Source organism: Artemia sp. Qi Xiang Cuo, chromosome 16, assembly GCF_049724085.1.
Source record: "Artemia sp. Qi Xiang Cuo chromosome 16, ASM4972408v1, whole genome shotgun sequence".
In the NCBI taxonomy this organism is placed as follows: domain Eukaryota; kingdom Metazoa; phylum Arthropoda; class Branchiopoda; order Anostraca; family Artemiidae; genus Artemia; species Artemia sp. Qi Xiang Cuo.
The window spans coordinates 46,776,479-46,848,567 of NC_142809.1; the positions used below are offsets into that span (position 1 = coordinate 46,776,479).

General features: G+C 35.4%; 1 protein-coding gene and 1 pseudogene across 1 annotated transcript; both read left to right on the plus strand.

The window, feature by feature from the left end:
- The first annotated feature begins 16,454 nt into the window (after nucleotides 1-16,454).
- On the plus strand, nucleotides 16,455-17,228 carry Yip1d1 (Yip1 domain-containing 1). Its single transcript, XM_089102119.1, has one exon. The coding sequence runs from the start codon at nucleotides 16,500-16,502 to the stop codon at nucleotides 17,226-17,228; it is 729 nt and encodes a 242-aa protein (XP_088958245.1). The 5' UTR covers nucleotides 16,455-16,499.
- A 5,988-nt stretch (nucleotides 17,229-23,216) lies between these two features.
- Nucleotides 23,217-53,050, plus strand: LOC148942971 (tetratricopeptide repeat protein 37-like; annotated as a pseudogene).
- Nucleotides 53,051-72,089: the final 19,039 nt, after the last annotated feature.

Here is a 72,089-nt window from a genome sequence, read left to right on the forward strand (position 1 = left end):
AAAAGTGTGGGGGCTCAGTCAACTGGAAACCGAAAGTTTCAGGGCCTTTTTTCTAAGATTTGTTTTTGGGGGTGGGCTAAACCCAGTTACCTCTCCTTCCGCCCTATAGATGATTTTGAACCCAATACTTTAAAACGCTGATAAAAAAACTATGTTAATTTGATTTGATTATGTTATGCTATGCAACACGATTTTTTTCACTAGATAGCTTTTTTCTCAACGCATTTTTTTACTTTTGATTACTATGGGCTGTGGTTCGCCCTTTACTACGTTGCAGCTACTGCTGCAACCATGAAACCAGGAAAGTATGCTGGAGATTGCTAAGTTCAAATAACAGTGATAGTATATTTATTTAGAATGGAAATATACCATATGTCTGAAATATGTGGTGGCGCAGTGGATTGATCTCATCTTGGCACGAGGCCCTGGGTCCCATCCCAGCTCCCAAAGTGCCGGCACTTGTACACTTGTAGTTAAAACGCGTCGTTAAATCCATTGATTAGTTGAATATTTTTTAGCTGAGCCCTAAGTCACAAGCATTCTTTATCCTTATCCTTAGAAGTGCATAACAGCCTGAAAGAATATCCTTAACGAAAATAAGGAGACTTCTCTGGAGGAAGGCGTCTGCACCCACATACTCATAAAACCCATTATTAGCTTTACATATTCCCGTTGGTCATAAAGACTCTTCATAATAATTTGTATTGGAGCATCAACTAGTCTTCACATCCTTCCCACGGTGTGCACTAATGGCCTTAGCTGCCAAGATCCTTTGGAAAGAAATGTGGCAATTGATAGGACAAGTAGCTACTTTTATCGGCAATGTAACACATCGTAATTAGAGCGCATAAAGCTTTTATGTCTAAGTTCATCACGATTGATAGGAAATCTCTTCATATTATGCACCTTAATTATATCTCCTCTTCTAATGGCATTTGCAGTTCAATGGGTTAAAGTAATCACACGGGGGCTAATTTTAATAGCTTATTGTGCTTTGTTGTTTATCATCCTCGATGAGGATACCCAGTATATTCTCCCTACATACAATGTTCCAGCAGGCTCAAGTGCCGGAATTGACTAAGTTATGGTACGCAGAAAGATGTTCCGTTGCTTTTTACAACTCAAGATAAGAAACTTTCCCTACATACGATGTTCTTGTAGATCCAACTCTCTGAATTCTGAAAGAACCAAACTCTCAACCCGGTTTAAGTTATCAGAGAACTCATTCTGGCAACTGAAAGACACACCAGCCCGCAGATGTTTTCAGTCAGTTTCTTGGTTTGGGACGCGGGTCAGTAGTGTGACCCTGTAAGCTTAGCCAGAGTCAACCCAGCTCTAAATGGGTACCTGGAGAAATCTGGGGAAGGTAATCAGGAAGGGTGCGCGAAAGCACAGGATGGCTGGCCCCCAGCCTCCCATTGCACTTCCTGGCTGAATGGCCACGAAACAGAGATCAGCACCGCCGGTTTGGATCTTAAGGATCTAGTGCCGTCATACTTACTTACTTACTATAATTAATTTGAGCCCCGAATTTTCCTTGGTTTTTACGCGTGAAGTTGCAAGGCTCTCCCTAGATACGACACTCCTGTACATCCTTCTCTTAATTCTGCAAGAAAAGAAATCTCAAACTGATTGGAGAGATAGGACATTCAATCTGGAAACTGAAAAATGCAACAGTCAGTAGATGAATCCAGCCAACAAAATATAGTGTCAACAAACTCTAAGTGTGGAAATAATGAGTGGTACAGGAAGAAATCACTATTTTGAATACAAATTTTCCTAGTTTTTACAACTGATGAAGATACCAAGCTCTGCCAACATACCACGTTCCTTTAGATCCAATTTTCCAAATCCTTGCTGAAGCAATTGGTTGATCAGTAATAATCTACCTATATATTGGATAATGGTAGCAGATACAACTGCAACCTAGCAAAGGACAAACCACGGCACACAATAACCAAAGATTTAAAGACACTTTTTGACAAAAAAAACTATCAAGTTAACAAAAATTGTCATTGCCACACGAAGCTGATTCAGGAATGAATCTATTATTTCGATTATTCTTAATTTAAATGATTTATGGCGAAAACAAACTTGTGCAAATTTTAAAAGTTAGCCAGAAAAGCCTCAAAAGAGGTATCAGATCGAAAAAAGTACTGCACCATTAGAATCACCATTGTCGAAAACTCCATACAGTAGAGTTTTTATCTGATTCTGTTACCTGATTTTCTGAAACATTGTCAAGTAAACTTTTTAAATGACACCATATAAGGTAGATTACAATCATAGACGATGTCATATTCCCCTAACACAAAAAATTTTGGAGCACAGTCAATTACTATAAACGGTTTGTAGTAGCAATTCATTTTCTATAGTCGGAAAATCGCTTACAGTTGAATTTACTAGAACAACTCCAGAAACTTAGAAACTATTAAAATAGTATTTCAATAGTTCTTAATAGTATTTCAATGGCTATCTTATAATTTCGGGTCTGTAACTTTCGGATCAAATTGTTTAGTTGCGGGACAGCATGGCCAAATCGCACTTCTCAGTGGTGAGAATTCTTTTGTAACTTAAATAGGGTACTAAAATTTTAATCCCCACGAAAGAGCCCTCTTGATTTAATACAAAATGAAGACTTCCTGGTGGAAGCAAAGAGCAAAGTTGAAACTTAAAACAATCAATCCAAACAAATTTTGTTAAAATCGGGCATTACCATATAAGCTAAGTCTCTAAGATAAAACTCCGAACTCTTAACTTTATCTAAACTAAACTAGAACTCTAACAAAAACTCTAAGCTGAGACTCTAAGATAAAACTCTAAACTCTTAACTAAAACTAAACTAAACTAGAAATCTAAATAAAAATATAAGATATGACTATAAGTTAAAACAACATAATATTAAATAACACAAAACCAAAATAGAACTCTAAAAAAACTATAAGCTAGGACTCTAAGCTAAAAAACTCTAAACTATTAACTAAATCTAAACGAAACTAAAAATTCTAAGACAAGTCTATAATGTAAAAATCCAAACTCTTAACTATGTCTAAACTAAAGTAGAACTCTAAGAAAAACTATAAGATAAAACACAAAACTCTAAACTATTACTAAACTAAACTTCAACTCTAACAAAAACTCTAAGCTAAGACTACAAGCTAAAATTCTAAACTATTAACTAAAACTAAACTAAACTAGAACTTCAACAAAAACTCTAAGCTAAAACTCTAAGCTGAAAACTCTAAAATCTTAACTAAAACTAAACTAAACTAGAACTCTAACAAAAACTCTAAGATAAGACTCTACGCTAAAATTCTAAACTCTTAACTAAAACAAAACTAAAATAGAACTCTACCAAAAACTCTAAGCTAAGACTCTAAGGTAAAACTCAGAACTCTTAACTAAAGCTAAACTAAACTAAAACTCTAAGCTAAGTCTCTAAGGTAAAACTCCAAACTCTTAACTATATCTAAACTAAACTAGAACTCTAACAAAAACTCTAAGCTAAAACTCTAAACTCTAAACTATTACTAAACTAAACTTCAACTCTAACAAAAACTTTATGCTAAGAATCTATGCTAAAACTCTAAACTATTTACTAAAACTAAACTAAACTAGAACTTCAACAGAAACTCTAAGCTAAGACTCTAATCTAAAAAATCTAAACTCTTAACTAAAACTAAAATAAACTAGAGCTCTAACAAAAACTCTAAGCTAAGACTCTAAGCTAAAATTCTAAACTCTTAACTAAAACTAAACTAAACTAGAACTCTAACTAAAACTCTAAGCTAAGACTATAAGGTAAAACACCAAACTCTTAACTAAAGCTAAACTAAACTAAAACTCTAACTGAAACTCAAAGGTGAAAAATCAAACTCTTAACTAAAATTAAACTAAACTAGAAGTCTAACAAAAACTATTAGCTAAGACTATAAGCTAAAACTTTAAACTAGTAAATAAACCTGAGCTAAACTAAAACCTAATCAAAAAAACTAAGCTAAGACTCTAAGCTAAAAATTCTTAGTTATTAACTAGAACTTAAATAAAATAAAGCTTTAACAAAAACTCTAAGCTAAGAGTCTAAGCTAAAATTCTAAACTCTTAACTAAAACTAAACTAAAATAGAACTCTAGCTAAAACTCTAAGCTAAGAATCTAATGTAAAACAACAAACTCTGAACTAAAGCTAAACTAAACTAAACCTGTATTCAAAGTCTCTAAGTTAAAATTAAAATCTATTATCTAGATCTAAACTATATTAGAACTAGAACAAAATCACTAGGCTAAAACATAAATCTCTCAACTATAACTAAAATAAAGTTACAATCGAAGAAAACCTTTAATATAAGAATCTAATCTAAAACACTAAAATATTAACTAAAACTAAACTAAACTAGAACTTCAACAAAAACTCTAAGCTAAGACTCTAAGCTAAAAAATATAAACTCTTAACTAAAACTAAACTAAACTAGAGCTCTAACAAAAACTCTAAGCTAAGACTCTAAGCTAAAATTCTAAACTCTTAACTAAAACTAAACTAGACTACAACTCTAACTAAAACTCTAAGCTAAGACTCTAAGGTAAAACACCAAACTCTTAACTAAAACTAAACTAAACTAAAACTCTAACTGAAACTCAAAGGTGAAAAATCAAACTCTTAACTAAAATCAAACTAAACTTCAACTCTAACAAAAACTTTAAGCTAAGACTCTACGCTAAAACTCTAAACTATTAACTAAAACTGAACTAAACTAGAACTTCAACAAAAACTCTAAGCTAAAACTCTAAGCTAAAAACTCTAAACTCTTAACTAAAACTAAAATAAACTAGAGCTCTAACAAAAACTCTAAGCTAAGACTCTAAGCTAAAATTCTAAACTCTTAACTAAAAGTAAACTAAACTAGAACTCTAACTAAAACTCTAAGCTAAGACTATAAGGTAAAACACAAAACTCTTAACTAAAGCTAAACAAAACTAAAACTCTAAGCTAAGTCTCTAAGGTAAAACTCAAAACTCTTAACTATATCTAAACTAAAGTAGAACTCGAACAAAATCACTAAGCTAAAACTTCAAACTCTCAACTATTACTAAACTAAACTTCAACTCGAACAAAAACTTTAAGCTAAGACTCTACTATAAAACTCTAAACTATTTACTAAAACTAAACTAAACTAGAACTTCAACAGAAACTCTAAGCTAAGACTCTAAGCTAAAAAATCTAAACTCTTAACTAAAACTAAAATAAACTAGAGCTCTAACAAAAACTCTAAGCTAAGACTCTAAGCTAAAATTCTAAGCTCTTAACTAAAACTAAACTAAACTACAACTCTAACTAAAACTCTAAGCTAAGACTCTAAGGTAAAACACCAAACTCTTAACTAAATCTAAACTAAACTAAAACTCTAACTGAAACTCAAAGGTTAAAAATCAAACTCTTAACTAAAATTAAACTAAACTAGAACTCTAACAAAAACTCTAAGCTAAGATTCTAAGCTAAAAAACTCTAACTCTTAACTAAAAATAAACTAAAACGCTAAGCTAAGTCTCGAGGGTAAAACTCCAAACGCTTAACTATAACTAAACTAAACTATAACTCTGACTAAAACTCTAAGCTATGAATCTAAGCTAAAACTCTAAACTCTTAACTAAAACTAAACTAGAACTCTAACTAAAACTCTAAGCTAATACTCTAGCCTAAAACTCGAAACTCTTAACTAAAACTTAAACAAACTACAACTTTAAGTAAACTTCTAAGCTATGACTCAAAGCTAAAACTCTAAATTCCGAACTGTATCTAAACTAAACCAAACTAGAACTCTGAATAAAACTCTAAGCTAAGACTCTAAGCTAAAAACTCTAAACACTTAACTAAAACTAAACTAAACTAGAACTCTAACAAAAACTCTAAGCTAAGACTCTAAGCTAAAAAACTCTAAACTTTTAACTCTCTTGCATTTCAATGAAAGAAATTCAAAATGAACTTTGAAAAATCAAGAGAGTGTAACTGTGACAGGGTAAACCACGACAAAACACTACTGAAATATTCCAACTCATGCATTTCAAAGAGAGAAATTCAAAATGAACTTTGAAAAATCAAGAAAATGTAACTGTGACAAGGTAAACCACAACAAAACACTACTGAAATATTCCAACTCTTGCATTTCAATGAAAGAAATTCAAAATGAACTTTGAAAAATCAAGAGAATGTAACTGTGACAAAGTAAACCATGTTTAGAAGGGACATTAAGAAAGGAACTTGCTCTGAAATGTCTTTTGAAAGGTATAACATAACATAACATGACATAGCATAACCTAACATAACATAACATAGCATAACATAACATAACGTAGCATAACATAGCATAGCATATCAAAAAATAGCATACCATAACATAACATAACATAGCATAGCATAACATAACATAGCATAACATAGCATAACATAACATAACATAGCATAACATAACATAACATAACATAACATAGCATAACATAGCATAACATAACATAATATAGCATAACATAACATAACATAACATAACATAGCATAACATAACATAGCATAACATAACATAACATAGCATAACATAACATTCCATAATGTGTCATAGCGTAGCTCACCATAAAATTACATAACACAACATAGCATAACATAACATAGCATAGCAACATAGCATAACATAACATAGCATAACATAGCATAGCATAATATAACATAACATACCATAGCATAACATAACATAACATAGCATAACATAACATACCATAACATAACATTGGGGGTCCGGGGGCCCTTTGGGAGCCTGGGGGACCTTTGAGGTCTGGGGGCTTCCTGCGGGGTTGGGGGGGGGTATGAGGACCCGTGGGGTATGAGGACCCATTGGGGTTGTGGTAGGGGACCTCATGACACTGTTCAAATGGAACTTGTGTATTATAACGACCACAGATTTTCACCCTCAAATCTTTTTTTAAAACCTCTTCTAAAATCATCTTTTAAAATGTCTCTAACTGTTTCGCCGAAATAATTCCCTAAAATGTCTAAAACGGTTTCGCCCAAATAATTCCTAAACGTAATTTATGCGTGGCCCCTTTGTTTTTGGCATCTCTGCGCTGTCACATTTGAAATTATTTGGAAACCCTTTCGTGAATCAATCTCTTCATTGCTAAGATCAAAACATTCACCCGGAAACAATTCTCTTGAAAGAACTTCAAAGATATTAATAAACATTCGCTTGGGAACAATTCTCTTTGGAAACAACAAATTAATTCCCCTTTCGTGAATCAATAATTCCCCTTAGAAACAACAAATTAATTCCCCTTTCGTGACATATCAATCAATCTTGACAGCACCCGTCCGACATTATTAAACTTCGCCTGGAAACAATTTGATTAATGATTGACAGTACCTGTCAGACATTATTAAACTTTGCCCGGAAACAATTTGATTATTGACTGACTTTAGGTCACAGACATAAATTGCTGTTGACATCCATTAATGGGAGAAAATACATGTTTTTCCATTCTCAGGGACAAAAACCATAAAACATCTATAAATTGCTGTACTGGTCGTTGTTTTTCAAAGTTTCACTGTCAAAAACCATAAAACAGACATAAATTGCTGTTGACATCCATCAAAGTGAGAAAGTTCCTGTTTTTCAAATTCTCACTGACAAAAACCATAAAACAGACATGAACTGCTGTTGACATCCATGAAAAACATCAAATAAATTGACCAACACACATAACCGTCCAAGAAAACATCCATCAAAGTGAGACAATTCCTGTTTTTTCAAGTGAGAAAGTTCCTGTTTTTTCATTCTCAGTGAGAAAACCATAAACCACGTGGTCCTGTTCGAAGTAGCACCTCCCTCTCTACTGGGGGGACAATAAAGGGTTCATATCCCGATAGTCTTCGACCATGGGCTATATAACACTATTTTCAAAAAATTATTGAGGGGGGGGGTAACTGTCCTCTCCCCCCTTGCCCTTCTCAAACGACGCCCCTGCTTTTGGTTTCACTTCTGAAGTAGAAAAGCTTGGAAGTACAAAACGATATCATCATTGTAATAGTTATTGTCCAAATTCCTTAACTGGAGGTTTTCAAGAACACCTCCCGTACGTTCCTCCTCCAAGCCCCCTTATTGATTACCCAATTAAGGTACACACACCAATATATCTGATTAGATTATTAAAGGTGGGGTTCTGGTAGTACAACCTTAGACTTCAAATAGTGTCTTTTGCTCGAATTCTGATTGTTTGTGTTGTTTTTTTCAATCACGGTTTTTCCCCTTCTAAATGATCATTTTCAGATAATTTCACTGTTTTTGTAAATGTGATGAACCCATTTTTAAAACATGTCCTTGGAAGGTATTTTGTCAAGCATTTTGATTCAAAAGGGAATAGAGGTTTTCCAGTTCATAGTTTGCAACGACATTCTTCGTATATCACTGAATCCATACCCCAGAGACTGGTGTAATTCTGTCAAAATCCGAGGGAGGGGAGGGGGGCTCAAATTTGATGTCAATTTTTCCAAATCATGTGAAAATCACAGAGAAAACTTAAAAAAAAACATACAGCGATATTAAAGGTAAAGATGTACTGAAGAAAACTGACCTGTTTCAGTGGATGCTTGAATTATGCAGGCTTATCTTAGTTTTGACCCCATTTTGCAGAAACTGAATTTTAGCTAGGGGGAGACTGGGGTGTGGGGGAGGCAGTTGCTCCCTCTGTCCCATAGGAAAATACGCCCCTGACCCTAGCCCCTTACGACTTAGTGTCTGGAGAAGTGTAATGTCGATACATGTATGTGGTTCTAGAACCACTCAGAGTTGTATATTAAAAGAAGGATTACTTATTGTTATACTTACTTATTCAAATTATCTACGTGACAATTCCACCGTAATATTCTCTCCATGCGTAATACAGTGCATCCAAAAAGGAAGAAACGCAGATGAAAACACTTCTGTAGGAGAATTAAGAAATTATAAGTTAAATCAGTATCAATACGTAAATGAAACCCAAAGAGCAGAAATTAACATGATTAGGGCTCACGACCCCTATGTCTTCTCAAGGCCAAAGCATAGTTTGCAATTTACTGAGAAGATAATTTAGATCTTTTAAATTTTATAAATTTAATAAATTAAAGGTTATTAAGATTGTAAAGAATAAATATGAGCATATGTGTATTAAACTGACAGTGCACATTCATTTGTATTTTTTTCAGTAAAGTGCAAATTATGCTCTGACCTTGGGAAGGCACAACGGACTCGGTTATCTACTGTAATTTCTCTTCGTTTTGGGTCTCATTTATTTATTGATGCTGATTTGTGGTAGTTTTACGATTGGCAGATTATTTGATAATTTGTTTAACTTCAGTGCAAAGAGTGCCGGAGAGTTAGGATCCCCTTATACAGAATTTAGTTAGAATGCTGTAGTAGCTGCCACTTTCCTTGATTTTTAAGCCAATATATTTACCTTGCTCTTCAAGCCAAGGGACAGAAAGTTTCCTATATAGGGGTTTTGGACAAGGTGGTTCTAATGGTACACTTTTTGTTTTGATCTGACTCTTTTTTTAGGAGTTATGGGTTTTATATCTCTTAACATTGGACGTGATCGTCTCTTACTAGGTTACTAGCTACCACTACAACCCAGATACATCCTGCTTATTTTAAGTTTTAACATCATTCTTTACTTTTAGTAAAAAAAAAAGTTTTTGATTTGTATACATTTGTAATCTCATATTGAGGGTAATCTTAAATTTCACTGGGACAACTATGCTTTTGATGAGAGTATGGCAGCCTCTTGAGTAATTTCTAACTTTTGCGTAACAACACTTCGAAAGGGTAATTGCTTCTAATGAATAGTGAGTCTCTTAATACATTACTTAATGGGAAGGATGGGCTGAAACACCAACAAATTATATTAGGTCGTAATTATTTGTCAAACTTATTTAATTTAAAATTCTGATTACTTAATTGCAGAACCTACGAGAATTAACGAAACAAATTCGAACGTATCAGCTCACTACTGCTTTGAAATGGAAAGTTTTTCGACGATGGTGATTTCAATTACGCACTTCTGTTTCGATTTAATGTCGTTTTCGAGGGATCTCCAGCGCTTTTTCAAATTTTCAAACGTTTGTTTCAATATCTGCGAATCACGTTTGCACAAAGTCCAAATAATAGTTATTTCTGGGTCACAGGCACTGGGAAATGGTACTCGCTAGATAGTCTTTTTTTTTAAACTCTTATAAACTTTCGGTTACTATGGGCCGTGGATTGTTGTTTAATAGACTGCAGCCATTGTTGCAACCATGATTATAAAGCAAATTAGGTACTGGGTTTGTTATTATCGGCTATTTTAGGCAAAAGCTAGTAGGGATTAATTGAGGATCATTAATAGCAATTGTGCTCTAGAGTCTTTATATTTTCAGGCCTAATATTCAAGCCTACAGTGATCTCGACCTGAGTTCTCATAAAATAATAGTCGGGTAACTTGGACTACAGCAGCTAATACTATCATGTTAGAAAAAAGTTGAATTTTTTCTCTTACTGTTGTCGAGCTACGCACCACTAATCACAAAAAAAAGAAAAGAAACCAAACCCAAAATGCTGCTTTACAGCGTGAAGTCACAAATGAAGGGAAAGTCTGAATTTGGTTTGAACGACCAGGTGACATAAGGAACTTTTATCTGAGTCAATGAGCTTGTCCGAAAGTTTTGCAATCCTTGTTTTATCCTAAATAAGCTGCTGAATTTCCCGTTGCATTGTTCATTTGGACTAAAATAAATAGTTGGATAATCTGATAAAACTAATGAAAAATCAACACAGATTTTAGGATTTTGTACCGTATTATTGGAAGAAAAGAAATTATTTGATAAACTTGTAACTTCAAATTAAATTAAAGGTAATAAATAAGGTAGTGCCCTATTTGACTTGGCACCGATCTTGGTACAGTAATATTGGTTTTACCTAGGAAAATTTGAATAAAGTTTATTTTCTTTCAATGTTTAACGAAGTAGACAAAGTCATGAGAGAAATATGTCTATTCACTTTATCAACGACTTTAATAACTCTTTTACTCCGAACTATCCTGGTGCATATTTCGATTTTACTACACTTTATGAGTGTCGTCAATGAGGCCTTTTACTGAGGGTGGTAGTTTGTTGTGTTTGAAGCACTCTTACAAATTGTTTTGAAGAGTACCACTGTGGTGTTAGCCCATTTTATTCAGATATATAATGGTCAATTACTTGCTTTTCTGTGCTACAGCATCTAAAATATGGGGATAAGGAGAAAGGGACAGTTACTTTAAGGATTTGATGAGATAAAGCCTGAATGTTTATGCTATTCGAAGTTGTTGATATTCTATAATGCATTTTGGAATAAAAATGGGCGAGAAATGGGGATAAATTTTTGTTTATATTTTATTACGTGGCCCTTTGATAATCTCCATTGAGAGATATTTCCTTGGGGAATAGATTTTCTTCTTGACTGATCAATATTTTGGAAATATTCAGAAATCAGATCAAATTTTTGAGATAGCCATTTTGTACAAAGTAGTCCGAAAGTAAAAAAAAACTATGCCTCTTGGGTGCTATGATACTCGCATTCCCTGGAGTAATCTATGCTTTGAATCTATACTAGTATACTTTGAACAAAATGGCTATCTAAAATTTTTGGTCTGATTTCTTTTGGGGGACAGCTGCCAAAGAGGGCTTGGAAGGGGCACTTACTTTCCTCTGGTCATTGTTTTCGACAGAAATACAGAGTTTAATTAAAAAATTTTAGGTGTATATAAAGTAATTTTTTAACACAAATAAAAGTATTTTCAGTGAAAATTAAAAGAAACTTAAATCGAGGAAGGGACAAAAACAAGGAGGGGCCAACCTCATTGTCTTCTGTCTATGAAATCTTTAAAAAATAATTCATAATCAACTTTATAGAGAAGCCAGTCTTGGTTTTATTGGCAGTTTGGTGGGCATAAACATTTTTCTTAATTTACAAGTAAATAAATTTCCACATACCCCACAGTAAACTTCAGCCAGCAAAGGTAAGACAGTGGTATGTGTATGTAATAAAAAAGATCTTCGAGAGTTGGTGAAAAAATTAATTGTTACCATATCAACGACCATTTTGGAAAAAGCTCCTTACGACAACCAGGATTGAACCGATTACAGTTCAATCCGCCAGCAACAACCACGGCTCTTACCACTACACTGTCGCAAAATGTTAGTCCAATTGATTCCTCTACAATTTTTTTCATTTACTCGACAAAAGATTTTAATGTTGATGCATGGTGTAGCCAGCTTTAGATTATATCAATGGCAATTTGAAACATGAAAAGGTTTTTTTTTTTAAATAACAGAAGAATCAGATGGCAGAAAAAAGTGCAATTCCGGTCCCCATACAGTGTTTTTGCAAGATATATAATAATCTATAGGTTACCGTGGCCATTTTGTCCCAATATCACTATATTCCCCGTTTTTTAAGATATATCCTTCGGCAATGTAAAAATTTATATATATGTTTTTTCTATAAATTGCCATTATGAGCCGGTGATTGTCATAACGAGAGTAATATCAGACATTAAGAAAGGAATGAAAGGCACAGTAGAAGCAAAAAAAGAAGGAATCGAAACTATTGATTTAGTGAAACCTGTAAGTATCTCATTCTGCTTCAAAGGTTTAAGTTTTGCTTCAAGTTTTGCGATGACTCAAATGAGAATTAGAGGTTATTGACCTTACAAAAATTGTTGTTATGTAACAACGTGACTATGGAATACTTGGGGCTTTGAAACGCTGAAGAAGTTTTACTAAATGTTCTCCAAGGGAATTGTCTATAGATTGTTTTTGGTTCTTTTTTGACTGACCGTATATCAAACAATAACCAGCGCGGAAATCCACTTTCTTGGGCTATCATGGTTGCAGCGGTAGCTGCAACCTAGTAAAGGGCGAACCACAGCCCATAGTAAGTGAAAGTTAAAAAATATGTTTCGAAAAAAAACTACCTAGTAAAAAATTGCCATATAACACTTATTCAGGAATGGTAACTATTATTTCGATTTGTCTTAGAAGTAAAAGTTTATTGCGAAAAGAAATCTATGGTGATTTCACAAAAAAAACTTAGACTCCTCGAAAATGGCGTCAGATTAAAATGAAAGTTGTACCATTGAAATCAGCATGGTTGGAAACCTTGAAAAGGAAAATTATAGTCCCCCACTATAAACATCAAGGAAAATCACTTTTTTGCATGGGTAGTACTGATCTGTCTCCCGTTTTTTGTTTTTTTTCTTTCTAGCAGACATAGGGGGAGACCAGGCCATTAAAGAGAGGTGTGTAATAGCTGATTCGAATGGAAATTAAATTTACTAGTGCTATTTTTAAGTGACCAAAAAAATTGGAGGGCAACTAGCCTTCCTCCCTAAAGGCCCCCCCCCCAAGTCTTCCAATCACAATTTTTAGATACCCATTTTGTTCAACATAGTTGAAAATCTTTGGTTTTGGTGATAATATGACCCTCTATAGCCTCTGGGGAGAGGACCACACGCTGTATCAGTATCGGATGTATTTATATCACGTGTATCGGTGTCATTGTATTGTTATTGGGTGTATTGGTATCACAGGTATCTAGACAGATTTTTAATAGCTCACATAAAAAATATTTCTCATATCTACGTACAGTGGGGTAATTTCGTCAAAATCTTGGTGGGGGGGGGGCCAAAGCTTGAGTGAATTTTCCCAAATCAAGTGAAAATGATAGTGAAAACTGAAAAATGAACCATATATTACCATAGAGGCTAAAATATACTAAGGAAAACTGACCTGTTTCTGTGGATACTTGAATTATGCCGACTGGGGGGGAGGGGCAAAATAAGGTCGGGGGCTGTGGGGAAAACTTGTGTATGGAGGAGGCAATGCCCCCCCCCCTTCCCATTAACAAATTAAGCCCCTTTCTACGTCCTTCTTATAAATTCCACCATCAGCAAGTTCCAAATGGCGCTAAAAACGGTGCCTTTTCCATCAAAACTTTTGGTGCTATGTCTCAAGTGGAAAAGCTGGGGCTAGTGGGTAATCAGTACTTTTTAGAGTGAAGTTTAATGGCTCATTTGAAGCCTACTGCTCATATCTACATGATGTTTATCAATTCTACCATCCGTAAGTGTGACATAGCAGTAAAAACAACGCTTTTGATATCACTTCTTAAGTAGAAAAGCTTGGAAAACATAAAATGATATCATCATTGTAATAATTATGCCCTTAACCATAAATATCAAAAGCCCTTAACCGCCCTAAAGCCCTAACACATAAATATCCAAAGCCCTTAACCGGAGGTTTTCAAGAACACCTACGGCACTACTACATTGCATTTATTACTAACACTAAAAAAACTACTAATTATACGCTTGCTTCTACTTGCTAAAAACTAGATACTGTTTTTTTTTTCTATTTCACAATTCTTGATTGAGCTTTTTTTCCAATTTATCTATTGTACCCAAATTTTTGAGGGGATACAAATCTATTTCTAATAGCCAAAGTTCGAGCAAAGCTGCTTGAAGTTTTGCTAATTCGAGCGCCACTAAAAGCGAAGTACATTTACTTTCCCCCTCTAGGTCATTTCGATTTTTTTGTATTTTGCAACCTTATTTAGTCTCCTCGACCCAGCTTTTCCAACGGCCACCAGTTGTTGTGAAGTTGTTGTAAAGTGTATTTTATGGTATTTGAGTGTTGTAGTCGTAGATGCCTTTACTCTCCCTTTATAGGGGAAATAAACTCTGGCCCTAAGGTACTTTAAACTTTGGTAGCGTGCCTTAGGCTATGACCGGACTAATGAGGCGTACCGACTGGGTATGTTCGAGGGGCTAAAGGTAGATCGTAGAGAGGTTGGCTATGATGCAATACTTTTATTCAATTAACATATAATAATTCCAGATATATACTTTCTACTGGGACTGGCTGTCCCAAATAGACCACAAGCCTCGGAAAACTACAATAATATATAATAAGATATTTAGACACTTACAATGATTCGAAAATATTCCAAGGTATTTCTAAATCAACGGACCAGAGGTCAGTACGGCATAAAGTTAGTATCAGTCTACCCCTTCCGATAAAATATATCTTTTATAAATTTCATCAACCACATCTTCCTTTAACCAACCGACGCAATTAGCTAGGAAGTGGTATTTCTCAATTTCCCGTTAAGCAGAAACTTGGGATGATATATTCCTTATCTTAATAAAAAGTGGTATTTTGAAACTTTGTATTTGCATCTTAATATATTTTTACTAAATTAATAATTAACTAAATTAGAAAGCTTTACCATATATATATATATATATATATATATATATATATATATATATATATATATATATATATATATATATATATATATATATATATATATATATATATATATATATATATATATATATATATATATATATATATATATATATATATATATATATATATATATATATATATATATATATATATATATATATATATATATATATATATATATATATATATATATATATATATATATATATATATATATATATATATATATATATATATATGTAAGTCTTTTCAAAGATATTTTTGTACATAAATAATAATCGTATACCAGCGATAATATTTAAACCCACACCTCCAAAGACACTAGTAGCTAACACCAGCGACTTGGACCACTCGTCCATGCTGCCTCTCATAACTATATTTGTGAATCCGCGTTGCAGCAGTAGCTAGCAACCTAGTTTTAATAAGAAACAATTGTGCAGTAGCGTAAGACTAATATTTTGATATTTCTTTTTTTCAAGTTTCTTTTTAACAAAATGGAGGAAAAAAACAAATTAAACCAATAAAAACCAGATTTTAGAAAGAATAAGAAGAAAAAAGAATGATTAGGAGTGAGAAGAAAGATCTAGGAAGAGAGGACGACTATATAACCCCTTTAATTTTATTGATATGACGACAGTTTTTACATTGATTTCAGTTCTAAAATTATTGAAGAAAAAATATATTAAATTTTATTAAATGAAATGAGGACAAAAATAGAACTTATGATTTGGCACAGTGAGGACATTTTGACAAAAACAACTGATAGTGTGTGACTGAGAATCTTTAAGTTGTGACTTAACTATAAGGGTTTCAGTTCACACTATTACCTTTTCGGCAGCATTACGTCATAGCTTTTAGATTAGATATTGACTGATGACTTGTGACGTACTCTTGTGCCGTATGACGACGAAAACTGAGCTTGAGACCCAATTTGTAAAAAACGTGAAAACCAACTTTAGTTACAAAGCACAGTAAATATAGATAGATGCACAATTATCTAGCTTAAGTTTATGATTTACATTGACTTATATTAATAACTTAATATTGAGGAAGAAACTCTGTTTTCGAGTAATTTATAAATCATTTAAAGAAGAAAAAACAATCAATTAAGCTTCCTATATTCTATTGAGCTGCTGAAAATATTGGCAAACAAAATGGCTCAGTATGATAATCAATTTTACCCACAAGAACCAGTAAATTATGGATGGGGAGATCCAAATCAGTCAGTGTATGGTGACCAGGGTTCATATTCAATAGATTTTCAAAGTTTTGACTATGATCAAGCAAAAACCAGTAATAGTATATACCCAAAACAAGATATTCAGTTTCGACAGACTTCTCAACCAGAATCTCAAATACAGGACTTAGAAGATGAGCCATCCTTGCTTGAAGAACTAGGAATTAATCCAGATCATATTGTTCAGAAAACCCTTGCCGTGTTAAATCCATTCAAACAAACCGATCCTCAGATATTACAAGATACAGATTTAGCTGGTCCTCTAGTATTTTGTTTGCTCTTTGGAGCGTGCTTGTCATTGTCAGGAAAAGTTCATTTTAGTTTCATTTATGGCATAGGAGTTTCTGGCTGTTTGGGAATGTATTGCCTCTTAAAGCTAATGGCAAGCATTGGACCTTCCCTTGGTGTCACAATTTCAGTCCTAGGGTATTGTCTTTTACCAATGGTTGGACTGGCTGCCATGGGTATAGTGCTGTCATTGAAAGTTATGATTGGTTTCATCATAACTGGAATATGTGTTTTTTGGTGTGCTGTTTCGTCATCAAAACTTTTTGTTACTGCACTTGGTATGGAGAAGCAGCAGACCTTGGTGGCTTATCCATGTGCATTGCTTTATGGTATTTTTGGACTTTTAGTTGTTTTTTGATTTATATTTATCGGAAAAAATGTTTCTGTTTTCAATTTTCCCTATTAAAAGTTTAAAAAAATACAATTCTAATGCAAGTTTATTTTATTGGGTTTTGTAACATGAATATATGAAATTATAAGCTTTTATGTTTAAAAAAAACAGTCTTATTTGAGAGTTCGTTTGGTAAACACCTTATTTTTGGGATATAACCTATTAATGCAGTAAGCTTCAACTTGTGTGATTTCCCTATGGACTTTCGTTGAAATTTCAATCATAATCGGATTATCTTCATTTCAATATATATAGGTCAGTTGTATTTTCCTGGCTAAGTGGACGTGCGTTAGGTTGAGAATTCTTTGTCCCAAAAGGCACGGGTTCGATCCCTGGCGTGGCCAGTTATTTGGGTTTGGGACGCGGGTCACTGGTGTGACTCAGTAAGCTTAGCCAGAGTCGACCCAGCTATAAATGGGTACCAGGAGAAATCTGGGGAAGGTAAGCTGGAAAGGTGTGCGAGAGCACAGGATGGCTGGCCCTCAGCCCCCGGTTGCACTTCCTGGCTGAGGGCCATGAAACGGAGATCACTACCGCCGGCTTGGACCTTAAGAGTGTAGTGCCGTCACACTTAGTTTTTTTTACTTACTTTTTACAGTTTTATCATTAGTAGAAACGTGGCTGTTCATTTTTTTTCGCCAGGGGATCGCATCAAACCAATGGTCCAAGAATATCGTAAGATGATTCGTTCGAACAGATTTTAAAAGTTATAGTGCCCTTTTAAAGTGACCAAAAATATTGGAGGGCAACTAGTCCCCCTCCTACGCACTATTCCCCTGAGTCACCCGAAAAAAACTTTGATATATCCATTTACTTATGCTTACTTTAGCTGGAAGATCGAATAAGTGTGCCTCTGAACAGGGTCATATCCAGGATTTTTTTTTCGGGGGGGGGGGGGAGGGCTACGAAATAAATTTATTTGTTTTTAGGGAATACAAAAAATTTTTAAAAACGCGTCAAAAATTGTTTATAAACATTTTCTTACGTTTTTACGAGTCGAGCAAACATTTTTTTTTGTTTATAATAAAGAACGAATATAAAGTTATTATAAAAGGCTATTCGATATATCAAACAGTTCGTGGTAACAAACTGTATAGTAAGAGCGATTCGTCTCAATATTAACCAAAACTCTAAAAACAGAATTTTAATAGCAATGGATACATCCAAAGAATTAGCTTTTTACCCTGGTTTTAAATATATAAGTTTTATCAAGTTTACTCACATCCATCAAAAGTTACGAGCCTGAAAAAATTCGCCTTATTGTCAAAAAATGAGAGAAACGAACTCCAAAAGTCATAGAATCTTAACGAAAATCCCACTATCAGATTCAGCGTATCAGAAAACTTTACATTAGAGCTTTCAAGCTCCTATCTACAAAATATGGAATTTTGTATTTTTTGCCAGAAAAAAGATCACGGATGCGTGTTTATTTGTTTGTATTTTTTTTAACGGGGTGATCTTGTCGACCCAGCAGTCCTAGAATATTGGAAGATGTCTTATTTGAACAGACATTAAAATTAGTAGTGCCTTTTTTAATCAAAAACAAAAAATTAAAATAGAATCGCTTTTTAAAAAAACATCATTTTTTATGTCTTTTCGCACTGCAGTCTTTTCAAAGATATTTGATTTTTTTTATTACATAAGGAATCATGCCAAAGTTTGATCAATGATTCCATAATCGTAGGTTGTAGCCAGGTCGTCTCTTATTATTCCAATTAATAAAAAGCTATAGGATTTTTCCTGTTTGTAATTATAAAACATTTTGTGGTAACAAACTTTATAGGAAGAGCGACTCGTCTCAATAGAAACCAAAACACTAAAAAACAGAATTTTCTGCAAGAAAAGAATCATGCAAGAAGAAAGATCACGGATGCGTGTTTATTTTTCCGGGTTGCAGCGGTATCTAGCAACCTAGTAAGAGACGATCACGTCCAATGTTAAGAAATATAAAAACCCATTACTCCTAAGAAAATATTCAGATCAAAACAAGAAGTAAACTATTAGAACCACCTTGTCCAAAGCTTCTATATAACAAACTTACCGTCCTTGGCTTGAATAACAAAGAAAATATATTTGCTTGAAAATCAAGAAAATTGACTTTAACCACGTTATTCTCCACAAATGGCATCTTATTTTCTTTCTTCTTTTCTACAGATAGCTTGGCACTGGAACATCATAGAGAGTTGTTCAATGCCTCATTTTAAAGGAAATTAAATGAGTTAAAAACTTTTTGTAATTAAAACAAATTATTTTTAAAACAGGATAAATTTTCCCACTAAAAACTGTATTTTTGATGTCTTTTCATACTGCTGTCTTTTCAAAGATATTTGATTTTGTAAGCAATCAAACAGTTTGTGGTAAAGTTGTTAACTTTATATTCAATAGATAGTTTGGCACTGGAATTATAATGCTGTCTGCTGACTGCTGTCTTTTCAAAGATATTTGATTTTGTAAGCAATCAAACAGTTTGTGGTAAAGTTGGTAAACTTTATATTCAATAGATAGTTTGGCACTGGAATTATAATATTTATAGTTATAATAAAGAACAACCTCTTGCCCATATTAATTTATATTTAAGTTACTATATTTAGCAAGGAGGTAGCTAAACCGAGTTTCTTTCATAAACTTTAAATTTAAGAGATACTACTTTAAATTCAATATATTAAAAATTCTCTCCGGTGGACAATCGAACCCCAGTCCTCCGCGTGACAGACAGGTGCCACTGTACTAACAGAGAATTATAATATAAAAGCTACATATGAGTCTTGATATTAATATTCATTAATACATCTTTGTGCAAGTTAATTTGTGCATGTTAGTAACTGAAACTCTAAAAAATGAAATTTTGATGCCAGTAAATAGTAAATACATCAAAAGAATCGGATTTTTATGTTGATTTTAAATTTATAAGTTTCATGAAGTTTCGTTTTACCCATCAACAGTTATGAGACTTATAAAATTTGCCTTTTTTCGAAAAAATACATCCGAGCAATAATTTGAATCATTTAATTCAAGCTAGAAATATACCTTAAAATTTAAAAATTAGTTTGATTTTTGGTTAGGTTCCCAACTACCCAACTCAATTTTTATTTTATTTAGTTTTCAGTTCAAAATTGCTAAAGTTATTATGTAAACTGCAAAAATATTTATTGTATCTTAGAAATAATTTTAATCTAATAATTAAAACTAGAAAAACACCTTAAAATTTAAAAATTAGTTTGTTTTGTTAGTTTCTCGCTACTCAACCCCTGACTTAAGTAATAACCGAACAGAATCGAATATACAATGAATGTTCAAAACAAATTGAAACAACATTGAAACAAACAAATTGAAGGGCTATGGGTGTGGGGGGGATTCATCCTTAAAGACCTAGTTTCCTAAACGTTCAACTACGTGGAACAAAATGGCTATCTAAAAATTTAGATTGGATGTGTTTGAGGAAAAGGTAGGCGTGAAAAGGTAGGGAAATCATCTATATTTGTTTTAAACTTGTATTATTTCGTAGCTTAATTTCAGTTTGTCTTAGCTTTAATATTACTCTTTAATTTTCTTTTTAAAGACTCCTTCTTTTTAAGGTCTTTAATGACATGCCTAAGAAAATGCTATTCAGTCAAAAAAAAAAATCAATCAAAACATGAGAAAAGCATCCATTAATCAAAACCAAATTGCAATACTACGGCGTGTTCTAGGCTATAGTTTTCTCGATGGGCCACCCCTCAAAATCACAATCGGTTTCAGTCTGTAGATACGGCTAAGATTGTGAAATGTGATGGACGGTTCACCTCGAAACCACTATGGGGGTGCACACAAAAGATTTCAGTTTCAGAGTTTCTAGACTTAAGTTGAGGTTTCTCAGAGAGTGGAGACCCTTAACTATAATATCAATGTCTGCCATTTATAGGTACTTCTGCTAATTATTCTTTAGAAAATTTCCTTTATTGCAGTTACTTTACAGCCATTTAGGTATTCTTGTTGTGGAATCCCCAACAAAACATTCCCCCCCTCCCCATTTTTAGTACACTTTTTGATACGTAGCGTGAGGTAGAAATAATTATAATCTTGCCAATAAAACTCTTTAGGACGTTGACTTGACACCAAAAATAATTTGGAACCATAAATTTTGATATTTTTATAGCTTAAATAATACACCAAGTAACCACGTCAACAACCAACCCCGTAAACAATATAAAAACCGATGTTTGAATATGGAAGCAGAATTGCTATCTACCAATGTCCTACTTATGTTGCAACTATTTGTTTTTGCGTTTCAGATGCTATTAAATCTACTTGTATGGTACATGCTGTAATAATATAAGTTTTAAAAGATTGTCTAACATTAAATCATATTTTAGACTATTTTTAAATTTGTTTGGTAAAAATGAAATTTGAAAATTACATTGAGAAATTGAAATAGAACCTACCTATCAGTCATTGTATGAGAATGTTGTCACTTGTCTTGTTCCAGAAAGATGTAAACGAACCCAGAAATAAGTAGATTGGAAGTAGAAACACTATCAAATATAAGTAGAATATAAGTAGTTTATGCATAAATTGTTTGAAGAACTTGGATAAGAAATTAAACTTTCTGAGGCCCACATAAGGCTTTTTTCAGACAAATGACTTTAATTGTAACAGCTCAAAAACTGAAAGGGTTAACATCACATAAAATACTGGCTTCCTGAGCCAAATGCAGTCGGACCAAAAATATTTCAAATACTTCTGTCTGTAAAGGTGGAATTTTCTTACAAACACTGCTTCTTATTTCAAATCTAAAGGGAAAATAGTCATCTGTCTTAGAATTCTTAAGCTGTTGTGTCTGATTTCACCGACTTCAAACACTTTTTAGCGAATCGTCGACGACCAGGTAGCAGTGGTGGCCTTTCGTTTTAGTCTGTACTTCATCTGAAGAGTAGTGCAAAGGGTGACACTGGATAGCCGATTGCGCTTTTCAGTCTAAATTGTTTTTAAGAAACTATTACGACGTTTGAAAATAGCAAAGAGAGGAAAAATTTCACTATCTTCAACACGTTCTCGAAATTTTAGGTCCAGTAGGCGCTTTTACATTTGCGACATATTTCTAGAACAAAACTGGGTCAACCTTTCACAGTCTATGTCATCAGGGGAGCAAACTAAAGCCAAATCTCAAAACGCCCTTTCAATGCTTGCTTTATCATGCGAAGGAAGTACAAAGGAAGTAAGAAAAGGCTGCAGGGTTATAGTTTTTCCTGAAGGAGTGAAAGACGGATTCACAAGCTCAATAAACTTTTATATTATTAATTAATTGTATTAATTTAAAAAAAACTTTTTCCACAAAACAACACTTTTAAAGAAAAATGAAGAGCTCCATTAAGCTAAAAATGAGCAGAAATAAAGTCAAATTATCTTCCAAGAATAAAAATACCACAAATACCTATCAATAAGTAATCGAAACTCAAAACGTAGAGAAATTACAATAAATAGCCGAGTCAAACTCGAAACGAGCAAAAATTAACATGAGTAGGTCTAATAACCCCCCTGCAGTCTTAAGACCAGAACATAATTTGAGTTTTGCTGAAAAAAAAACTTGCGAAAGCAAATGAACATGGATTGTCAGTTCAATTGACATATACTGATATCAAGTACCAGATGCATACTTGCATTAGGTACCTGATGATAATTTGATTTGGAACTGCCCAAAAATTTCAAGACAATTTAGGATCTGTGGAGATGTGTCCCGATGGTCCACATCACTGCGTAAGTCCCTAAGCTACTGAAAATTCGGGCTCATAAGCAATCTCCACCGTGACGTCATTTAAATTAAAAAGCAGTAATATCGATGCTTAAACAAAAACATCATTGCTTGCCAACAATTATGACGTTATTTTCAACATATAGCTTGCAATTCCAATGCAATATTATTTAATCGAAAAAAAAATCTAAGAAGTTATGTCATTTTTAAGAGAAGTGCCTTCCAAAATGAGCTCGAGTACTCAGGAAAAGAAAAAAGTAAAACTGGCAAAGGAAGCTTTGGAGAACAATAACTTTTAAAAAGCCCTTGCTGAATCTAAGGCTATTTTAGAAATCAATCCCGACAATGTTACTGAACTTATCCTATGTGCAAGGGCCCTGAAGAAACTTGAGAAACCCGAAGAAGCTGTTATTCAGTTGGAAAATGCAGTTAAATTACAGCCAGAAAATCAAACTGCTTGGGACGGCCTGGCTTCACTTCTGCAGGGTAAGGAAGAGCGCAAAAATTTAGAAAAACTCGAAAACGTTTACATGAATCTACTAAAAAACCTTAAGGAGGACGAGTCGAAGGCCACAGATTTTCTTGGAAGACTATTGAAGGTTCAAATTCAACTAGAGAAATTTACAGAGGCCATACCAACTGCGTTGAAGAGAATACAATTGCTGGGAGAGAAGGAGAATCACGATAGCTTAAAAGAAACTTTTAGATTACTCTGTAAATCGTTTCTTGAAGAAGAAGACTCACGAAAAGAAAAAGAACTAATACACAAGAGTTTCATGGCTGGTGAGTGCATTGTCGACCCTTTAATTCGTTCATCTTATTGTAAAATCCTTGAGAAGAATCATATGTGGTCTGAACTCCACGAATTATCGTTGATTGACGCAGAAGACTTTTCATGGATGAGCATGTATATTTTTCGATTGTTTCTCGAAGACGCTGCTTGGAATCTGAGTTTGCAATTAGATGAAAAGGCTATTAAGGAAGCTATAGAAACATGTGATGTAACAGGTTATAGGATTCTGGCTGAGGCAACGCTACTTTACAAAGAGAAAACCTTTGTTGATGCAAGAGATAAATTTGAGAATGGAATTGCAATAGAAGACCTATCATCAGCCAAAGAGCTTTATTATGAAACTTTGGTAGCTCTTGGTGATTGGACAAAGATTATAGCATTCAGCCAGCTAATGATTAATCAGGGTGAACCAGAGAAATGGAAAGTGCGGCTTGCACATGGCATTACATGTAGTGCAGAAGAGAACCAAGCTCTTGGTCTGAATAGAAATGAAAAACTATTGAGCTCGGTGCTGATTCTGTGTGAACAAGTTCCTCACAAGAATAGCTCGTCTGTTGAGGCAGCAGTCCAAATATTACTGGGCAACCCTGGCAAAGCACTTCAGATTTTAAAACTAAACCCTCTTCCGGAAGTTGACCTCAAGCAAGCACTTGCATATCTAAAACTATGGATAGCGAAAGACCAATTTGAAAAAGCCCTATCTCTTTGTGAGAAAATTCTTGAAAATTTTTGCGACTGGAGAGTCTTTCTCTTCAAGGGAAAGCTACTCCTGCAAAATAGAGATAGTGAAGCAACTACAGCACTGGATAATGTTTTGAAGTTGAATCCTGAAAGTTGGGAAGCAAAAATGTTAAAGGCAGAAATTTTATTGGAAGCTGGGGACTATCAAAGTAGTTTAAAACTCTTCCATGAAGCACTACTTCTGAGGCCTATTGGAAGAAACATTTTTGAGAAAGTAATGAAAATTTGCTCCAGGGTGAATGACGTACAGACCGAGATAGATGCACTAGAAATTTATTGGGCAGAGTCACACGATTTCATTGCTCTTCTTCACCTAGGGATAAGAAAACTGGAAACTGAAGACAAAAACGGTGCCATACATTCCTTACAGAGTGCTCTGCGTTTCAAAATAAGAGATAATTCAGTATGGACGCTATTGGGGGATGCATACATGCTTCGTGGCTCTTTTGAATCTGCAGTGAAAGCTTTACAGCGATCTATTGAAATTGAGGCCACACCTGAGGCAGCTTATTTACATGGAAGAGCACATTTGGCTCTTAATGAGGCCGAGAAAGCCGCCAAAGTAATCAAAGAAGCGATGGAGATGTTTAAGAAATGTATGGAAAACCATGTTCGAATTCTATTCCTTGAGGGGCTTGCTGAAGCACAATCCTTAATCGCTGAAAAAGCAATGAAAACATATCGTTTTGGAAAATCTATGGAACACTTCCTTTTATCGTTCAATAATTATGAAATATTGACCCAAGAGTGTCCTGAAGATTTACTTGGCTGGAATGGAATTGCTAGAGTCTCTAAATATATCGCTGAACTTGAACCTTCGAAACGTCTTGAAGACGTTCTTAAACACGAAGGCCAGCAAGCAGCATTTGATGTTTCGATTGGATGCTGGAAGAAATCACTTGAGCTTGACCCTACCTGCTCCGTATCATTGCGCAACCTAGCTTTAACTTATTTAAGTAAGGCCATTTTTTGCTCTGGAGGTAATGAAGGGTCAGAGGTTTTTGAGCTGTCTGTTTTGACTGCTGTAAAAGCAGTTGACGCTCAATCTGGTGTCCCTGAAAACTGGCTTTGTCTTGGACTGGCTTCCTATTGGAAAGGAGATTTTGCGCTATCACAACATTCATATATTAAAGCAGTGATGATTGAAGATCGATATGTTGAGGCTTGGGTTGGTCTTGGCTCTCTTTACCTGAAATCTGGAAATTTAGAATTGGCTAAGAAAATGTTTTCTGAGGCCCAGTCAAAATACATGTTCACCTATGTACCAGCATGGACAGGCCAAGCCTTAATTGGTGAGACAGTCAGACCTGTCGAGGAAATGGATTTATGTCGTCAATATATCACAATAAGGATATCAAGGTGCAGTTAAAGGATATGCAGACACTGAATGCCCTGAAGGAAGGACCCTCTATATCTTCCCACCTGCAATACACTCAATAATATGAATGCAGTACAAACGGCACTAGAATACCTAGGACAATTGGAAGCTATTGGAAGAATGAATTTATGGTATAAAAATATTTTTGGTGTAATGGAGTTCTTTACTTTTTTGAAAAACTTATTCGTGGAAAAAATTTTTACAATTAATTTATGTTCGTTTTATATTGACATAGTCTTTTTACAGGAGAAAGACTGAGCATCTTCTAAAGTTAAACTGCCTTCCCTTCCGTAAAACCCTTAAATTCCCCCTGGGTATAACTTATAACCCTTGCCCCTAATCTCTGGGGTTTGTTTCAACTAATGAATGGCTATCTCAAATTTTCTATTAGATGTATTCTGAGACAATACGACATCTGTTAATGTGTGTGTGTGGGGGGGGGGGTAGCTGCCCCCGATCACTAGCTCTTAAAAAGAGAACTAGATGGTATGATTACCAATCCACAGTGCCCCCTCCGAAGTTTATATGACCATGCTTTCTATAAGAACATTTTATGCCCCCAGCACATAACTTACAACCCTTGCCCTGAGGGCTGAGGGGATTTTTTATACTCAAAGACATAATTTCATTCGACTATTGAAAAAGGCAAAAGCACTCTCAATTTACAATCGAATAAGTCCTTTTTGAATTTTATACGACAACGCGTTCTATAAAAACCTTATATGCCCCCGGGGCATAACTTAGAACCTTGACCCTGAGGGTTGTGGGGGGGGGGGGTTGTCAAACTCTAAGACATAACGTCCAGACCCTTAGACTATGTTCAACAAAATGGTCCTTTTTGAAGTTTATACGACAACACGTTCTATAAAAACCTTATACCCTGAACCTTAACCCTGAGGGTTGTGGGGGGGGGTTGTCAAACTCAAAGACATAATTTCCAGACCCCTTCAACTATGTTCAACAAAATGGCTAAATCAAAATGTTGATTGCAAGTTTTTGGGGAAATGATGGGTGTGTGTGGGGGGGGGAGGGGCATTCGCCCTCCAATCACTTTCGACTATTAAAAAGGGCACTAACCCTTTCAATTTCCATTCCAATGAGCCCTTTTTCAAATTTCTACGACACCACTTTCTATAAGAATCTTATATGCCCCCAGGGCATAGCTTGAAACCCTTGGCCTGTGGGTTTTATAGGGAGGGGGGTGTCATCCTCAAAGACATAATTTCCAAAACTTTAAACTACGTTGAACAAAATGGATATCTCAAAATTTTGATTGGAGGTGTTTGGGGATCTGGTGGGCGTGTGAGGGGGGCTAGTTACCCTTCAATCGCTTTCGACTATTAAAATGAGCACTAGCCCTTTCAATTTTCAATCGAATGAGCCCTTTTTGAAGCTTCTGCAACGATGCTTTCTATCAAAACCTTATATGTGCCAAGGGCATAACTTATAACCCTTACCCTGAGGTCTGTTGGAGGGTTTTCACCCTCAAAGATTTAATGTCCAGAACTTTCAACTACGTTAAAAAAGATGGCTATCTCAAAATTTTGACTGTATGTGTTTGAGGAAATGGTGTGCGTAAGAGTAGGTGGTGTATAGTATGGTGTATGGTGTATGGTGTGCGTAAGTTTAGTATGGTGTATAGTATGATGTGCGAAATGGTGTACGTAAGTTTGGGGAAATGGTGTGCGTTAGTTGCCTTCCAATCACTTTCGACTTTTTATTAAGGGCACTAACCCTTTCAATTTCCAATTGAGTGAGCCCTTTTTGAAGTTTCTAAGACAATACTATCTATAAAAACCTTGTATGGCCCCAGGGAAGAACTTAAAAATCTTGCCCTGAGGGGTGTGGGGGGTTTGTCATCCTCAAAGACATAATTTCCAGAATTTTAAACTACGCTGAACTAAATGGCTATCTCAAAATTTTCATTGGATGTGTTTGGGTAAATGGTGAGCGTGAGAGGGAGGTTAGTTGCCCTTCAATCACTTTCGACTATTAAAAAGGGAACCTTTTCAAGTCCCAATCGAACGAGCCCTTTTAGAAATTTCTATGACAACATTTTCAATAAAAAACTTTATATAACCCAAGGGTAAAACGTACAACCCTTACCTTGAAGGTTGTTGGGGGGGGGGGGGGGTTGTCATCCTCAGAGACCTAATTTCCAGAACTTTAAACTACGTTGAACAAAATGGCTATCTCAAAATTTTGATTGTATGTGTTTGGGCAAATTTTGGGCGTGACAGGGGGTTAGTTGGCCTCCAGTGACTTTTTACTACTAAAAAAGGCACTAGTCCTTTAAATCTCCAATTAATCATCTCTTTTTGAAGTTTATACTACAATGAAGTTTCTTCTACCCCCCCCCCTAAAGCCATAGGGCAAGGGTTGCAAGCTATGCCGTGGGGGCATATAAGATTCTTATAGAAAGTGTGGAAATTTGAAAAAGGGCTCATTGGAATGGAATGTGTAAGGGTTAGTTCCCTTTTTAATAGTTGAAAGTGATTGGAGGGCGAATGCCCCCCCCCCACCCCACACACACCCATCATTTCGCCAAAAACTTCCAATCAACATTTTGATTTAGCCATTTTGTTTAACATAGTCGAAGGGTCTGGAAATTATGTCTTAGAGTTTGAAACCCCCCCCCCCCCAAAACCCTCAGGGTTAAGGATTTAAGTTATGCCCTGGGGCATATAAGATTCTTATAGAAAGTGTGGTCGTAGAAATTTGAAAAAGGGCTCATTGGAATGGAATGTGTAAGGGTTAGTGCCCTTTTTAATAGTTGAAAGTGATTGGAGGGCGAATGCCCCCCCACACACACCCATCATTTCGCCAAAAACTTCCAATCAACATTTTGATTTAGCCATTTTGTTTAACATAGTCGAAGGGTCTGGAAATTATGTCTTAGAGTTTGACATACCCCCCCCTCCCCCCCCAGCCCTCAGGGTTAGGGTTTTAAGTTATTAAATTCTGTAAGAATGACCCCTTAATGACAAAGACCGTTAATTGGAATAAATAGCTCTTATGAAACGACTAAAAAAACTTTAGCGTAAAAAGTGAGGAATTGACTAGGGGGCAAACCCAATCATATACCTAATGATTTCTGTTTGTTTTAAGTTGGTGTTTTTCCTTATTTTCAGTTTAAAAAACTTGTTTTTATTTAATTTCTCAACGTTTTTGAATTAATGCAGGTTTTGATTTTGGCTCACCGTACATGAATAATCAAAACGATTAGCATATTAATTTTACTTCTTTTTTGGTTAAATGGCTTTCTCGGAAGCTGTTTAATTTTATTTACGAACTTTTTTATTAGTAATAAGTATACGTAACTTACTAATTAACTTACATAACGAACTTCTATATTCGTATGCTTTTATTACGTATATTAGGGGGTACACACTCTAGTCAATAACAAGCTCTGTACGCGAAACTTTGAATTTTTTTACAAATATTTAATGATTACCCCTAAATAAAAAAGGCTGTTAAATATAATAAATAGATCTTACTAAATTACTAAAAAAACTTTAGCTTAACGAGCGAGTTTTTGACTAGGGGCGAACCCAATCATATACTTAATTATTTCTGTTCGTCTTAAGTTTTGGTGTTGCTCCTTACTTTCAATTGAAAAAATTATTTTTTTTAATTTAATTTCTGATAGTTCGTATAAATAATGCTGGAAAATTTGGTACCGCCTTCATAGCAATGTCCTTTGCCCCGTGAAAAATTCCTCCATGGAAAGATCCTCCCCCCCCAATACAATATGTAAACATTAGGCAACATTAGGCAATTTTGTTGAACATAGTCGATGGGTCTGGAAATTATGTCTTTGAGTTTGACATACCCCCCCCACAACCCGCAGGGTCAAGGTTCTAAGTTATGGCCTGGGGAGATATAAGGTTTTTATAGACCGCGTTGTCGTATAAAATTCAAAAAGGACTCATTCGATTGTATTTTGAGAGTGCTTTTGCCTTTTTCAATAGTCGAAAGTAATTGGAGGGAGAATCAACCCCCCCCTCCCCACCCACGTCCGTTATTTTCCCAAACATTTCCGATCTACATTTTGATATGGTCATTTTGTTCAACGTAGTTGAAAGGTCTGGAAATTATGTCTTTGAGGATGACAACCCTCCCCCTATAGTCCTCAGAACAAGGGTCGTAAGTTATGCCCTTGGGGCATATATGGTTTTTATAGAAAGTTTTGTCGTAGAAGCTTCAAAAAGAGCTCGTTCGATTGGAAATTGAGAGGATTAGTCGAATTATTATTCGACTTTCTATGCCTTTCTTATTAGTCGAAAGTGATCAGAGGGCAAATACCTCCCCAAGACCATCATTTCAGCAAACAATTTCAATCTAAATTTTGAGATAGCCATTTTGTTCAACGTATTTGAAAGGTCGTGAAATTATGTCTTTGAGCATAAAAAATCCCCTCATCCCTCAGGGCAAGGGTTGTAAGTTATGTGCTGGGGGCATAAAATGTTCTTATAGAAAGCATGGTCATATAAACTTCGGAGGGGGCACTTTGGATTGGTAATCATACAACCTTGGTCTCTTTTTAAGTTTTTGTGATCGGGGGGCAGCTACCCCCCCCCCCACACACGCACACATTCACAAATGTCGTATTGTCTCAGAATGCATCTAATAGAAAATTTGAGATAGCCATTCATTAGTTGAAACAAACCCCAGAGATTAGGGGCAAGGGTTGTAAGTTATACCCAGGGGGAATTTAAGGTTTTTACGGAAGGGAAGGCTGTTTAACTTTAGAAGATGCTCAGTCTTTCTCATGGAAAAAGACTATGTCAATATAAAACGAACATAAATTAATTATAAAAAATTTTTCCACGAGTAAGTTTTTTCAAAAAAAGTAAAGAACTCCATTAAACCAAAAATGAAGAAAAATAGAATCAAAGAATCTACCAAGAATACAACTACCACAAATCAGTATCAATAAATAAATGTAACCCAAAACAAACAGAAATATAAATAAGTAACAGCGTCAAACTCAAAACGAGCAGAAATTATTATGAGTAGGGTTCTAAAACCCTATGATTTCTAAAAGCCAGAATATTACTTTACTGGAAAAAATTCTTTTAAATGTTTTCCTTTTTATAACTTTAAGAAATCAAAAATTAAGATTTTAAGGAATAAATATCAGCATATGTATATTAAACTGACAATGCAGATTTTTTTTTAGTGAATTTATTTGAATATTTTTCAGTAAAGTCTAAATTTATATTCTGTCTTTTAGAAAACATAGGATTTTAGACTCTTACTCATATTAATTTCTGCTTGTTTTGAGTTTATTAAGATGATTATTAATATTGTACGAAAACATTTACTCACCAAAATATGCTTGTAATTCTCCATTTCAGTGCAAATAATTAATCAAAAAAAGCAAATAATCTATTTGCCTCATTGAAATAGTGTTTTCAAACTGTAGAAAATCATAATCTACCCCTGTGTTTTATCCTCAAAAAATTTAATATTTTAGCCTCTGACCAAACAGGTATTTTTTTGTCTTTGTTTTTTCTTAGGATATTGAATTTAGTTATAAGTAGTACTTCATGAAACATCTATTAGTCTATAATACACACTGCTTGATGGGCTTTTACCAAGGACATTAAATTACCCCTCAAATCAGCATATTTTATAGACAGGTTTCTAAATTTCCCCTCAAATGTCATGAAGGAGGAGCGTGCGTAGCTTTGTTGGCCTCAGGCGGTTTGGTACTGCAGTGAGCTGTTAATAGTATATATATATATATATATATATATATATATATATATATATATATATATATATATATATATATATATATATATATATATATATATATATATATATATATATATATATATATATATATATATATATATATATATATATATATATATATATATATATATATATATATATATATATATATATATATATATATATATATATATATATTCAAACTATCCTCAGTTAGAAGACAAGCGACAACAAGAGTCTTCCGCGTACCAAGTTCTAAGGCCTGGCCTCGAAATAGGCTAAATAGTTTTTTTTTCTAAAAATTGGCTTATTGACATTTTTGGCCGCAGAGACGATCGAAGGAAGAATTTGTACTTTTTCCAGGGTGGTTGTATAGAACCAATGGTGACACAACAAAATCAAGAAGTGGCTCACATTGTCTATATTTTGGCTTAAACTTGCACGATTACAAAGCTTTATTTCTGTTTGCTTTATCCTTAATACTTTTCTTTTCACTTTTCAGTTTTCTTTGAAATAGTACTATTTTGTTAATATTTTTGAAACTTTGAAATGACATACCTAAAAAAAATCAATTCAGCAAAAACGGTTAACCATTGTAATTTAAAACACAGAAGAACTATTCATTAATAAGAATCCAGTTGCAATACTACGTTGTTTACTATTCCATAGCTCTGTCGTAAGGCACCACTCCTCAAAATGACCCTTGGTGGCTGTCTCAGATAAGGTTAAGATTGTACAAATTAATAGACGGTCCACCCTGACACCACTATGGGGAGCATAAGCAAGATTTCCCTTTTGGGGATCAGGACATAAGATAATTTTCTCACAGAATGGTGACCCCCAGCCACATTGTCAACATATTTCATTTATAGGTACTTCCTCTAATAATCATTGAGATATTTTAATTTATTATAGATACTTTACAGGCATTTGAGCAATTTAAACAGAACATTTTTTTCCGTTCCTAGTACGCTCTTTAGCGCTAAGTGCAGCGCAGAAAAAATGTAATTACACTAATATCACGCTTGTTGAAGCGACGCCAAAATCACTTTCTTATGATAAATTTGGATATAGTTAAAAGTTTAATTAATTGACCTTGCAACCGTGTCCACAGTACAGGAATGTCAATTGGACATAATTTCTATCAGTGAGATTTCTACAGATATCCTGGATAGGTTTTAGGGACAACAGTGCATGAATATCACTTTGACAATATAAGTTTTTTTATTGATATTATGGATGAATTTTAGGGCTATCTCAGGGATTAGAGTGGGGAATGCCACTTGGACATCATTTCTACAAAAGAGATTCTTATGGATAACCTGGAGAGGTCTGGATATGGATATTCTGGATAGATCCTTGTAGATATTCTGGATAGATTTTAGGAGCTACAGTGCATGAATAGCACTTAGGCACTATTTCTGCTAATGAGATTTTTAGTGATATTATGGACGAATTTTAGGGATATTTTAGGGATTACAGTGGAGGAATGCCACTTGGATATTATTTCTATCGAAATGAAATTTTGAGACAATTCTTGAAATGGAAACTTAAGGCGTTATAGACAACAAATACGTCTTTTCCAGTTTCCAGCCACAAATCACCATTCAGAATTTCGTCTACCATTCAGTGTGATTGTCGTTGTGATTTTTTCCCTGCTTGTTTCTTTAGCTGTTACAATTCTCACTTTCAGTAGTTTTCTAATCTTATTTATCTGTGCTTCATTATTATCAATCAACCCCTTATACGTTTTAAATGACCTTAAATTAGACTTGGCACCTTTTTAAAATTACATTTTTTTTTGTTATTCGTCCTTTAACTTTGGCTAGTCTTTTGTCATTCTGAAAAACATGACGCCGAAGCTTTGTTGTTTTTTTCTTGTTTTTTTTTTTTTTTTTTTACAGAGGATGAAGCAGCATCAGGTTCTTGGCTTTTGTCTTTATAAGCTCTAATACCGTTATCTATAACTATTTCATCGCTTGGACCTTTTGTAAAAGGTTGAACTTCGACTTTTGCCAGGGCTTGTCTTTTTTATTATGAAATTTATATTGCCGAAACTTAATTTTTTAAACAAAGGTATAGTAAATACTGATGACCTTATCCATGCCAATATCTCAAACCCTATTATCATAACTATCATCTTCAATTTTAGTAAGTTTTTACTCCGCTGTCGTTTATCTTCTAACCCCAGTTTTTTTTCTTGTTTGTTTTGGCTTTTCTCAATAATTCAGACAATTTGCCAATAGCCATTGCTTTAGCTGCTCCTATTGGTCAAACAGTTCGTGGTAACGAACAGTAAGTAAGGAGCGACCCGGCTCAATAGTAATCGAAACTCTAAAAAACTGAATTTTGATAAAAAAAAAAAAAATAGATACATCAGAAGAATCAGATTTTTATGCTGATTTTAAATATATAAGTTTCATCAAGTTTAATTTTACCCATAAGAAGTTACGTGCGTGAAAAAATTTGCCTTATTTTCTAAAAAAGGGGGAACAACCCCTAAAAGTCGTAGAACTCTAGTGAAAATCACACCATCAGATTCAGCGTATCAGAGAACCCTACTGTAGAGGTTTCAAGCTCCTACCAGCAAAAATGTGGAATTTGTATTTTTTGCCAGAAGAAAGATCACGGGTGCGCGTTTTTTTTTTTTTTTTTTTTTTTTTTTTTTTTATTATTATTATTTTTATATTCCCAGGGGTGATCGTATCGATCCAGTAGTCCTAAAATATCGTGAAAGGGCTCATTCGAACGGAAATTAAAAGTTCTAGGGCTCTTTTTAAGTGACCAAAAAAATTTGAGGGCAACTTGGCCCCGTCCCACGCTCATTTTTTCTCTAAGTCACCCAATCAAAATTTTGAGATAGCCATTCTTTTCAAAATAGTCAAAAATCTAATTAATATGTCTTTGAGGATGACTTAATCCCCAACAGTTCCCGGGGGAAGGGCTGCAAGTTATAAGCTTTGCCCATTTTTTACATATAGTATTGGTTATTGGGAAGTATGCAGGTGTTTTCAGGAGGAAGTTTTTACTAATGGGGGGTCGGGGTCGGAGTAGGGGTTACGGGGCGGATCTTTCCATGGACTATATTTCCTTGGGGGAAGGAACATTTCCATGAAGGGGGCGCCAGATTTCGCAGCATTATTTAAAAAACGATAAGAAATTAAATAAAAAAAAACAATTTTTTCAACTGAAAATAAGAAGCAACATTAAAACTTAAAACTAACAGAAATTATTACGTATATGAGAGGATTCGCCCCCTAGTCAATGCCCCGCTCTTTACGCTAAAGTTTTTTAGTACTTTCAAAAGAGCTATCTATTGTAATTAACCGGCCTTTGTGATTTTCGAGTTTGTGATTCGAAAAAAATTTGAACTTTATCGTAAAGAGAGAGGTATTGACTAGGGAGCAAACTCCCTAACATACGTAATAAAAACATATTCGTTACGTAAGTTAATTCGTATGTTGCGTCAGAACAAAATTTCCAGAAAGCCAATTAGCCAAAAAAAGGAAAATTAATATGCGAATTTCATTTTAATTATTCATGTACGGTGAGCCAAAATCAAAGCTGCATTAATTCAAAAACGTTAAGAAATTAACTAAAAAAAGCAAGTTTTTTTTACTGAAAGTAAGGAGCGATATTAAAACTTAAAACGAACAGAAATTATTCCGTGTATGAAAGGGGCTGTCCCCTCCTCAACGCATCACTCTTTTCACTAAATTTTGACTCTGTCTCAAAACTTAATTTTTTTAAACAATAAAAAACTTTAGCGTAAAGAGCGAGGCGTTGAGGAGGGGACAGCCTTATTCATATACATAATAATTTCTGTTCGTTTTAAGTTTTATTGTCGCTCCTTACTTTCAGTTAAAAAACTTTTTTTTTGCTAATCTAGTAATAAATGACGATCCAGGTTGTAGATTTGTTGATTGTCCAGGTCATGGAACAAAAAAGTCCTTTTTCTTCCAACAAATTATCAAATATAGTGCTTGTAAATTTTCATACTTGGGGTCTAGTCTCATTTGATGGTCCAGGTTGTTTATTTTCACCAGTTATGAATTTAATTATTTTGGTCTGTTCTCTTGGTCTTATCCTGCTTTATAGTTTGGGTGACTCCAAAGAATCATCACTTTAATTCTCATCGCTATCATTTCCAACTTTGACATGTTTTGATTCTCGCTGTCGCCTGTCTTCTAACCCAATTTTCTTCCTTCTTCATTTTGATTTTTCATTGCCTCAGACATTTTTCCAATACCCTTTGCTTTACCTGCCCTTATGGGCCTAGTCTTACATGATGGTCCAGGATGTAGATTTGTTAATTGTTCAGGCGGTGGGAAAAAAGTTGCTTTTCTTCCAACGAATTATTAAAAAAAATTTTTAAAATTTAAAGAATAAGAAATTAAAAGAATTATTAAAATTTTTTTTAGTCTACCTATTAGTAAGTTTTCCATACTGATATGTCTTTTCATACTGAAGTCTTTTCAAAGATATTTGATTATTGAAGCAAGTCCGTTTTCTAACACATACTGTCTACTAAGCCTCAAACTTTCGGCTTTCTTTTTTATGGTTTTTGAGTTGTTGTAATCCCTTGTTAAAACATATACAAATTTTCTTGCAATTACCAGATATTTGCTTCTTAAAGGATAGACTAGCCTGAAAGGCTAGTCTATCCAGAGGAATTCCTTTCCTTGACGTTGTCCCTATTATGGGACACACCTTGCCTGGTTTTGTCATTAGCCTTGCTAACATCTTATAGTCTCTTTCTAGGTGTCCTTTTAACGCTGGTCGTGCGGATTGTAACCGCAAGCCTGCCAGAATGTGCAGCATCGTGTGTCGTATTCGAAATCACAGGATTTAATTTTAAATCCAAGACTTTGGTGAGAATCTTCTCCTTGACTTTGGGCGGAAGCAAATAAATGAACTCGCTCTGATAAAATGAGCATAAATAGGTAAATTGGTATGGTCTATTTTGGGTATCAAGAGCAGTGACATATCTCGTTAGAAGTAGAAGATTTTGAACCAAGTTGCCATTTTGTTCTTCAGTTTTCTTAAAGGCAATGCCTTGTCTTGCTAGGGTCCTTGCAACGTCCAAAAATTTTCACAATCTCTCCGTTTATCTCTTTATTTTTGTTTGCTTCGAAACCTTAGTTTGTATGATTTTATCAAATGGAAAATCCACATGACCGCTATTATTGATGAAGTGACAAAAATCAGACGAAGTTGCTCTATGTGACTAGAAAGAGAAATTACTTACTAGTTTTCCTTTCTTCGCCTTTACTTTGCTCTTCATTTTGTGCCATTGACGCTGACCGTTTTCCATCCAAAATATTTTGAACATGTCTTTTCTTGGACATCTGGAGAAAAGGAAACACACGAAGCGAGAAGAATATTTCTTGATATTGTATTCTCAGAACTGGTACTCCTCATGCCATCTCAGATAAAGACCATCCTATTTTTTGTTGATATTTAAGGTTCAAGTGGGAATGCACTCAGCTTTGGATGATTAGGACTACATGAAATAAGGTAACCTTTGGTTTTAACTTCTTTATTCCTAGGGCCTTGTGAATTATACTTTCAAAATTGTCACTGTAACTTTCAGAAACAACTCAATTAATATTTGAAATGTTACGAAGTTCTTAAGTGCAACTGACTGTTACCTCTTTACATAGCTCAAATACAGGAGATGATGTAGATTGTGTTTCCACCAAGATATCTCTAGCATTCAAAATAGAATTTTCTCAGACATTTTTAACACTGGTATTGGAACCAGCAACTACTGATATAATGCTAGCAACAAATGTAAAAATACCTTGTTGGTTCTTTGATCAAAGATGTCTTGCCTTATATTTGACTCCTTCTCATCATTTCTGTTGATTGATGGCCTGACATAAAAATTGCTGCAAAGAACCGGAGGCACATATTTGGAATAGTTTTTTTTATCTAATTTCTGTTTGTTAGAAGTTTCTACGTTACTCATTACTTTCGTCCTAGACAAAAACTTATCTCCTGACTTGAAAAAGCTATCCCAGCTCTTGAAAAACACTCCTGTTTTGGGAAACAAAGTCTGAGTGCATACCCAAATCTTGTATGTCCTTCTCAAGTATTGTATCCGTCTCAATCTTGTTTTGTAATCGAGTTATTTCACTTTCCTGGATGCACTAGCTTTGAAATTGTCTCGTGACGCTCCTTTCGTTTAAATTCTGAATACTTCTCCATTATGTTGGAAAATTTTCTGCCTTCTTTTCGACTCGTAGTCAAAGTTCGACGTACAGTCCACGCAAGTACTGCAAGTTTTGGTCTGTTAATACTATCTAATCAGACTCCAATCGAATTTTTCTCATACTATTGAACGATTTGACAGAAATAAATTAGATGCGAGTTTAAACAGTTTTTTTAGGCAAGCTGCTAGGCTACCAGTCCAGTGTGTTTATACCTGGTTCAATTTAAACCAGTGGTCATCAACCTTTAGAAGTTCATGAACCACTAAATGTATCATTTTTTATTTGGTGGACAACTAATATGGATTTGAGGCAAAAAGTTATGCCAATACATCCACATATGATAAAAAGAAGAGTTTTAATGTTGTAAGTAGGGGATATACACAAAGGTAAAAACTATATAGTAATTATAGAAAAAAAAATAAAAAGGACATTTTTAGGGTGATGGTTGCGCCTGTTTATTTGAAATCATGATATGAGGATTTGATTTCAATGATACTATTGCAAGACGAAGAACTGCATCTATTTCATGACAAGAGCAGTACCGAGTTTTAATTACTGTCACAGATGAAAATGTTTTTTCACATAAATATGCAGTTGCAAAATTGAAAAAAAAATTCATAGAGAGGACTTGAACTTTAATTTGAGACTATCAACACAGGAACGATTAATAAGGATTTCTGTTTCCTTTATGCTTAATTTGTCCTCTTCCGTAGTAGATACAAATGGATCCATTGTCCACATATATCTAGGTCTGGAGTTTTCTTCCCTTGGGTAATAGAAATCAAAATATTCTGTCAGGGACTATAAGTACGATTGAATAATCATTGATACTGTTTGACGGTTGAGATCCTTCTCTTGCATATATTTATCAAAATTTATATACATTTGTAAGTCTCCATCTGCCAACTGCGTTTTACAGAGTGATATTTTCTTTTGAAAAGTATATCTTTCCTCGTAATTTAAACACATCCTTAAGCTGTCCTTGCATGTTTAGTCCATTTAATAAAACAAAAATATCTGCCAGGGATACAAGCTTGGTAACCCCCTCATCTTCGGACAAGAGTCTTTGAAATTTCTGATCAATTTGATGCTTAAACAATAATCTAACTTCTTCACGCAAGACAAACAGTCGGCTCAGTAATTTGCCTCTCTACAGCTATCTTACCTTAGTATGAAGAAGAAGATGAGTATTTTGGGAACCCATTTCTTTGCAGAGAATTTCTAATATCTGAGAATTCAGAGGCCTTTGTCTGAATGTAAGAGAACTCTCCTATCTGGAACAATTGGATGTCCTCAGTCGTTAATGCAGGAGTGTTCTGTCTCTTCAAAACCGTCCTCTGCAGCTTTTCTAATAAACCCACCTACTGACCTCAAAGATCCTATTGAGCGCAAGGAGACCCTTGATATCCTGGATGGTCATGACGGTATCGTAAGTGTGAGATCTGATCCTGTCAATAAAAGGTGGGTAGTCCATACCCGAGATAAAGCCTCAGCCGTCTCTCTCGCCACCGCTGCAATTAGTCAGCTAAATATATCCTCTCATGTCCTTAATCAAAAAGTGTTTGGTATTGTGAGTAACATCCCTGTGAGTAACATCCCTATGTGACCAGAAGGGAAAAAAGTGAAACAACGCGCGAAGTCTTGGCTTCACCTTTGGATTGGTTGTGATCGGCCCAAGTCTGGTAAAGTATTTAAAATTAAGCAAAATTCGAAACGTCAGTTTAGATCTTCTTTGTGTCAAGCCCGCCTGAATGGTTTGGATGGCACCTCGGATTGGAAGTCTTGGTCCAATGTAATTATTAGCAACAAGTGTGTGCCTGCTACCGTTTCGATTATCAAAATCAGTGATTTTGTTGCTCATTTTACTCGTGTTTTTGCTACATTTAATGATTCTATCCAGTCCATGTTTTCTTCCTCATTGCATAATACGGTTCCTCGAGTTCTTTGGCAAGTCCATATATTGTCAATATCCAGTGGTGATATCTATCGGGCTTTTAAGAGTGCTAAGAAATCAAGTGCTCCTGATATGGATGGTCTGTGATCAATTTTGAAAAAGGAAAAGGACGAAGATTAGTGTTCCAGTTATCTACCAATTACAGTGTCCTGCTTCAGGAGCAAGCTGTTCGAGTATGCTGTATAGCCTGAAGTTTTGGCCGAATGTGATTTTTCTTATTATCAAGTTGGGTTCAGAGCCGGTTTTGGTTGTTCTCAGGTCCATCATATACTTGGTCAGTTGCTAGTCTCGGGAAAATAGAAAAAAGGCAACTTGATTTTTGCTCGATTGATATCTCGGGTGCTTTTGACAACGTTGAACATTCGCAAGCCCTCCACTGCTTAGTTAAAGCAGGAGTTATTTCTTCCGTAGTAAAAGTTCTACCATATTGATATTCAAATTCGTTGGTTCAGTTAAAATGAATGTCTCATATATGCGAACCTATCTTAGTAAAGAAGCGAGTCAGGCAAGGTGGTGTGCTGTCTCCATATATTTTTAAAACTGTGTTTACAGGCTTTTTGTGAATGCTGTCTCCTACAGTGTTTTTAGAAAATACTGCTGTTAGTCGCATTGCCTGTGCTGATGATGTTCTGCTAGTTAGTCGTACTAGGTCAGGCTTCACAAAAAATCTAAATGTTCTGATTAAGGCTTTAAGTATTATTAGGCTTTCTATAAATTCTTCAAAATGCGAGTTTCTGTGTTTTAATATTTCTAAACCAGCTCCTCCTGGGTACAATACTACTCAGGTGTGTCTCGAAGTTGAAATGGCTTCGGATTACTTTTTGTGAAACACTTTGACTACATGTTCGTCTCTGGTTGCTAGTGCTCTGTAGTGTATTCGCTTCTCATATGGTAAAATCTTGCCTAATAGAGGGAGGTACAGTCGCCGAGGCTTATATAAATTTTACCATAGTTTTTGTTCTCCTTAAAATCTTTTCTTTCCGGTTTGCAGCCTTTAATGCACAAAAAAAAACCGTCTTCAGCTTAGGAGAGGCTATTTTAGATATTGTAAATTCCGGCTGTATTTACCAAGGTGGTACAGTAATCACAAGATAATTTCTCATTTTGGACTTATCGACCCTCTAGTGCTGCTTGACAACATCGGTAAGGAACTGAGGACCAATAATCCAAGGAAGATTTTTTGGAGATCAAAAGGACTATTGTAGCATGTTATAGCTCTCCAGCTACGGGTATAGGAAGTTTTTTAGCCACCATTTTTAAGCCTCTTTTAAGCACATGAACTTGGTGGTTTTTATTTTTTTTTTATGACATAATTCCATGCTGGTTATAACTTCAACGAACGTGATAAGGTGAAAGAAGTGTGTTTATATATAGTTTCAATTAAAGGCGGCATTTTTCTATGATGAAAGAATACCAAACACCGGTGCCCCATTATGATAAGTGGTTAATTAATGGTGCCGGCTATGTTGGAACATAACGTACTTATTGGTTTTAGTGTTCTGGTAATGTTTTTAAAACATATTTGGCCTATTTTTATTGCCCAACGGATGTTGCTTTCTGGACGTCCCTCGTGTGCGAGGTTGGCTGCCAGGCCCCGGACCTCCCAATCTACGCTATGTCTGACTTTTTATCTCAATACTTTGAGTGGGTTAAAGAATGAATGAGCAATCAAACAGTTCGTGGTAACGAACTGTAAGTAAGGAGCGACCCGGCTCAATGGTAACCGAAACTCTAGAAAACGGGTTTTTGATACCAATAGATATATCAAAAGAATCAAATTTCAATGCTGATTTCATATATATAATTTTCATCAAGTTTAGTGCTACCCATCAAAAGTTACGCGCCTGAGAAAATTTGAGAAAAAAAAGGGGGAAAGACCCCCTAAAAGCTATAGAACCTTAAATAAAATCACACCATCATATTCAGCGTATCAGAGAACCCTACTTTAGAGGTTTCAAGCTCAAATCTACAAAAATGTGGAATTTTACATTTTTTACCAGAAGAAAGATCACAGATGCGTGTTTATTTGTTTTTTTTGTTGTTTTTTTTTCCCATGGATGATCGCATCGACCCATTGGTCCTAGAATAATGTGGGAGGACTCATTGGACCGGAAAATAAGAGTTATAGTGCCCTTTTTAAGTGACCAAAAAAAATGGAGGCCAACTAGGCCCCCTCCCACGCTTATTTTTTTCCCAAAGTCACCCGATCAAAATTTTGAGATAGCCATTTTGTTCAGCATGGTCGAAAATATAATAAATATGTCTTTTAGGGTGACTTAATCCCCCGAAGTTCCCCGAGGGTGGGCTAAATGTTATGAACTTTACCCAATGTTAAAATTTAGTCTTGGTTTTTGGTATGTATACAGAAGTTTTCTGGTGGTTTTTTTTGTGGTAGTGGGAGGGAAGGGTGGGTCGGTGGTTATGTTGGAGGATCTGTTCATGATGGAAGTTTTCAAGGGGGAAGGGACATTTTCATGAAGGGGGTGCCGGACTTGCCAGCATTATTTATTGGTTATTGGGAAGTATACAACCATTTTCAGGAAGGATTTTTTCTGGGGGGGGGGGGGCTAGAGGAGGGGGTTGCTCTGGAGAATATGTCCGTGGAGGATGTTTCTTTGGGGTAAGAGACATTTTTGTGAAGGGGGCGCCGGATTTCCAAGCATTAGAAATTAGATCGATTATTAGACGATCAGAAATTAAATAAAAAAAACAAGTTTTTTCAACTGAAATGTAAGAAGAAATATTAGAACTTAAAACGAACAGAAATTATAAGGTATGTGAGGGGGTTCTCCCCCAACTCAATACCTCACTCTTTACGCTACAGTTTTTTTTTAGCGATTTCAAAAGAGCTATCTCTTCTAATTTGTGATTCAGGGGTTTGTGAATCAATTTTTTTTTTTAATTTTAACGTAAAGAGCGTGGTATTGACTAAGGGGAGAACCCCCTCATATATGTAATAACATATACGTAATAAAAAAACAATAAAAAAACAAGTGATACGGCTCAACAGTAATCGAAACTTTAAAAAACGGAATTTTGTTGTCAATAAATGTATCAAAAGAATGTGTTTATAATGCTGATCCTAAATATATAAATTTTATTAAGTTTATTATTACTCATCAAAGGCTACAGGCCTGAGAAGTTTTACTCAATTTGTTAAAGAGGGGGGAAACATCCCCTACAAGTGAAAGAATTTTAATGAAAATCACACAGTCAGATTCAGAGTATTAGAAAACACTATTACATAGGTTTCAATCTCATATCTGCAAAAATCTGCAACTTTTTATTTTTTGCCAGAAGAAAAATATACGAATATAGAAGTTAGTTACGTAAGTTAATTTGTAAAGACATCCATTTAGCAAAAGAAAACTAAAATTTTTATGCAAATAAAAGCTGCATTAACTAAAAAACGATCAGAAATTAAATAAAAAAACAAGTTTTTTAAACTGAAAGTAAGGAGCGACATTAAAACTTAAAACGAACTGAAATTATTCCGTATATGAAAGGGGCTGTCCCCTCCTCAACGCCTCGCTCTTTACGCTAAAATTTGACTCTGTCTCACAACTTTATTTCTTAAAACAATATTCCGTATATGAAAGGGGCTGTCCCCTCCTCAACGCCACGCTCTTTACGCTAAAGTTTTTTATTGTTTTAAAAAATAAAGTTGTGAGACAGAGTCAAACTTTAGCGTAAAGTGCGAGGCGTTGAGGAGGGGACAGCCCCTTTCATATACGGAATATTGTTTTAAAAAATAAAGTTGTGAGACAGAGTCAAACTTTAGCGTAAAGAGCGAGGCGTTGAGGAGGGGACAGCCCCTTTCATATACGGAATAATTTCTGTTCGTTTTAAGTTTTAATGTCGCTCCTTACTTTCAGTTTAAAAAACTTGTTTTTTTTATTTTCTAACACAAGAGCAATGTGACAAAGAGTTTAAATTTTACTATCGCTCTTCAAGAATGAAAGGCATCATTTGTATTTTCCTTAAACATTAATATTTAGTTCAAATATATGAATAGCAGTCGGCAAATAAAAGACTTGCAAAAACACTTTCAGGAAATAAAACTATACTTACCTATTATCCCGATCCCATTCAAGTATTTTGATCTGTATGCTCTGAGAAAAACTGGTTTGTCGGTCTGCAGTAGGTTATAATTAGCTTTGTCTCGTTGAGAATAACTACGATGCTCATTGATTTTTATTAAATATTTAATATATAGAGGTTTTTAGGTTATATTAGGTATTTAACATACATTCTGTGGCGCCTGCTTTCCATAGTTCTATGTTGTAGTTTCCATAATTTTGTTTCTAAAGTATTATATTTTCATCATATTATGGTATATTTCATTAGATTTAATTTGACTCCACCTCCTAAGTAGGGTCGGGGTAATTCGTAAGTATTAATAAAACTTTAGTGTAGAGAAGAGGGTGGAAGGTGTCTGCTCTCCTGATTTATTGGATGTAATATAGTATCCAGGGGGAGATGGTTCAGGGTTTAAAATCCCTCCCTGAAATTTTTGTCTGACTCATGAAAACGTCAAAGAATACATATAAACAAACTTTTGTTATATTGTTTTTTTTTTTTTACTCCCCCCCCCAACCGGAAAAAGTAACACTCCGAACAAAAATTCTGGATACAAAAAGAAAAAAAAAACCTTGATTAAATGGTTTATGCCGCTTTTAATAGTTAACATCATTCTTTACCTTATACTTGAAAAGAACTCAGTGGATTTCATTATGTAATTCCCATGTCAGACTTATGCACAAGGGTACCAATCAGCAAAATTCAAAAAGGTAGAAAGGATTTTTTTAATTTTTCTTTCACCAAGATACAAAAAAACAACAACAACTATTTCTCAAAACTTAGAGGGCACAATGTATTTTTTTTTTCTTACTCCTGTATTAGTCAGAACACACCCGAGAAGCGTGCTGAATGTACGATCTATGATCTATGGTTTCATAGCCAGAAAGACAAATAGTGGTTGACAATGCATTGGACTTGAATAATTTGGGCTATATATTTGACCATTATGGGGGGGGGTAAGGTTATGTTAGGTTAATGGATGAGTTAGGTTAGGCTACTTTACCCCCACACCTCCCCTAATGTGTAAATATTAATTACATAGCCCATAATTATATTACATAATTACATAATTACATAATTATATTAACTAAAGTATTATATATTCATCATATTTTGTTACATTTCATTATAATTAACCTATTTTCACTTCTCGAGTGAGTTCTGAATAATGCAGGAGTAGCCTACCTTTTTTTCTAATTAATATACAAAAAAAGTTCAAAATTTAGGAGGAGGACATCTAGGGTGCAATTTTTTCCTTCTCCTACCCCAATTGGAGCCCATGATTATGCATTTTTAAGTAACATCTACTAAAGTATATGTATATTCGAGTTTTCAGCATACGCTTCGAAAATCATGGATAGAAAAAATCTTTTTCTAAGACTTAAATTGCGTAATTGATCAAGTTTATGAATATGCTGCTTCTTGCAATCAACTTGTGGTGTGGTTATGCATACATTTCACGAACATCCTAGCGGAACTCTGAAAGACTAAATCAGGTGGTATTTCAACCTTTCAGGTATTAATTAAAAAAAAATTTCAAAAAATAAGTTTTTAAAAGGAAAACTGGAGGGAATTTAAAAGAATAATTTGCATTTCTCAATACTGTTTCTTATCTCGTTATCTCTTTCCTATTGCGAAGTCCATGGCAGCCAGCCACAGTAGGATGAACTAGACAACTGGACAAACAGATGTATTTGTTTTTCTAATATATAGGAATGTTGTTTTTCCTATATTGTTTATTGTCTAATATATAGGAATGTTGTTTTTCTTATAGGAATTAAAAACTACTAACACCACATACAGTATAGCGTTACCGAGTTGGACTAGGGAAATAATGACAAGCTTAAATTCTTTTATTAAAATTATATCTAACCTCACCAAGTTTAACAACCAGGCGGGACAAAAGCATACTGGCAAGGGACTTATTACGAATACTATTACGTATACTTATAAGTATTACGAATACTTATAAGAATACTATTACGTATATATATATAAGTATTACGAATACTTATTACGAATACATTAAGACTTAAATGCTACTAAAATTATTTCCTTATTCAATTTACTTACAATTCCTTTCATCAACACCAATACTTGCAATATTTAACGAGAACATTAGGTTCAGCTAATAATTCTACTTAAATTCTTATGATTAGTTTCAGGTCTTTACTCGGGTATACTAGACCATCCCTGTAGGCCTCCGTTATACACTTATTTCAAACTTAAGCGCAAATGACACAGTAGGTTTTAGACTTTTAAAGCGAGGGAAGGAGGCGATACCCAAACTCTTGTTTTAAGTGATTTTTGTTCGTTTTAAGCTTGATTTGCATATCCAATTAAAGTTTTACTGGTTTTAAGATTTATTTATTCATTTACATTAACATCTATTGTATGTTTGCTTGCATTGATTGTGTATTTTATTTCTGTTTGTTTTAAGATTTATTTATACTTCAATAGAAAAATAGACTTTTTTTTTCGTTTTAAGCTTGATTTTTATATTCAATCTAAGCATTACTCGCTTTAAGATCTACTTATTCATATATATTATTACTTGTTGTATGTTTTTTCCTATGATGTTTTTTTTAGTTTCTGTTCGTTTTGGGTTTCATATATTCTTCAACAGTAATTTCTGGTCGTTCCAAGTTTGAATTTTAACAGGTATTTGTATCTTCTGAGCTAAAGTTTAAAATTGCCTTTACTTTTCTTTCAAATACTTTTTTTTCGGAAACTTTTTTCTATATTAATTTTTTTTCGTTTTTGATTGCAAAAGGTTTCAAGTTTTCAAAATTCCTTATTTCAAAATCAAACTTTAAAAAAAATCAAATCTTCATCGAAGTATCAACACTGGTATCAAAATGAAAAAAAGTTTACCCCCTTTGAAATGAGCCCCCTTTGATGTTTAAACGACGACACCTTCTATATGAAGTGCGTCTGGGAAAAAAATAGAGTGTGGGGGGAGACTAGCTACCCTCCAATCACTTTTTACTCTTAAAAAGTGAATTACAACTTTCAAAGTTCAATCAAATGAGCCCTCTATGAAGTTTATACGAGCATCCCTTCCATAACAACCGTATATGCCCCCAGGGCATAACTTACAACGCCTACCCTCGGGCCCTGGGGGGCTGTGTCGACACCGGAGTTTTTGTTACTGAACCTTGAGCTTTTTTAACAAAATATTTATCTCAAAATTTTATCCGATGCACTTAGGACGTAGAAGGGGGGGGGTAGTTGTCCTCCAATCTCTTTTGACTCTTAAAAAGGGAGCGAGAACTTTCAATTTCCAATCAAAAGAACCCTCTCAGAATTTTATACAAGCATCCCTTCCATAAAAACGATATATGTCCCCAGAGCATTACTTACAACGACTGCCTCCGCGCCATGGGGGTTGCGTTGACACAGGAGTTTTTTCTTATCTGACCTTTGAATTATTTTTAATGAAATGGGTATTTTAAAAATTTTAGCGGATAGGCTTGGGGAAAAAAGGGTGTGTTTGTGTGGGGGGGGGGCTAGTTGCCCTCTGATATTTTTTGCCTCTTAAAAAGTCAACTAGAACTTTTAATTTCCAATCAAATGAGCCCTCTCTGAAGTTTATACAAACATCCGTTTCACAAGAACCAACCCCGCCGCCAGGACAACCCTTACACCGCCGCCCCCCTGGGCCCTGGGGGGGGGGGTGGTTGTGCTGACACCGGAGTTTTTGTTATCTGATTTTTGAATAATTTAAAAAAAATGGCTATCTTAAAATTTGTAGCGGTTGTGTTTGGAGAAAAAGGGCATGGGGGGGGGGGGCTATTTGCCATTAAATCTCTTGACTCTTAAAAATGAACTAGAACTTTCAATTTCCAATCAAATGAGCCCTCTATGAAGTTTATACGAGCATCCCTTTCATAAAAACCATACATGTCCTTAGGGCGTAACTAAGAACGCCATTTCCCGGGCCCTGGGGGTTGTATTTACACCGGAGTTTTTCTTATCCGACCTTTGAATTATTATTTTTTTTTTTAAAAAATATCTATATCTCAAAATTTTCATAAGATGGGTATGTAAAAAAAGCCGTGGGAGGGGAGCTAGTTGCCCTTGGATATCTTTTGACTATTAAAAAGTGAACTCGAGCTTTCAATTTCCAATCAAATGAGCCCTCTCTGAATTTTATACGAGTATCCCTTTCATAAGAACCATACATGCCCCAGGGCATAACTTACAATGCCAGCCCCAGGGCCCTGGGCGGTTGTGTCGACACCTGAGTTTTTATTATCTGACTTTTGAATAATTTTAACTTAATGGCTATCTCAAAACTTTTATCGGATGCATTCGGAAAAAAGGGGCGTGGTGGGGGGGTAGTTGCTCTCCAATCTCTTTTGACTCTCAAAAACTGAACTAGAACTTTCAATTTCAAATCAAATTACTACTCTGAAGTTTTTACGAGCATCCCTTTCATAAGAACCATATATTCCCCAAGGGCATAACTTAATGCGCCTGCCTTCGGGCCCTGGGGGGCTTTGTCGACCCCGGAGTTTTTTTTATCTGGTCTTTGAACTATTTTTAAGAAAATGGCTATATCAAAGTTCTTATCAGAAGGGCTTGGAGGGGGGGGGCTAAGTGCCCTCCAATCTCTTGTGACTCTTCTGAAGTGAACTAGAACTTTCAATTTCCAATAAATTGAGCTCTCTTTGAAGTTTCAACGAGCATCCCTTCCATAAGAACCATTTATGCCCCCTAGGGGATAACTTACAACGCCTGCCTCTGCGCCCTGGGGGGGGGGGTCTGAGTGAACACCGGAGTTTTGTTATATGACCTTTGAACTGTTTTTAACAAAATAGCGATCTAAAAATTTTTATCGGATGCATTTGGGCAAAAAGGTCGTGGGGGGGGGGGGGCTGTGGCTTCCCTCCAATTTATTTTGAAGCTTAAAAAGTAAACTAAAACGTTCAATTTCCAGTAAATTTAGCCCTCTCTGAAGTTTATATGATCATTACTGCCAGAAGAACCTTATATGCCCCCAGGGCATAAATTATAACCCTTGCCCTGAAGACCTTGGGGTGGAGTGTCATGCTCAAAGATATAATTTCCAGAACATTCAACTACGTTGAACAAAATAGCTATATCAAAATTTTGATTGGATGTGTTTGGGGAAATGGTGAGCGTGGAAGGGGTGTTCGTTCTCTTCCAATCACTTTTGACCCTCAAAGAGGGCACTAGAACTCTCGATTTCCAGTCGAGTAAGCCCCCTTTGAAGTTTTTACGACAACCCCTTCCATATGAAGTGCCTCTGGAAAAAAATAATAAAAATAAATAAATAATAAAACATTGAAGCCGTATGGCCTTTACTATAGGCAATGCTATAGCGTTGCCTCTGATAGAATCGAATTCATGTCCAAATCCTTCCTTTGATTAAATAAAAAAAACAAGTTTTTTTTAACTGAGAGTAAGGAGCGACATTAAAACTTGTTCGTTTTAAGTTTTAATGTCGCTCCTTACTTTTAGTTAAAAAAAAACTATTTTTTTCATTTAATTTCTGAATGTTTTTGAATTAATGTAGGTTTTGATTTTGACTTACCGTACATGAATAATCAAAGCGAAATTTGCATATTAATTTTACTTTTTTTCGGTTCAATGGCTTTCTCGAAAGCTGTATAATTTTATTTACGAACTTTTTTATTAGTAATAAATGTAAATAACGTACAGATTAACTTTCGTAATGAAGTTCTATATTCGTAAGCGTTTATTACGTATATTAGGGGGTTCGCTCCCTAGTCAATGCCTCGCTCTTTACGCTAAAGTTCAAATTTTGTTCCAATTCTGTAAGAATGACCCCTTAAGGAAAAAAACCGTTAATTGGAATAAATGGCTCTTATGAGTAGATACCTATCAGGAGGTCCGAACGGGGCACCAAATATGGGCATGGAATCCCCAGGGAGAATGATTGCATAATCGAAGTGGGTCAATGACCTAAATTTCCAAAGGTCGATTTATTTGTTGTTGTTGTTTTGGCCAAGTGCACACTCGGGGCCAATGTCAAGACAGGAATAGGAAACAATTAGATCACTTGTGTCCTTCTCATACAATCAAAGAGTCTGTTACTTCTCCATTCTGAGCGGATCAGAAGCTTGCTTGTATATGGCTTTACCCCTTAAATAAAAGTTAACTCTTGAGATTTCATATATAAATGACATTCAGTTTGATTACATTATTAGAAAGTTTTGTGACACAGTTGAAAGAACAAGAATGGATATTATTGATGAGCTTGAAGTATTGGCAACCTCAATTTACCATGTAAGTTCTGTTTTAGTACATTTCATTTTTTATTTCCAAAATATAATTATTTTCCTTGGTCACCCTCCAGTATATCTAAGTCCCCCCTCCCCCCCAATACAAACACCACTAAGCAAACGTGATACTCACAATAAAAAAAAAAAAATGTACTTTTTACAACATAAACCTAACCCCACACCCACTGTTTTACAACGATAATTCTCACAATAGAAATAATTCTCTTTTTCGATAAATTTTGGCTTTTCTGTATTGTAATCTTTTCTCTAACTGACATCCGTCGCTCTGTTGTTATTAAGTCGCTCTGGTTTGACATAAGGCTCTCCAGCGCGAGGTTAAAATTAGCTGTCACCCTTTTAAAGCACTTCCTGTAAAAGGTTTCACACATCCAAAAGGATTGTTTCTCCTGTCAAAATAAAACAGTTGCAAGCAAAATGAGATACTAATAATTAAGCTAGGCAAACGCAACTTGTATTTGGAGGAGTGAAGCGAGTTATTTGCCAAAAATAATTGCTAACAATATTTTTTTAGGACATTGCTGAAAAGGGGGGGGGGAATGCCTCCTTTCTATCGCCATCATTGTAAAATGAAAACAAACTGTTTCTTCGCATGAAAAGTAAGGGGGGATTCGTTGTGTAAACGTGTACACCCTTCGACAAAAAAACTAATGTGTAAATATATGCGTTGCGTCTCTACGCATGTTTTTAATTTTTTTCAAGCTTTCTTTCGATAAAGTTTCTTTTATATTCCCAGGAGGGGGGTGTGAAAACTAGCGTTTTTAACTCTGATAGGCAAGGCTAGAAAGAAAAGTCTTTAGGAGTTGCATGAAGCTTATATTATGCGTAAATTGAATATCATTTTAACCTGTGTTTGCAAAATTTAGGCATATAGAACACTGGGTCAATGATCTTTTTTTTAATCTTATTTAAATCTTATAGACTGAACCATTTAATTTTTTTTTCTAAATGGTAAAAATGGATGCATTGATTTCTATCCTAAGGCTACAGATTACTGATTGTAAAGATTTATTTTTTCACAAGTTGTCCAATAAAAACGTTTGATTTCTAAGCCTTAACATATTTCCCGCGAATTTTTACTTTTTGCTTTGCTGAAAAAGGGTGGAGGAGGGGGCTTCTTAGGGATAAATGCTTTTCTAGACAAAATTATAGTTAGGTTATGAGTACTAATTTTTCTTCTGTAAAAAAAAGAAGGGGGAAATTATTTTGATACTAAATGTTTTCTTCTTCTTTAAGGATGATTCCGACAAATGCCCGCCGCCTCCCACTAAAAGAGCTAGGGTCCAAGATAAAACCCCTACGAAGACGACAGTAACCCAATATGGCCGTTGGCCGAAACCCTCCAGCTCTGCGCTGCCTGCTCAAGTTTCATCTGCGCAGGCAACAATGCAGCCTGGCAGAAAGTTAAAGAGAGAGTGGGCGGATAACTACAATGCCGAAGCTACGCAAGATCATGAAATAGCCGGCGTGTCACCCCCTAATCATACATTGTCGAGGGTCTCAGGAGCTGCCCCGCCTATACAAGATCATGAGGTTGCCCTCCAACACGCGCTACCCGGACCATCTGGCACCCAAGTGCAGCCGGGGTATAAAAATGTAAGCATTTTTACCTCTAACTGTAGAAATATATATCTATTTCATCCAATGTTTTTTTAGTCTTTTCTTTTCACTATTTTTCAACACTTTTAGATATATCCCTCGGAGATATCTAAATATAATGTAATTTTTTTGCATGTCAAAGATACCACTCTTTTTCTAATCTTTCCAATTTTCTCTGGCAGCCCACTGTAGGCATCTTCGCTATTTTCAACCTTATAATAATATTTTTAGCTAATTTTCTAGTTTACTGCTGTCTCACCATTTGAAACTCAAAATGCTATTTCTTGCTAGAATATTAGTTTTAATTTTTGACATAGCTCCGTGCAAGCATATAAATAGATCTGTTTCACCCCTTTTCCTGTTTTGTTTACATTAGCGGTTAGGTTAGACAACAGCTAGGCTTTCAATGCTTTTACGTAATTCTGTGTTTGTCTGAAAATAGCGGAATTGTCAGCAAAATTAGCGATGGATATTTAGGACATTGGAATTCTATATTCTATGTAAGAGCGAAACAAGTTATACCCCGAAAAATAATAATTGCTATTTATGACATTGCTGAAAAAGGGGGGGGGTTTCTCCATCAAATTAAAACGAGCTCATGCAGACAATTGCAATAATTAAGCGGATGCCTACGCACTCTCTATTTGGAGAAGTGAAACGAGTTATTTTCAAATTTAGGTCTAACAATATATTTAGGACATTGCTGAAAGGGGGGGGGGGGATACGCCTCATTGTAAAATGAAAAAAAACTGTTTCTTCACGCGTTGGTGAACGGGTATGGGACCGGGAATTCGCTAAGAAAAAGATATCTTTTTACACTATGGCAGCCAGGAAGTGTCGGTGGGCCCGAGAAGTGGCACTCCCCGCGCTGCGTGAACCGCTGCGGGAAGCGCCGAGATGGCTGGCTCAGAGAGGGAGTATTAAATAGTAGAAATTGAGGGGAGTTGTTTGAACAAAATCAAACTTTGTTCTTCTATGTAAAGCGGCGTTTTAGATTGTAAATATCTTATATTAAGTTGGAAATTGGAACTTTCAGAATATCGATAGAGTAGGGAATTAAATGCTACTAAGCACGTTTTAAATAATATGTAAATAATAATCCAAATTTTAACAGTAGGGATGATTTGAACACTTTGAATATAAGCTATTTTTCATTTATAGATTGCATTGGTACCATATTCCATATCGCCGTTCTCATCAGTTGGAGAAGGAGAGGACGCACCGGTGGACTTCCACAGCAATTCACCATGGAGTGATAATTTATTGTAAATACCGTCGTGTAATATTGATGAGTTTTTAGATGATTTTTTAAATGAAGCCGGCCCGTCACCCCCTTATCATAAATTGTCGAGGGTTTTAGGAGCTGCCCTGCCTATACAAGATCATGAGGTTGCCCTCCAACATGCGCTACCCGGGCCATCTGGCACCCAAGTGCAGCCAGGATATAAAAATGTAAGCATTTTTACCTCTAGTTAAAGAAATATCTATCTATTTCATCCAAAGTTTTGTTTTTTTTAGTCTTTTCTTTTACACTATTTTTCAACACTGTAAAAGTGTCTCTCAGAGATATTTAAAAAAATGTTATTTTCTCTATAATCCCACACCCCTTTTTTTAAATTTCTCTGCTCTCCCCCCCTCCCTTGGAGATATCTAAATATAATGTAATTTTTTCGCATGTCAAAGAAACCGCTCTTTTTTCTAATCTTTCCAATTTTCTCTGTTCCCCTCACTGTAAGCATCTTCGCTATTTTCAACCTTATACTAATATTTTTAGCTAATTTTGTAGTTTACTGCTATCTCACCATTTGAAACTCAAAATGCTATTTTTGCTAGAATATTATGGTTTTAATTTTTGGCATAAAGCTCCGCACAAGCATATAAATAGATCTGTTTCAACCCTTTTCCTGTTTTGTTTACATTAGCGGTTAGGTTAGGCCAAGTCTAGGTTTTCAATGCTTTTTACGTAGTTCTGTGTTTGTCTGAAAATAGCGGAATTGTTTACAAAATTAGCGATAGATATTTAGGACATTGGAATTCTATTTTCTATGTGAGAGCGAAACAAGTTATACCCCCAAAAATAATGATTGCTATTTATGACATTGCTGAAAAGGGGGGGGGGGTTTCTCCATCAAATTAAAACGATTTCATGCAGACAATTGCAATAATTAAGAGGAGGCCTACGCACTCTCTATTTGGAGAAGTGAAACGAGTTATTTTCAAATTAAGGTCTAACAATATATTTAGGACATTATTTAAAAAAGGGGGGGGGGGACATGCCTCAATTCTATCATCGCCTCATTGTAAAAAAAAAAAACTGTTTCTTCACGCGTTGGTGAACGGGTATGGGGCCGGGAATTCAGCTAAGAAAAAGATAGCTTTTTGCGCCGTGGCGGCCGGGAAGCACCGGTGGGCCCGAGAAGCCCCGTTGGGCCCGGGAAGCGCCGTGGGAAGCGCCGCGGGAAAGTGCCGCGATGGCCGGCTCAGAGGGGGAGCATTAAATAGTGGAAAATGGGAAGGGGTGGAGTTGTTTGAACAAAATCAAATTGCAACTTCTATGTAAAGCAGCGATTTAGAATGTAAATATCTTATATTAAGTTGGAAATTGGAGATTTCAAAATATAGATGGAGAGGGAAAAGTGAATTAACAAAATACTACTTTGTGTATACTGCTACTACTACTACTAAGCACATATTAAATAATATGTAAATAATAATCCAAATTTTAACAGTAGGGTGATTTGAACACTTTGAAAATAAGCTATTTTTCATTTATAGATTGCTTTGGTCCCATTTCCCTTGTCACCGTCCTCATCAGTTGGTGAAGGAGAGGACACACCGGTGGACTTCCACAGCAATTCACCATTGAGTGATAATTCACTGGAAATACCGTCGTTTAATATTGATGTGTTTTTAGATGATTTTTTTAAATGTAGATTATAGCGCAGTTGAGCAGGGGGAAATATCTTTGTTAAGTCCAAACACCTTACAGCTTTTAAATGATTTTACAAAGGAATTAACTGGGAACCCTCCTCCTCTAGCCCCCTATAACCTAACGAATCCACTTCAAACGACTGAAGTGGATCATTCGCATATCCCAAATATTGAACAATGTGGAGGGAGTGTTGATAATATACCACAGGGGGAGGGGGTAATGTCCAATTTACGACTTTTCCCGAATTTCAATTAACAAATACAATTTTAAATGCAAAAGCTGTCTACAATGGGACCGAAGATTTATTGGGTGATCTAGAAAAGGGGGAACACATCAGCTCGTGGATGGATCTCACCAACTGGAATCCGTCCCTCTACCCTGAGTTGGTGAAACGTCAAGCCCCCAACCAACAATTAATGTTAAAATCAGAGACGGGGAGTAATTTGATATCCAGGGGGTGTTCCCGGGTCCTAAAGTTTATGGCGTTAAAACTCATAGTGGGGATGAAAAGCAGGCGTGTAAAGGGGTGCCTACACATTTTGTAAAGAGCAATTGCAACATGAGCGTGTACAGAGACTGTGTAGAAAGTAGCCTAGTGCCGAGAGCACAAGTGCTTGCATTTCGCTCTCTACAGTATAGAAATTATACTGTAAGAGTGGAAAAAATGCAATGTCATGTATATCCGACAAAGTCTTTGTGCTCGAGAATGGTGTAAGTGTCTTACCACATAGCCACTACCGTATTTCAGACAGAGTTGAATGCATAGACTATCGCAATCAACTTGGTCTGGATAAATTAACCTAACCAACTAACCAACTAACCAACTAGCCTAACCCAACCCAACCACCAACCCGTTCATAAATTAAATGCTCTAACCCTTTCATAAATTAACCACTGACCTCATCTAACCACCTTGACCCAACCTAACCTGTAGCAGCAGCAGTGACGACAACTATTGTATCGTTTTCACCCCCGTGGTTCCTGGGGGGTGAGGGTCCCTTCCCGCGGCCGGTCCCGGGGGTTGGGAGGTCCCGCCCGCGGCCGGCCTTCGGCCCCGCGACCCTGGGGGGGTCCCCCTTTTAAAGTCATAATGTTCAACTGTGCTATCCTAGATTTTAAAGTTCATGTGTTTTTTTTTCAAGTGTTGTTGTTGTTGTACAGAAAAGTGTGCTACTGTCTGTACTAATGTACATAAAGTGTTCATGTTGATGGATAAAAAGTGTTTAAAGACAATAAGTGTTGCACAGATAGTGTTATTGTTGATGGACAAAAAGTGTTTTTTTTTTGTACATAAAGTGTCATTTTTATTATTGTTCATGTTGAACAAATAGAGTTTCCATGTTGCCGAAATAAATGACCAATGAAATTTTGTCAGGATCTTGTTGAACAAGTGACATTTTTATTGTCTTTAATGATGAAAAAAAATAGTTTTCAGGTTGCCGAAATATAGTACCGTAAAATATTGTTTTTTTGTTGTTTTTGTTAACGTAGATATATAAGTGGGGAAATTATTACTACTACTTATTCATTGGACATGTTCGATCTAAAGTTAGCCGCAGCCCAACATTTGACAACAACAGCAGCATGCATAGAACTATAACACTATCCATATTGTTTTTTTGCTAGTCGTCAATGTCGGGGAAAACAACACACTTGACTAAAAAAACTCTAGCGCGTCAGAAAATACTTGTGTAGAAGCCGAAAAAAATCTATTATTGCTAGTGCCCTATGAAGAGATCATACTATCAACTAAAAGCTATTGTAACAACTATACCAATACAATTCATACGAGGACTTGATGTTTTCAATAGTATTGAACCGAACTCGTGGCAGATTATTGATGATTTGGCTGAATCCATTGAACAGTTCTCACAGGAAATGCTACAACTGTTCACTGTTCGCTCCCACCATGAACACATTTCAATAACCATAGTTCTACAAAATCTCTCTCATCAGAGCAAATGTATGCGAACCCTTGCTTTGAATTGCAGTGTTTATATTATCTATTGAGTTTTTCGTAATTCTAGCTCATTCTTAACTCTTAATACACATATATACCCCGGTGCCCCTAACTTTCAATTGTCAGCGTACACCAAAGCAACTAGCAAGCCCTATGGTTACATTTTGTTTGATCTTAATCAGAGCACGCCCGAGGATATACGTGTAGTCAACGACATTTTCGATTATAAAATTACAGTATATTTTCCGGTGAACAGTAGAAGAGACTATTAGTTGGCGTTATGACACTGAAAAAGCTACATGAACAACGGCATTTATTTTCCGTTAAGCACTTCAAAACCCTTGCTTAGGAAGGCCATACTCAAACATGGTGTTGACAATGATTTCATTAATCTAATATCTGAACTTTGTTTAAATTTAACCGAGGGTAATGTTCAACTGCCAGAAGATGTTAGACAACAGACAAAGCAACATCGTTCCACTGTACGCGCCTTGGCTTGTAAAAACAAGGGAAAAAATTTTAAAAGAAAACGTCTCCTTCAAGCGGGTGGTAGCTTTTTCACACTTTTACTGCCAATAATTGCAGGACTTGTAAACAGTTTTCTCTAAATGGCAAAACCCGATAAATTGACACCATTTGAACTTGTCCTCTCGCCCGTCGAACATTTTGAAGACAATCTAAGCAAATTCATTAATGATGAGAATATTGCCGATGACAAAAAACTGCTTTTACGTCAAGATGCATTGCGACGTGTGGACAAACATAAACCTTATCGTGAGAGACCCACCGTCGCCACTGTTACAGATCCCTCCAAACAGGAAACATCTCCTCAAGATTCTGCAGCACTGCAATCAAAGGAGAAGGAATTGAATTCAATTGTATCGAAAATTGGAAACCTATTGCCACTGACCTATCGAGAACAGAGTAAAAGAGTATTATCATATCTTATGTTGGAAACTGGTGATCATCATCAAGTTCAAGTCGACAGCACAGGGAAACGAATTATAATTCAGGGAAAAAGTTATAATCTAGTTGATTTAATTTGTGATATGGTGACGAATCGTAAAGGACTTTTATCATCTGACAATCATCGATACACCTTTTTAAGTGCATAAAACATTCCCTAAAGTTCTATGAGAAATAAGCAAATTCTTAAAAAACTAAGAGATCATTTTCTTCCAACAACGCCAACACCACCATTTAAAAAAGAAGAAGAAGATTCAATATCGGTAGATGCTATCAGCAGCAGCAATGATTTTACAGCACCTGCTAATGGCTGTCAAGAGCGGCGACGAATTGATTCACCCTCCAGTGTTCAAAAGGGGAGTAGACATTACACTACGTATTTGCGTTCAAAATGGATGAAGTTCTGAAAGGTGTCTATGAAAATATTGGTGAAGCAGGAAGTTTAAGTTCTCCCAAAACGCTTTCTAAAGTAGTCTCTGACAGCACATTGAAAAAAAAAGAGTATCTATAGAATGAACCGAGTTACACACTGCACCGGAATCACAGGCTTCGCGGCAAACAATATCGACAAACTAAAGCCTTTTTCCCTCTGCATATAATGCAAAAGGATCTTTTAACTTTAGACACAATTCAACGGCATCACAATGCACCCAACAAATATATTCTGGTGGCAATCAGTGTCTTTAGTCGCTATGCCTATGCCATTCCATTACGGTCAAAGAGAGGTGTTGAAGTTGCTCGGGCCATTGAAAGTATTCTTGAACAGGATTCATATAGAAAAATTCAATCGGATCATGGCAATGAATTTGTTAATCCCCATGTGCAAAAAGTTCTATTGATATACAATAAATCGCTTTATCTTATTCAAAGTCCGATAAAGGCTGCATTGGCTGAACGATTAATAAGAACGATTCGTCTATTAATTTCCAGATATTGTACACTGAAAAACACATCGTATTTTGGTCATGATTTAGATAAAATCATGCGGATATACAACCATTGACCCCATTGATCTCTGTCCAACTCAAGCCCTCGGGACGTTCATTGCAGTGTAAATACATTTGATGCTTTTTTAAAGCAATATTCCAATGGCGAAAAAGAAAAAAAAAATGTGAAGAATAAATTCAGTGTTGGTGGCACTGTTGAAAATTATAAAACTTCCAATATTTTTGAAAAGGGTTATTATTTATGGATCACCGAACTTTTTAAGGCGTCCAAAATCCTGTAAAACAAGCCCACAACTTATTGACTGCGAGACACCAAAAATGATGAGATTCTCTGCAGTTTTTATGAATATGGACTACAAAAAGATAGAAACACTAGTGAAATTTATCAAATTGAAAAGATATTAAAGAGTCGCACACATAGGGGCAAGAGATAGTTGCTTGTTCGCTGGCTAGGATACAACTCTGATTTGATTCTTGGACCAGTGTTGAAGACATTAACAATGTCCAATGATTTTCATATGACTTTCATGTCCAATATTTCAGATCCTCTCTACAATGATCTGAAGAGAACCAGTGATTTTGGACGAAACTCTCCCCCACCATCAAATTCGATGGAAAGTATGAAGTGGCTCTTGTCGACTGTATTCTCAAAAATACCTACGACATCCTGAGAAAGGATCGTAAATATGAAATAAAAATTAGATCCTATGATTGGCCGCCACGACCCTCAAGTGATCAAGAACAAATTCAAAAAATCAATTGGATGGATTATCCATATATTGAATTACCCTACGAGGAACTCACCTGTATGAATGATTTATGTCGTTCTATCAATAAAAGAATTTCCGCTCGTAAAAAAGGAGCTTTTCATTTCAACTATTCAAAGGAGGAGGGCAAGATCTACATTAGTTCACCTATTGCCAATGAAAAGATTATTCTCAACGATAATCTAAAGGATGTTCTTGGCTTTAAGCTCAATATAATCAATGGTAGAATTGCCGGAAACACTAATTTCATTTTTGCTGACTACCCACCTGCCTTCTCCACACACACCTGTATATTTCTCTACGCTTCATTTGTGGAAACATCTCGGGTTGGTAATTCAAATGTTCCCCTCCTGAGAGTTCTTGAACGAAAAACCAATCAAGAACATATTCAGCACTACAATATAAAGCATCATCAGTATCTTCCCGTAAACCCATCCTATTTGGAACTCTGTCAGTTAACACTAAGAACTGAATTAGGTGATCCCATAGCAATTTCAAAAGGTTTGGCTGTGATTACATGCCATTTTCGTCCCATCATTCAACAACAAGATGTCTAATAGAAAAGTGGTATTTACTTGTCCTGATATTGACTGCTATGTTAATACTCTTGGCCCAAGACAACAGGGCAATGGAATGGACTATTACAAAGGTCGCTCGTCAATTTCTGGCTATGGTCTTGGCAGTTGGTTTGCTAAGCTGTTTCGCTCTTCACTACCATTGGCTAGAAAATATCTTGTACTGGCGGCGACAGATTTTGCTTCCTCTACACTATACGATTGGGGCTCTGGCAAGGATTTTAAAAAAAGTGCTACGGAAAATCTTAGGTCCAGTGCGCGAACCCTTGGCGAGAATAAAAAAACAAAATGGAATAGGTTTAAAAAGGCCTAGAAACACTGCATCACTCATCAGTCTCCACTCAGGTCAGAAACGAAAGACATCATCCCTCTTGTCAAAGAAAAGAATGAAAAAGCCGACACGTAGTGTAAACAGAAGAAGAACCAGCAAGAAAATTGTTAGATCGAAACTAGATTTCTTTTCCTAAGATATCCTACCAGCCGCATAAGGATTATCAAGCTTCAATCACCGCCTCATTGAATCTATTCAATGCTGAAAATGTTGATGTGAGTGTCAGGCATGGATACTATGAACAATTTTATCCACAACAACCCCTCTCCGATAATATCCACTTTCAAATTTATTCCAATGAAGACTACTTTATGGACATGTCTTCAACATTTATAGATTTGCAAATGAAAGTCCGGAAATCCGATAATACAATGCCAATTCGGGCCGATGGAATATCCTTTGAAAATTGTATATTGAATAATTTATTTCGTCAAATTAGTGTCTACATCAATGGCACGCTGGTGAGCACAAGCAATAATCTCTCAAATTATACAAGCTATATGCAATTCATGTTGATGACACCCAAGTCATACAAGGAAATGAGAGGAACCTCAAATGGATATGAATATATTACAAATACTGGTAGTAGAGATGCACTTAAAAATGCTACAACTAGTGAATTACATCTCGTTGGAAAAATATATCATGAAATATTTAATATACCCCAATGGCTACCGCCCAATGTTAAAGTTGATATAAAACTAACACTTGCACCCCCCAATTTCATATTGAGAAAAGAACTTGATGCCAATCCTGATTTGAGTCTCACCGTCACCTCGGCAATACTTCATTTACGCAAACAACAGGTCAGGAGTTCTGTTGTTTTGGTAGTGAAAAAAACGAGAGCCAATGGAAATAATATTAAACTACTTATTCGTCATACAGTTACCAATCAACGTCATATTGACATGAGCTCAATCACCTTCACCGATACATCCTTTATCAATGGCGAAATTCCGTCAAAATTCACTTTGGCATTTGTAAAAAGAGCCAGTGCAATAGGATCGTGGACTGAATGCCCACATAAATTCGAGATGTTTGGACTTTCATCTCTTGTGTGCAAAGTAAACGGTATCCCACTCTACAATCTATCTTTTGATAAATCCTATAGAACATTGTATGAGTTGACCATGCAAACCATAGATCCTGATTCGCAACTATTTGAAAATGGTATAACCGAAGATATGTTTGCTAAAACACATGGTATCATTGTTCTGGATTGTTCTGGCACACATGATATGATTATAGTACGTACGGGGAGTGTGCTTTAGAGTGTACATTTGCCGACCCATTGGCTGAGAGTATTGCACTAATCTCACTAAATCAATATGAAACCTATTGGGAAATCACTCCCGAAGGCAGTATTCTACTAGACTTGGTGCCATGAACACCAGTCAAATAATCAATGTATTTAATATGGACCCCTACATGTCCCAGTACAAATCCTATCGTCTGCCCTCAGACTTTCTTGGAAAAATTCAAAGTGTACATTAATTATTGTTAATAGCAGTCCATCGACTTTGCTGACGGTTCATTGGATGTGCATCTTTCAAACAATGAAGAAGACGATTGAATTTTTTGATCCTCTTGGTCTACCCTATACATTTTACACACCTTACATCAGCAACTATATTGAAAGCAGTCGGAAAACTATTATTCAAAATCGGAAGAGGGTGCAGGATCTAACGAATAAAAGCTGTAGCTTCCATGCACTACTATATTTTGTTTTCCGATGTCGTGGCTATACTTAAAAGCAGTTTCTCCACATTTATAGTGACAATTCACGTCTGAACGACTTTCTAGTGGAAAATATCCTCTCAGACCTATACAGTATTGATTTCAGTGCCCTAAGAGTAAAGTGCTTATAAAATGTTAGTGAATTTGTTTATTAATAAAATGCGTATATATACAACAATGTCTTTAAATGTTCACTTTAGATTTCTTCTTCTTCATCGGTGTATAGGCAACTGTCGTGAACAACTAATGCTGGTAAATCCTTTGGATTCACTGCATATTGATCTTGATTGGCTGCACAGTCAGGGTCACATTTTCTACAGTACAATTTAACTTCACTCTTGTCATATCTCTTTGTATAGTCAATGATACTATTTGCATTCATATTATGAAATTCAAGAGTTTCAATCTGTCTATTTAAAGCAATATCACATACAGTGTTTTCAAATGGTGAATCACATTCGGTAACTGCCAAATAAAAATCACGTGGTTTATAGTCATAGTAGGCAGTGTCGTCACAACGATGACGTAGAAACCAAATTGTCTTGTTACCCCAACAGTTAAATCGTAGACCAGATTCCTCTTCCCAGAATAATTTAAACCCACGACGATAACAATTTCGTAGAAATAAACTAAAATCACGTTTGGGATTCTTTCCAATCATAGCGGGGTAAGTATTCTCCCACTGATCACATTTATCATAGTGACAATTGGAGCACATGTGCCCTCTAGGGTGAGAGTCACATACCTCTTCAAGACATGAATTACATCCTTTAATTTGTACTGCATAGCCTCTATGTAATTTACAGGGATTACATAATTTACACTTTTCACTATAGTCATCAATAATTATAAAATTCTCACATTGAGTCCAACTGCCAAGAGTTTACATGCACAATGGACATGTATCGAACATTTTTTTTTTTGGTTTCCAATGTCACTTGACTCACTCACAGCTAAAACAAAACTGATCGTCCTCGCTCGATAAATTAAGTGCGGGGAATGAAGAGAGGAGTAACTCTTTGACGTTACCTCTTTTGAATGGTGGAGCCATCTGAATTGAATCCATTGGCAATGTTTTCAAAAGTATATCCACGATATGATTCTGCTTTGTTCCAATTAAAATATCAATAAATTGACTATAAGCATTTGAGTCACATTTTAAAAGTTTCATACAATATTCCAATGGAGGAGAATCAGTCCTCATTATATTGTCAAGTGTTCCCTGACGAGAGAATATCATGCGTTGAAGAGATAACTCGAGAAAATCGTCATCCAAAATGAAATGTTTTTCCATACACACTAGATTTGATCTAACCCTTTTTTTCTCAAATTTGTTCATTTTTCAGTCCTTTGCCTCCTGTTGTGGATTATATACAGGTATTGAATTGCTCACCCTAACCTAACCTGAACAGAAAAGAAAGGGAACCTTTATATTTCCAAAAAAATTTTACTGAGCTATTACAACAACAATAATACTAAGAACTTAAACCTCTCGATACATGATTATACCTTCAATTTGCCTCACAAACGCACTTACAGCACAATGAAGTTTATTCACATGTGCTATATCAACTTTAGCGGCGAAACATAATTGATACTCCATTTTAAATTTGCTCAAGGATATCACTTATCTTGCATATACTACATCCCATTCCAGGAAAAGTCGTGATCCCGTCGTGAGTTCCACTACAACGTTTGATGCTCTTGTATTATTAACTTTAGCACCCCTATCAACTTCTAATAGGGTAAACATTCCACTCGCCATCATAAATATATTTCAAAATAAGTGAAGTCAAACTGTTCTCACTCCTTTTAATTCTATTCACAGACTAATAAAACTATGGCAAAAACCCTTTCGTTATATTCTCTGCAATCCTCCACCGCTAATATGTCAGCGAGTCTCTGATTGGCTGAGAAGGAGATGTAACCGACTCGCTGATTGGCTGAGAAGGAAACACGTGATCTAACTGTTTCCTATTCCTGGAAATCATAACATTCGCCCCGAGCGTGCACTTGGCCAAAACAACAACAACAAATAAATCGACCTTTGGAAATTTAGGTCATTGACCCACTTCGATTATGCAATCATTCTCCCTGGGGATTCCATGCCCATATTTGGTGCCCCGTTTGGACCTCCTGATAGGTATCTACTGGGGTCGGGGTAATTCGTAAGTATTAATAAAACTTTAGTGTAGAGCAGAGGGTGGAAGGTGTCTGCTCTTCTGATTTATTGGATGTAATATAGTATCCAGGGGGAGATGGTTCAGGGTTTAAAATCCCTCCCTGAAATTTTTGTCTGACTCATGAAAACGTCAAAGAATCCACATAAACAAACTTTTGATATATTGTTTTTATTTTTTCCTCCTCCCCCCCCCCCAACCGGAAAAAGTAACACTCCGAACAAAAATTCTGGATACAAAAAGAAAAAAAAACTTGATTAAATGGTTTATGCCGCTTTTAATAGTTAACATCATTCTTTACCTTATACTTGAAAAGAACTCAGTGGATTTCATTATGTAATTCCCATGTCAGACTTATGCACAAGGGTACCAATCAGCAAAATTCAAAAAGGTAGAAAGGAATCTTTTTAATTTTTCTTTCACCAAGATACAAAAAAACAACAACAACTATTTCTCAAAACTTAGAGGGCGCAATTTATTTTTTTTCTTACTCCTGTATTAGTCAGAACACACCCGAGAAGCTTGCTGAATGTACGATCTATGATCTTTGGTTTCATAGCCAGAAAGACAAATAGTGGTTGACAATGCATTGGACTTGAATAATTTGGGCTATATATTTGACCATTATGGGGGGGGGGGTAAGGTGAGGTTAGTTTAAGGGTTGAGTTAGGTTAGGCTACTTTACCCCCACACCTCCCCTAATGTGTAAATATATAGCCCAAATTACATAATTATATTAACTAAAGTATTATATATTCATCATATTTTGTTACATTTCATTATAATTAACCTATTTTCACTTCTCGAGTGAGTTCTGAATAATGCAGGAGTAGCCTACCTTTTTTTCTAATTAATATACAAAAAAAGTTCAAAATTTAGGAGGAGGACATCTAGGGTGCAATTTTCTCCTTCTCCTACCCCAATTGGAGCCCATGATTATGCATTTTTAAGTAACATCTACTAAAGTATATGTATATTCGAGTTTTCAGCATACGCTTCGAAAATCATGGATAGAAAAAATCTTTTTCTAAGACTTAAATTGCGTAATTGATCAAGTTTATGAATATGCTGCTTCTTGCAATCAACTTGTGGTGTGGTTATGCATACATTTCACGAACATCCTAGCGGAACTCTGAAAGACTAAATCAGGTGGTATTTCAACCTTTCAGGTATTAATTAAAAAAACTTTTCAAAAAATAAGTTTTTAAAAGGAAAACTGGAGGGAATTTAAAAGAATAATTTGCATTTCTCAATACTGTTTCTTATCTCGTTATCTCTTTCCTATTGCGAAGTCCATGGCAGCCAGCCACAGTAGGATGAACTAGACAACTGGACAAACACATGTATTTGTTTTTCTAATATATAGGAATGTTGTTTTTCCTATATTGTTTATTGTCTAATATATAGGAATGTTGTTTTTCTTATAGGAATTAAAAACTACTAACACCACATACAGTATAGCGTTACCGAGTTGGACTAGGGAAATAATGACAAGCTTAAATTCTTTTATTAAAATTATATCTAACCTCACCAAGTTTAACAACCAGGCGCGACAAAAGCATACTGGCAAGGGACTTATTACGAATACTATTACGTATACTTATAAGTATTACGAATACTGATAAGAATACTATTACGTATATATATATAAGTATTACGAATACTTATTACGAATACATTAAGACTTAAATGCTACTAAAATTATTTCCTTATTCAATTTACTTACAATTCCTTTCATCAACACCAATACTTGCAATATTTAACGAGAATATTAGGCTCAGCTAATAATTCTACAAATTCTTATGATTAGCTTCAGGTTTTTACTCGGGTATACTAGACCATCCCTGTAGACCTCCGTTATACACTTATTTCAAACTTAAGCGCAAATGACACAGTAGGTTTTAGACTTTTAAAATGAGGGGAGGAGGCGATACCCAAACTCTTGTTTTTAGTGATTTTTGTTCGTTTCAAGCTTGATTTGCATATTCAATTTAAGTTTTACTCGTTTTAAGATTTATTTATTCATTTACATTAAAATCTATTGTATGTTTGCTTGCATTAATTGTTTATTCAATTTCTGTTTGTTTTAAGATTTATTTATACTTCAATAGCAAAATAGACTTTTTTTTCGTTTTAAGCTTGATTTTCATATTCAATCTAAGCATTACTCGCTTTAAGATCTACTTATTCATATATATTATTACTTGTTGTATGTTTTTTCCTATGATGTTTTTTTTAGTTTCTGTTCGTTTTGGGTTTCATATATTCTTCAACAGTAATTTCTGGTCGTTCCAAGTTTGAATTTTAACAGGTATTTGTATCTTCTGAGCTAAAGTTTAAAATTGCCTTTACTTTTCTTTCAAATACTTTTTTTTCAGAAACTTTTTCTATATTAATTTTTGTTCGTTTTTGATTGCAAAAAGTTTCAAGTTTTCAAAATTCCTTATTTAAAAATCAAACTTTAAAAAAAATCAAATCTTCATCGAATTATCAACACTGGTATCAAAATGAAAAAAAGTTTACCCCCTTTGAAATGACCCCCCTTTGATGTTTAAACGACGACACCTTCTATATGAAGTGCGTCTGGAAAAAAATAGAGTGCGGGGGGAGACTGGCTACCCTTCGATCACTTTTAAATGTTAAAAAGTGAATTAGACCTTTCAATATTCACTCAACTGAGACCTCTATGAACTTTATATAACCATCCCCTCCAGAGCCACCGTCTATGCACTTAAGCCGAGATTTACAATACCTACTCCTAGGCCCTCGGGGGCTTTGTCGACACTGGAGTTTTTCTTTCTTGTACTTTGTAATTTTTTTGACAAAATATTTATCTCAAAATTTTTATCTGATGCACTTAGGACGTAGAAAGGGGGGGGGGCTAGTTGTCCTCCAATCTCTTTTGACTCTTAAAAAGGGAGCGAGAACTGTCAATGTCCAATCAAAAGAAGTCTCTCAGAATTTCATGCAAGCATCCCTTCCATAAAAACAATATATGTCCCCAGAGCATTAATTACCACACCTGCCTCCGGGCAATGGGGGGTTGCGGTGACACAGGAGTTTCTTTTTATCTGACCTTTGAATTATTTTTAATGAAATGGGTATTTTAAAAATATTATCGGATAGGTTTGGGGAAAAAAGGGTGTGTTTGTGTGTGGGGGAGGGGGGGCTAGTTGCCCTCTGATATTTTTTGCAACTTAAAAAGTAAACTAGAACTTTTAATGCCCAATCAAATGAGCCCTCTCTGAAGTCTATACGAACATCCGTTTCACAAGAACCATTCCCGCCGCCAGGACAACCCTTACACACCAGCCACCCTGGGCCCTGGGGGGGGGGGGGTGGTTGTGCTGACACCGGAGTTTTTGTTATATGATTTTTTAATAATTTTAAAAAAAAATGGCTATCTTAAAATTTGTAGCGGTTGTGTTTGGAGAGAAAGGGTGTGTGGGGGGGGGGGGGGGGCAATTTGCCATTAAATCTCTTGACTCTTAAAAATGAACTATAACTTTCAATTTCCAATCAAATGAGCCCTCTATGAAGTTTATACGAGCATCCCTTTCATAAAAACCCAAACATGTCCTTAGGGCATAACTAAGAACGCCATTTCCCGGGCCCTGGGGGTTGTATTTACACCGGAGTTTTTCTTATCGGACCTTTGAATTACTTTTTTTAAACAATATCTATATCACCAAATTTTCATAAGAGGGGTATGGAAAAAAAGGCGTGGGAGGGGAGCTAGTTGCCCTTGGATTTCTTTTGACTATTAAAAAGTGAACTCGAGCTTTTAATTTCCAATCAAATGAGCCCTCTTTGAAGTTTATGCAAGCCTCTTTGTCATAAAAACAATACATGCCCGAGGACATAGCCTACACGGACTGCCCCAGGGCCCTGGGGCGTTGTGTCGACACCTGAGTTTTTGTTATCTGACTTTTGAATAATTTTTTCTTAATGGCTATCTCAAAACTTTTATCGGATGCATTCGAAAAAAGGGGCGTGGTGGGGGGGTAGTTGCTCTCCAATCTCTTTTGACTCTCAAAAACTGAACTAGAACTTTCAATTTCAAATCAAATTAGCCCTCTGAAGTTTTTACGAGCATCCCTTTCATAAGAACTATATATTCCCCCAGGGCATAACTTACAACCCCTGCCTGAGAAAAAAGGGCTTGGAGGTGGGAGGGGGGGGTAAGTGCCCTCCAATCTCTTGTGACTCTTAAAAAGTGAACTAGAACTTTCAATTTCCAATCAATTGAGCTCTCTTTGAAGTTTATATGAGCATCCCTTCCCTAAAAACCATTTATGCCCCCTAGGGCATAACTTACAACGCCTGCCTCTGGGCCCTTGGGGGGGGGGGTGTCAACACCGGAGTTTTTGTTATATTACCTTTGAACTGTTTTTAACAAAATAACTATCTCAAAATTTTTATCGGATGCCTTTGGAAAAAGAGGTCGTGGGGGGGGGGGGGCTGTGGTTACCCACCAAATTGTTTTTACTCTTAAAAATTGAACAAGAAATTTCAATTTCCAATCAATTGAGCCCTCTCTGAAGTTTATATGATCATTCCTGCCATAACAACCTTATATGCCCCCAGGGCATAAATTATAACCCTTGCCCTGAAGACCTTGGGGTGGAGTTTCATGCTCAAAGATATAATTTCCAGAACAGTCAACTACGTTGAACAAAATAGCTATATCAAAATTTTGATTGGATGTGTTTGGGGAAATGGTGTGCGTGGAAGGGGTTTTCGTTCCCTTCCAATCACTTTTGACCCTTAAAAAGGGCATTAGAACTCTCGATTTCCAGTCGAGTAAGCCCCCTTTGAAGTTTTTACGACAACCCCTTCCATATGAAGTGCCTCTGGAAAAAAATAATAATAATAAATAAATAAATAATAAAACATTGAAGCCGTATGGCCTTTACTATAGGCAATGCTATAGCGTTGCCTCTGATAGAATCGAATTCATGTCCAAATCCTTCCTTTGATTAAATAAAAAAAAACAAGTTTTTTTTTAACTGAGAGTAAGGAGCGACATTAAAACTTGTTCGTTTTAAGTTTTAATGTCGCTCCTTACTTTTAGTTAAAAAAACTATTTTTTTCATTTAATTTCTGAATGTTTTTGAATTAATGTAGGTTTTGATTTTGACTTACCGTACATGAATAATCAAAGCGAAATTTGCATATTAATTTTACTTTTTTTCGGTTAAATGGCTTTCTCGAAAGCTGTATAATTTTATTTACGAACTTTTTTATTAGTAATAAATGTAAATAACGTACTAATTAACTTACGTAACGAACTTCTATATTCGTAAGCGTTTATTACGTACTTGAGTGGGTTCGCTCCAAAGTCGAAGCCTTGCTCTTTACGCTAAAGTTCAAATTTTGTTCCAATTCTGTAAGAATGACCCCTTAAGGAAAAAAGCCGTTAATTGGAATAAATAGCTCTTATGAAACGACTAAAAAAACTTTAGCGTAAAAAGTGAGGTATTGACTAGGGGGCGAACCCAATCATATACCTAATGATTTCTGTTCGTTTTAAGTTGGTGTTTTTCCTCATTTTCAGTTAAAAAAACTTGTTTTTTATTTAATTTCTCAACGTTTTTGAATTAATGCAGGTTTTGATTTTGGATCACCGTACATGAATAATCAAAACGATTAGCATATTAATTTTACTTCTTTTTTGGTTAAATGGCTTTCTCGGAAGCTGTTTAATTTTATTTACGAACTTTTTTATTGGTAATAAATATATGTAAATTACTAATTGACTTACATAACGAACTTCTATATTCGTATGCTTTTATTACGTATATTAGGGGGTACACACTCTAGTCAATAACATGCTCTTTAAGCGCAAGTTTGAATTTTTTTAAAAATATGAAATAATTACCCCTAAATCAAAAAGGCCGTTAATTAGAATAAATAGTTCTTATTAAACGAATAAAAAAACGATAGGTAAACGAGTGTGTTATTGACTAGGGGGCGAACCCAATCATATACATAATGATTTCTGTTCGTTTTAAGTTTTGGTGTTGCTCCTTACTTTCAGTTGAAAAACTTATTTTTTTAATTTAATTTCTGATTGTTCGTATAAATAATGCTGGAAAATTTGGTACCGCCTTCATAGCAATGTCCTTTGCCCCGTGACAAATTCCTCCATGGAAAGATCGTCCCCCCCCCCCTCTACCAGAAAAATCCCCCCTGAAAACGCCTGTATACTTCCCAATAACCAATACAATATGTAAACATTAGGCAAAATTCAAAACTTGCAGCCCTTCCCCCGGGGACTTTGGGGGATTAAATCATCCTCAAAGACATAGTTACTATATTTTCGACCATGTTGAACAAAATGGTTATCTAAAAATTTTGATAGGGTGACTTTGGAAAAAAAAATTAGCGTGGGAGGGGGCCTAGTTGCCCTCAAATATTTTGGTTGCTTCAAAAAGGCGACTTTTAATTTTTGTTCAAATGAACCCTCCTGCAATATTCTAGGACCACTGGGTCAATACTATCACCCCTGGGGAAAAGAAACAAAAAAAACAAATAAACACGCATCCGTGGTTTTTCTAATGGCAAAAAATGAAAAATTCCACATTTTTGCAGATAGGTGCCTGAAACCTCCCCAGATAGGAGCTTGAAACCTCTACAGTAGGGTTCTCTGATATGCTGAATCTGATGGTTTGAATTCATTAGTTTTCTATGACTTTTTGGGTGTGTTTCCCCCTTTCTTAAAAATGAGGCTAAACTCGATGAAACTTATATATTTGAAATCAGCATAAAAATCTGATTCTTTTTTTTGTATCTATTGGTATTAAAACTCCGTTTTTTAGATTTTCGGTTACTATTGAGCCGGGTCGCTCCTTACTTACAGTTCATTACCACGAACTGTTTGATTATTGACAGTAGATACCTATCTAAAGGTCCTATCAGAACAACAAATATGGGCATGGAATCCCCAGGGAGAATGATTGCATAATCGAAGTGGGTCAATGACCTAAATTTCCAAAAGTGGATTATTGTTTCCAGGCAAAGTTTATTAATGTCTTTGGAGTTCATCCAGCAGAATTGTTTCCGGGATGAAGTTTATTAATGTCTTTGATTTTCGTCCAGGAAAATTGTTTCTGGGCGAAGTTTTTTAATGTCTGACGGGTGATGTCAAGGATGATTTATTTGTCACGAAATGGGAATTAATTTGTGGTTTCTAAGGGCAATTATTGATTCATGAAAGGAGAATTCTTTGTAAGATGAAGAGATTAACGTGGGACAGAGTTTCATAGTAATTTCAAATGTGACAGCGCAGGGATGCCAAAAACAAAAGGAAAACGCAGAAATTACGTTTAGGGGTTATTTGGGTGAAACTGTTTTAGACATTATAGGGAATTATTTCGGTGAAACAGTTAGAGACATATTAAAAGATGATTTTAGAAGATGTTTTAGAAGAGCATTTGAGGGTGAAACTCTGTGGTCGTTATAATACAAAAGTTCCATTTGAACAGTGTCGTGAGGTCCCCTACCCCAAGCCCAAAGGGCCATCATACCCCACCCAACCCCGAAGGAAGCCCCCGGTCCTCAAAGGTCCCCTGGGCTCCCAAAAACCCCCCGGCGTCCCAAAGGCCCCCTGAGCCCTCATTTTTTAATAATTTTTTAAGGCTTTATTATATCTTTTCAGAACAAGTTATTTTCTTGATGTCCATCCTAAGCCCATTTTACAAATTGAAGTAGCCATCCTTTTCTCACACAACATTAATATACTGCTTTTTTGAACACTCAAGCACCAAGCAATTCTTTGCAAAGGTATTTCAGAACCAGCTATTTTCTCAATGTCCCTCTTAAAACCATTTTACAAATTGAAGTACCCATCCTTTTTACACACAACTTTACATTACAGCTTTTTGAATGCGGCAACACCAAACAAAACTTTT

Coding starts and splice junctions, on each gene's coding strand:
- Yip1d1 (XM_089102119.1), top strand. CDS start 16,500: ATGGCTCAGTATGATAATCAATTTTACCCACAAGAACCAGTAAATTAT.